The sequence below is a fragment of the Anopheles marshallii genome, chromosome 2, assembly GCF_943734725.1.
Source record: "Anopheles marshallii chromosome 2, idAnoMarsDA_429_01, whole genome shotgun sequence".
NCBI classification, from domain to species: domain Eukaryota; kingdom Metazoa; phylum Arthropoda; class Insecta; order Diptera; family Culicidae; genus Anopheles; species Anopheles marshallii.
The window spans coordinates 33,389,182-33,458,629 of NC_071326.1; the positions used below are offsets into that span (position 1 = coordinate 33,389,182).

At 44.9% G+C, this 69,448-nt stretch overlaps 9 protein-coding genes across 9 annotated transcripts; 3 read left to right on the forward strand and 6 right to left on the reverse strand.

Annotated features, from left to right (window-relative positions):
• The first annotated feature begins 6,024 nt into the window (after positions 1-6,024).
• Positions 6,025-8,440, forward strand: LOC128708543 (uncharacterized). The gene is made up of 5 exons (XM_053803521.1): positions 6,025-7,524; positions 7,590-7,653; positions 7,722-7,861; positions 7,925-8,199; positions 8,272-8,440. The coding sequence occupies exons 1-5, from the start codon at positions 6,025-6,027 to the stop codon at positions 8,438-8,440; spliced, it is 2,148 nt and encodes a 715-aa protein (XP_053659496.1).
• Positions 8,441-9,419: 979 nt separating this feature from the next.
• Positions 9,420-11,049, reverse strand: LOC128707798 (U3 small nucleolar RNA-associated protein 15 homolog). The gene is made up of 2 exons (XM_053802754.1): positions 10,960-11,049; positions 9,420-10,889 (listed from the first exon to the last, which is right to left on the reverse strand). Exons 1-2 carry the CDS (start codon positions 11,047-11,049, stop codon positions 9,420-9,422), a joined length of 1,560 nt encoding a protein of 519 aa, XP_053658729.1.
• Positions 11,050-11,563: 514 nt separating this feature from the next.
• LOC128717874 (protein kish) lies at positions 11,564-11,924 on the forward strand. Its single transcript, XM_053811547.1, has 3 exons — positions 11,564-11,596; positions 11,630-11,739; positions 11,819-11,924. The coding sequence occupies exons 1-3, from the start codon at positions 11,564-11,566 to the stop codon at positions 11,922-11,924; spliced, it is 249 nt and encodes an 82-aa protein (XP_053667522.1).
• An 807-nt stretch (positions 11,925-12,731) lies between these two features.
• On the forward strand, positions 12,732-16,496 carry LOC128710172 (OTU domain-containing protein 5-B). The gene is made up of 8 exons (XM_053805213.1): positions 12,732-12,881; positions 13,052-13,137; positions 14,301-14,820; positions 14,891-15,047; positions 15,115-15,796; positions 15,879-15,982; positions 16,070-16,270; positions 16,348-16,496. The coding sequence occupies exons 1-8, from the start codon at positions 12,732-12,734 to the stop codon at positions 16,494-16,496; spliced, it is 2,049 nt and encodes a 682-aa protein (XP_053661188.1).
• Positions 16,497-18,677: 2,181 nt separating this feature from the next.
• LOC128707605 (SAM50-like protein CG7639) lies at positions 18,678-20,364 on the reverse strand. Its single transcript, XM_053802564.1, has 6 exons — positions 20,344-20,364; positions 20,080-20,252; positions 19,836-20,017; positions 19,634-19,772; positions 18,899-19,569; positions 18,678-18,829 (listed from the first exon to the last, which is right to left on the reverse strand). The coding sequence occupies exons 1-6, from the start codon at positions 20,362-20,364 to the stop codon at positions 18,678-18,680; spliced, it is 1,338 nt and encodes a 445-aa protein (XP_053658539.1).
• Positions 20,365-22,378: 2,014 nt separating this feature from the next.
• LOC128719089 (uncharacterized) lies at positions 22,379-28,300 on the reverse strand. Its single transcript, XM_053812709.1, has 3 exons — positions 28,156-28,300; positions 22,656-22,776; positions 22,379-22,577 (listed from the first exon to the last, which is right to left on the reverse strand). The coding sequence occupies exons 1-3, from the start codon at positions 28,298-28,300 to the stop codon at positions 22,379-22,381; spliced, it is 465 nt and encodes a 154-aa protein (XP_053668684.1).
• Positions 28,301-39,614: 11,314 nt separating this feature from the next.
• On the reverse strand, positions 39,615-47,919 carry LOC128709378 (glycerol-3-phosphate acyltransferase 3). The gene is made up of 6 exons (XM_053804375.1): positions 47,767-47,919; positions 43,041-43,655; positions 42,536-42,772; positions 40,228-40,343; positions 40,014-40,154; positions 39,615-39,929 (listed from the first exon to the last, which is right to left on the reverse strand). Exons 1-6 carry the CDS (start codon positions 47,917-47,919, stop codon positions 39,632-39,634), a joined length of 1,560 nt encoding a protein of 519 aa, XP_053660350.1. The 3' UTR covers positions 39,615-39,631.
• A 3,379-nt stretch (positions 47,920-51,298) lies between these two features.
• Positions 51,299-54,109, reverse strand: LOC128709377 (major facilitator superfamily domain-containing protein 6). Its single transcript, XM_053804374.1, has 10 exons — positions 53,964-54,109; positions 53,621-53,884; positions 53,317-53,553; positions 53,108-53,243; positions 52,687-53,022; positions 52,446-52,607; positions 52,020-52,386; positions 51,868-51,951; positions 51,597-51,805; positions 51,299-51,520 (listed from the first exon to the last, which is right to left on the reverse strand). The coding sequence occupies exons 1-10, from the start codon at positions 54,107-54,109 to the stop codon at positions 51,299-51,301; spliced, it is 2,163 nt and encodes a 720-aa protein (XP_053660349.1).
• A 3,080-nt stretch (positions 54,110-57,189) lies between these two features.
• LOC128706772 (monocarboxylate transporter 7-like) lies at positions 57,190-60,094 on the reverse strand. The gene is made up of 5 exons (XM_053801714.1): positions 59,970-60,094; positions 57,858-59,460; positions 57,602-57,781; positions 57,412-57,537; positions 57,190-57,341 (listed from the first exon to the last, which is right to left on the reverse strand). The coding sequence occupies exons 2-5, from the start codon at positions 59,458-59,460 to the stop codon at positions 57,190-57,192; spliced, it is 2,061 nt and encodes a 686-aa protein (XP_053657689.1). The 5' UTR covers positions 59,970-60,094.
• Positions 60,095-69,448: the final 9,354 nt, after the last annotated feature.

The window sequence follows — 69,448 nt, forward strand, 5'->3', positions numbered from 1 at the left end:
GGAAATGGACGAGCGGAAGGACGCTGTTTGTACGTGAGCATCATCTACGTTCGGTTGATGGATTGGGATATTTTCGGTGGTTACTGCGAGTTACTTGCCTGCAGCTGACAGATGTCACGAAAACGTGTTTGGATGTTTTTGAAAAAAAAAAGGTAAGACGGCCGATTTGTGAGCGGGAAACTAACGGTGGAATTGCGCGGATAACGTTCTTTTCGAAGATGCGTAATCCTTCCTACCCGATTGTCGGTAACAAGTGTATCGGACAAGTGAAATATATTGCTGACCCTTTGATACTACTTTTGGGCCGGCAATATCCCCAATAAATTATACCGGACGTAGGCGTTAACCGAAAATTATCCTTTTTATTTCAATCTCATTTCATAATGCCAGATTGTGGCTCTTCAAAGTGGCACTTAGGGATGGATAATTCTATGTTTTAATGATTTATAACTTTTGGTAGAATTTAAACTGCGTAGTAGTATAGAAAAACTTTGACAGTTTCTCTTGCCGCATTAGCCAATCTTTAAATTTGTTGCTTTACTAAATTGCATACCTTCAGGTGTGCACGATCAAGACAAAACCTAAACCACAAATCGCCAAAAGTAGTGAGTTATGCTTATTCGTATGTAATTGTGGCTTGCAAGCGTAATAACCACGTCATATCGAAAGATCCAAATGAAAAAAAAACTTAAATTGCATACCTTCAGGCTTTCATACTTCTATAAACAGGAATAAATTGCATACCTTCAGGAGATTACAAACAAACATACGGTAAATAGATACAATCAGCATGGTACACGTATATAATTATGACAAACCAACTGGTTTAGTCGTTTCATGAGAAGAAGGCCGGATGATCCAGCTTCTAAATTTTGAAATTTTGCATATCTTCAGGCGTGTGAGAATACACTGTTGCATGGAATGCAGGCAATTCCTAGAATTATCCAACTCCATTGTCATTTGCATAACCTTTCTTTCGGATTTTCTTCCAAATTTTGACATTTTTTGTAAATTATATTAATTTGCTCTGTTGGCCACATTGCAATATATGCCTTCTTGAGATCAAATCCTCAAACATACAATTTCTGAAGCATTTATCATCACTTACTGCGCACTGAAGAGTTCAAAAACTTGTCCCACGCTAATGGTCCAAAACAAGCACTCCGCACTCAGCAAAGGGAAAACCCGTTCCAAATGGAGCCTTAACGTCAAACGTCAACCCAGCAAAAACTCACAAGCACTCTTGCTGAACGTAGATACGTGTTGTAGAATTTTTTTTTTGCTCCATTTTCGTTTTGGGACACAAACGAAGCTTTCGCACTGCCAGGAGCATGCGCATCAATGCACACCAGAAACGCACCAAGGGCCAAGAATCCCGCGACAGTTTTCGGCAGCAATAGCAACTACAACGTTTGGACGGCGTGCGATTGATTTCGTGCAAGGTACACTCATCATGTGAACAGCCACGATTGATTTTCACGCCACGCCAGAACTCGGACGCTGATCTATAAGTGCACAGAGGAGAAACGTTAAGGAGCAATTCATCACCGAAACGTTGGAAATCGGACCCATCGACCAGTCCGAGACAAGAACGGTGGCGAGTGCAGAACGGAACGGACGAATCAGTGCAGATAGATAATTAGTTGTTGGTGGTTTTGTGCTCCATTGAAACCGAATGAAGTGGCATTAACTGTGTGCTTAAGCGTAAAACCTAATCTAAAAAGCTCGACTGTGGCCTAGCAGGACACAAGACAATCCAAGGTATGTACCAATGAGGGCACTCCATCCAAAGTTTTGTACCAAAGTTGCTCGAGCCGCTGGTCGGTTGCGGAAACGAGAGCCAAATCAATTACGCCAAACCAATTACGTCCACACAGTAAAGTGTGTTGGTTGTGAAAGGCGGCAGAACCATATTACGAAATGACACGAACCCAACCGGACGCGTAATGAGTGCGGCATTTGAGCTGTTACGGGAAGCAAGTACAACGCATACAGCCGCCTCCATCGGACGTGGCGCGCATGTACTCGCTGTGCCAGTGGGTATTATTTTTATCATAATCATTACCATCATGTTGACCCCCTACCCTTTGGGACACCTCCTGTTTTCCGTACCTTGTGGCGAGGATTTTCCCGCAAAAGGGGTGGGTGTTCCAGAATGTTCTATTCGACACGGGAAACACCGAAAAACTATTCCAATTTGACAGCGTGCGCGGAAAATCACCCAAACCCTTGTTCGCTTGGTTCAAGGTCGCTGTCATGCTGATGTGCCTTCGGGTGCGATAGTACCACACCGGACGGTGATGGTGATTTGACGGGCGGAAACGCGAGCCCGCGTTCCATTCAAGCGCAATAATCGTGCTGCCCGATTCACCGGCACATCCGGCACGTGATGTGATGGGAGTGGATGTTATTTTTGTTTTATCACCCATCGAGCGGAACCCGATTCGAGTGTCCTCGGCTGGAGAGACGAGCCGCATGCCACAAACGCTGCGGAATGGACGGAGGCACTGAGCGGTACAACACGACAACAAAAAACACATAAGAAAAGCACTCCATTTACGTCACAGACCGCGAGGTCGATTGCGGTCGATTACTCCACTGGAAGCAATGCCGGTCATGACCGGTTACAATTACAGCACTTCACCACCATTTGCATTCAACATTCTTGTCGCGCCATTGGAACGGAAATAAGCGTTCAAATGCTTACCCGCCGGAGTGGGACTAGCATGGAAATTAATATTGGGAATGTTTTATTTTAATGCTCGGCGCTACATTAAACAGTGAGCAGAAAACCAATAAAATCGTACCGGGCTTTATCTGGAGCTTTGAACGTTGAGACGCCTAAATTGCGGCAACCCACATGACCCACAGTATGGTTTTTGTGTATGGTTCCGACTTTTTGGAATGCGCATTGCCTACATTTAGGCTTCAAACGGTTAACTTTTGAAATATATTGGGCTGTTACGGGAATTTCACGTTAATCATAAAAGTTTATGTTAAAAACATTATAATAAATCCGATTGTGAAACTACGAGATGTTTTTTTTCTGCATTTCAAGGTCAACCTAAACTGATCTTCCATTTTATTTTCTATCCTTTTTCTGTACCTTCACTTAAGCTACCAACTGACAGAGAGAACGTAACCCCTGTTGGTAGATGTCTCTTCTAAAAAAACATTTCGCTCACTGTCCCCCAAAAGCCTTCCTCTTTTGTGTCATATCACTCACTCTCTGCCTTGGTAGCTATTCCTACGGTCTCAATGCAAAAACCGGAACATCAACTACCACAGTTGTCTCCTTAGCAGAATATTGCTGTTTCGGCACGTAACAACAGTACCAAAACACCCAAATATGACAGGAATGGGAATGGGAATTGAATGGGAACGAAAATACAGGACAGTGTTATTTTTTCTAGCACCCCTGGTTTCATTCCAAAAGCTTCCAATCTCTCAGCGAAGGTCGAGGACACGAGGACATTTCGCACACACTAACACCAACGCAACCGCCTGCGAATGATTCTCAACACGCGTGGCGCACAAGTTTGGTACGGTTTTTGGTGCCATGAAGCATAGAGTGTGTTTGTGCATGTCGCACCAAATTCATCCCTCGAGCAGATGATTCGTATACTAACGGAGTGGGGGGTTTCCCTGTATTTTGTTGCTTGCAGAGAGGGGCGGCGGGAGTTATGCATTCCTAGCAGCAAACCAGCAGCTTAAGAACGAAATGTGGACACCCCCGGACTAGTGGGGTTTTTGCTAGCCGGAACGAAATTCATTTCTATTTCCAAAATCCTGTTGAATAATTCATTGACCTTAAGATGGACCAGGTAATGGGATTATTTTTCTTGTTCGTGGTCGCCCTCGGTGCTTAATCTTATCATGTATTTATTTCTTTCTTTTCGTCATCATTGTTCCGCTGTTCTCGCGTTGGCACCCGTCCAATCACGAGATGAAAATGCTACTAATTTTCTGCTACCTTTAATCGCTTTAATGGAAGGTACCGCCGACGCTTCCCAACGTAGCTTTGCACATTTATTACACTTTCCTTTGTTGCGCTTGTGGTGCGAAAAAAAAGGCCCACGACCCCTTGAAAAGTGGAGAAAATAAAACTTATTCCTTTGCAATCAAATAAAAGGCAGGTGATGGAATCAAGGGGAGGGAAAGGTCCTGAGAACAAACGAAAGCCAACCCCGACGACCCGTCGAGGGATAATAACATTTCCGAACTACAATCATTTGCATACCATAATTTGCGAGAGAGGGAAAAAATGCCCACTGGAGCGGTGGTGCTAATGTGTGTACCATGGCGCTGTAATGTACGGGACGATTCGTGGCGTCCCACGTTTAAATTGCAAACCCAGACACAGGTGTACGGTGAAGTCGATCTAATTAAAAGCCGGTCGCAAGTTTAGCGTGAAAGATTTACAGCAACAACATGCCAAGACGCACATAAATAAATGCTGCCCGCTTCTTGGGCTGGCCTCTATCCTAACCACCGTTGCGCCTCCCAAACCCCACGCCGAATGTCCTTGCGCCGTGGGCTTACGGCCAGGGTAAAACATTGGCAAGTATTAAAAAGCGAAAACAATGCAAAAAATAATGCGCATAAGTGAAACGAAAACGCATAATAAATGGGTGGAAGCAACAACAGCAACCACGCAACAAAATGTTCGCCCAACACATATTTTAATTCCGCACGGTGGAAAGCCTTTGTTTGTGGGAAAGCTTTTGTTATACGAGATTTACGTGCGCGTGTCGTGTTCCATCCGAACCGGCCAACTCTTGGGAATTTTCCATTATTTTCTATCAGGCGTTGCGGCGGCCACTGCCACCCCCGAATAGCCCTCCGGCACACCTCAAATCCGATCCGGCCCCCGGCCGTGGCCGTATGTCGTCATGGTTCGCATCCGCAGTTGTTTGGTAGCGCTGGTGCGCGATTATTAGCGGCGTGGGCTTTCTTGTTTGCGAGAAGTTTAATTTTATGTACCGGAGGTTTTTCGGTACGTGAAGCGGATTTTCCACGAATTGGCATTAAACTTTCCCTTTACCATACGGCAACGGTAAGTGGTGGTTTTAACTGGCGGGTATGTGATTGAAATGTGTGTAGCTGTGTGTGGCTGTATTTTTATAAGCCACCGAAAGCGTGAATCCAATCACACGAAACTCGATTAATGAAGCCCGATAGGCTCGAAACGAGTGCGAATTAAGTAGAGTGGATAATATTTCCGGTGCTATTGTTATGGTCGCTCAAAGAAGGGTTTTTTTTGTTGGGTGATGATGAAGGACCTTTGAAGCTTTTTTTTTTGTATTGCGTATGTATACGATCAAACAGTATGCTGCGAGCAAACCAATTTAAACCATATCGAATTACGCTATTACGATGTCTTAGGAAAATGATAAAAAACCTCCCAAAAAGCAAGTTTTTCCTTCTCTCCTACCAACAAACCCAACTGAACTTTCAATCAACCTAATATAGTCCTCTAACGGGAATGTAACGGTAGGCCCAAATGTAGCCGAATTTATGTGACACAAAATGAAACGTTGATTATGTTTTAACCTCCTTTCCGTCCGCTTCCTACCCAATCGTTGGCCCAATTCTATGCCGTCGGCCAACGATCGCGAAAGCAAATGACTATTTCCCTGCTGCTTCACATCCGCGAGTAGCAATTTCCGTCGCGCTATTTTATGTATTTTTTATTTGTTCGCTTTTCATTTTCCTGCTCGCTCGTTTTTTTTTCTTTATTATGGATGGTAATGAAATTGAAGAAAATAGTTTCATCCTCTCGCCATCCAAATGGTTAGCATCATGGTTCGCGAGCGGAATTATATGTGCGCGAGACCAGGAGTTCATGGTTTTTTGATTAGCGAATCAACAACACAATCATTCCTCCACGCTCTGTGTGGATACGGATTGCTAAAGCCTTTCTACTAAAGCTCTGTGTGTGTGTGTGCCTTTCTTTTCTTTCCTTTCACGACTTCTTTCCACAACATAAAATGCAGGTTAACAAGATACCGGCGCGCATCGAAGATGTGTACCAGAATCCGTAAGGGCATCATCAACCCGAATTATCCGGGCTTTCAGTCGTTGGCGTACACGCTGAACGAGGACAACTTCGACTACAGCTCGGAAAATCCCTCCGACGACGATGAGGACTCGTACGTGTCGGAATCGGACGACAACGAAATGAGGCAGCGCGACAAGGAACCGGAACAGCCGGGCGATGAGAATGGCAACTCGTACGGTGACGGTAACGGTCGGACGGATGGGGAAAATGTGCATCTAAATTCCACCATGGACATTCCGGTGGTTCGCTCCAGCCTGTACCATGCATCAATGACGACACTGGAAGCGGAGGAATTCTTCCCGTCGGATTCGCCATATCGTCGGGCGCGGATGCACCACATCACGGATGGTCGCAAATCTCCCACGCTTACAACGGCCATGTTCGGCACAGAGGAACAGCTTGAGTCGACGGTAATCTATGCCTGCACGCCACCGGACATCGTGCTCCAGCACAGCTACGATCACCGTTCGACCGTTCTCGGATCGTCCAACGAATCGGCGAACGTAACGCTGGAACTCTCAACCAGTCAAAAGCCCGATCTGATACCGGAACAGCAGTCGGTAGAGCATCGGCCGCTGAAGAAGATTCCTGAACTTGATGCATTGGCGAACCAGAACGATCATCCGGAAAAGGATCGTGCTGTAACCTCGCTTTCGGACGTGCCCGAAAACGATACGAACAAAAAGCAGGAGGAGGTGGAAGATAAGAATTATATGGAACAGGACGATCAGGACGATCGGGATGTTGAAGGTAATCGATCACCACCGTCACCAGCGATCGAGCTACTGCAAGCCGTCGATCAAATCTCGATCGCCAATCGTGATATCTGTACCAACTTCCACCAGGAAGTATCCTTACACTCGGACAAGCTGTTGAACGACATGTCCCAATGCTCACTCACAGACGGAGAGGCACTGTCGGAAGATTCGGAACAAGAATCCGACGAGGCTGACTTCGAGTACAAACCGTATGGCGTGGTGGAGGACACGAGGAATACCTACGCAACATCACCTTGCGATGTACCAACATCCGGTGACAGTGGGGACAGTGCTGGATCAAGTCCGGGTGAGGTACAGTACCATCTGGTGGATGATTGTTCGAACCAAACGGTACAAATAACCCGCTCGCGCCAATCGAACGATCAATCGCCCACGAATCATTTCCATCTACTGCAACACTACTCAACGCCCGGCACTGTGGACTACCCTCCGTTTGCGCATGTGCAGCAGCACGAAGTTAATCGTAATGACTACTACAGCTCAGAGCCCGCTAGTGAATTTGGGCGCCAAAATGTGCCACATTCCGGGCGAATAGCGAACCACGATGAAGCGATATTGTCAAGCGACTTTCCCGATGCACGTCCTAGCACGCTTCAACTCACTCGAAGAGAGTCCTCCAACTTTGCATCGTACTCCGCTCACACCGCAGGTGATATTCAACCTGCTTCATACAAGGAAAAGCAGGTTAGTTTAAAGGCCACGAGTAATGGAAGGAAAGTTTCACGGCATGTTTCACTCAATCTTTTCAGAACAATGACAACCACCAAACGCTTAGCACAGAGATGGTCGCTCCTGCAAGGCAGTTCCAAAAAGGTAAGATTCCCAATTCGCTAACGGTGCTCTAGATCACGCATAACCGAGAAAGTTCTTTGTCCACGCAGTACCGAAAGTGAATCCATTCTGCGATGCGCTGCTGCAGGAAAATGACACGTGTGATTTCTTCACCAAACAAGCCAAATTACAAATCGAGGCACGGATGGCACTCTGCCAGGCGAAGGACATGGCTCACATGCAAATGGAGGTAAGCGGGATGGGGTTTGCTGCCACCGCGTGGCCGTAACTCTCTCTTCTCTCTTCGCTGCAGTTCGAAAAGCGCAACCTACCATTGTCACCCGTGACCAGGGTCATTCACACCGCCGTCGAGAAGGCTGGGCTTAGTTTGGCGCCCGACAAACGACGTCTTTCGCGCTACTACCTAACCCGGCTGAACGTGCACCAGCTGCAGACAATTCTTACCGAGCTGCAGGGCCACGCGGAGGTGCTGAATGAGGAGCTGGTGGAGCTGCTGATGGAACGGGATGACTTGCACATCAGCCAGGATGCCACGCTGATCGATATAGAGGATCTTTCGCGATATCTGTAAGTATCGGTTTGGTTGACAGGTTGATCAATCGGTTCTGTTTGTACTGACGCCCACAATTCGTTACCCAGTTGTGCCAAGGAGCAGACGATCATTCATGCAGAACGTCAGCGTAAAAGCCACTACTGGAGCGGCAACCGAGTGACACATCATCAGCCACACGCGAAGCAACCCTCCTTACCACAGCCACCGATACGATCGTCGTGCGGTACTGCGATTCCAGCATATCGTTACCATTAGAAGCGCAATCAGTGTGGATCGCGGATCGGTTTAGGTTAGGCAAACTCCTCAAACAACACAGAAAACAAAACAATACACAACGTTGAATAATCTAGATACAAACACGTTAAACAAAGCAAAAACAAAAATCATGCATGAACGATACATACAAAACCAAGTGGACCCAAAAACTACATATAATGGAAACAATACAGTGTGAACCCAGAACAATCCTCGGTACCACAGCCACTAAACGTGGTTAGCTAATGCACAAAACAAACAAACAAATATATGCAACATCCTCGCCCAACGCATCTAGGCTCCCAGGCAATGCATAACCGCTCCCATCCCTACATCCCCTGCAATTGAGCTGCATAGTGCAATAGTGTGCAACGTGAGCAGAACGAGCAACTCACCTTGTGATAGAATATGCCTGCGCTAGAAACATGCTGTACTAGAACCGGTGGGAGTGCACTACACTCCTGCAAAAAAATCATACGCCAAAGAATGGCATCACTATGCTAACCTTTCCCTTGGCCGGTACGGTCTCATCATCACGACCATCACTCAAAAATCTTACTAACAATCAACGCTCTGGTGATAAAGGATAATGCTGCAAAATTGTTGTCACTGTTTTTCGATATTTAAACTCCTACGCTCTTTGCTGTACTTAAAGTATGCAGAACAAAAAAGAGAAAAGAAAACCCGAACTATCCTACTAACTCTAACGACACTTCCACCTTTTTCCCTGGTACATTGCATGCTCTCCAACGTTGCTACTTCCTTCGTTAAAGCGAATATTTGTTGCAAAAACCAAACAAAAGGTGAAAATGAAAGATTAATATAATAAATGGTAACATTTTCCCATTGAACTTACATTAGAATACGTTTCTTTGATCGTACGAGAAGGAACACCTTTTTGAATAGTACCAGTAGTAGTATTATGTTCTATTTTAAACCTTCCTTCGGGCTCTTACAGCGCGTGCATCGAATTCTACGATCAGTCCACCGATATGACCGTATGAGTTTTTGCCTTTTTCGATGCATCGTACGGTTTGCTCGCATCGTCTTCACTTTCCGGTTCCGCCGTATCAGCCGCAATGGATAGCATGTCCAGGGTGCCCTGCAGGTTTAAACATTCCTGCACCAGCTGTTCCTCCGTCCGTAGCTTTTCCGCAAGCTCTACGAACGCTTTGCCCGCGGTAGTGCCGGCAAACTGTTCGAACGTATCCTCGTAAACGTCGAGTAAAATATTGCTCGCATCGATCAGCGTTGGCGTGAAACGATAGTCGCCAATGTAGCGCCTGATGAAGCTTATAAAAGTAACCAAAAAGCCGGCATTCCTATCTTCGAGCGCACGTCTCAGACCTTTCCGTCGGATAAGCTCCTTAATTAGGGCGACAGTTTTCTCCGGCCACTTTCCACGTACACTCATAATCATAACCGAATCGAGTGCCTTCTTGTATTCGTACTTTCGCAGCATCCGATCGTGCCCTTCGATCCGTTCGTATCTGAACTCTTCCACCTGCTGGTCGACGCCTTCAAAAATATCCTTCTGGCGATTCTTGCGTGACCGATTTGTTGGTTCATCTCGGTGATCACCTTCGCGCCGGTATATGGCGATCAATCCATCCACCATGCCCGTTACGAGTGTTTCATCGTTTTTCGAGATACCAAGACTCAGAATCGCGTTCGAGCTGTTGATCGTGTGTACCACCTGATACGTCGCTATATCGTACACCTTTACGTGGCGGTCCAAGCTGCCGGAGAGGAGACGCTTGCCATCGCTGGCTAACTGAAGACAGGTTACGGTTTTGTGGTGCTGGGAAAGTTGCGCCAACTGGCGTCCTCCGGTAAGGGCATCGTACACATTTACAGACGTACCGCCGGCACTGATGAATATGCCACCACTCGGTAGAAACACCAGCGATTCCACCGGTTGCCCGTGCTCGACCGTCATGACGGTGTCTTTTATCCGTGTATCGTACATTCGAATTTTACGATCGTAACCACCGGACAGGATTATGTTTGGACTGATTGGACTCGTGCACCCTGCCCGAATGTAATCTTCATGCCCGGTAAATGTGTGCACATGGTTTTCCGTTGCAATATCCCAGTACCCTACGGTACGATCGTCCGAAAAACTTGCCAAATGGTGGCCATCCGCAGTGAAGAACGTCCGATGTACCGGAGCTTTATGACCTTCAAAGAATCGCAGTATCGTACGGGTGGTCACATCGAACAGTCGAACTTTGCCCAATTCGTCCCCCGCCACCAGCAGATTTCCATCCTTGCGAAACGATCCACCGTGAGCTGCCTCCTGGAACTTGGTGATGTTTTTTACCACCAGCTTCGTAATTGGATTGTAGATTTGCACCCGAACCGACGCTGTTACAGCGAACAGGTACGGTTCTACAGGACTGAAATCGATGTAGTCGATCGCACCGAATTCTTTCACCAACGTGGGAACCTGGCAGCAAAATTTAAACTAACAATCAGCACACGGGAGGAAGGTTCAAGGTTTCCACATGAAAACTTACCCCTAGCTTTTTCCAATAGAGCGTGTCCGGCGACAGTGCGGTCGCGGTTTTGGTATATATTTTACCATCGGTTTTCTTAAACTGAGACATTTTCACTAAACATTTGCTGAATTTGCTTTCGATTCAAGCGGGCGCAGTTCCTCCGGCACGTGTAGCGATCTGTTTGACGTCTGTTTGTTTATTTGATAATTTTCGATTTGCACCAAAAATATTAAGGGTTAATTATTTTATTTACGTTTCTGTAATGGATTTTTTTGGAATTTATTTTGGGTATATAAAACAAAATGATAAAAACTTAAATCCACCCCACGAATCACAAATCATTCTTTTTTTACATGTGTATCTAGTTGCAACTATCATTCAAATGCATCGAATAAAAATTACATAGACCACAAATTTGGTAGGCAACGACCACTATGCACCCACCCCGCTGTTCGACAGCAGCTTTTCGTGCAGATTTCCCTTGGACCGCTGTCAACGCGTTTGTTGACATTCTGTGTTGTCGATCAATCGTAAACACCATCGACGTCATTTGTCCATACCCGAAACCCTACTTGTAGATTTGTTTCAGCGGTGCAATCATTTTTGCATTAGGATTTACAAAATGGTCAGTTCTTCTGCCGGAAACCTGCTGGTTGTAATCGAATGTTAATCTCTATCCTATTCACAGAGTGCACTATTCAACTTTCAAAGCCTGCTCTCGGTTCTGCTATTATTGATTTGCACCTGTACATATCTGCGTTCGCTCTTTCCCAGCATTGTGGACCGGAATAAAAAAGGGTAAGTATCGTTTTCGTCCAATGAAAGTAAATCGGTTTTATCTCATATTGCTTCGTCTATCATTAATGTGCTATTTTAGTATGCTCGGTCTGTTCTGGAAGTTTGCGCGAGTTGGCGAAAGGAAATCTCCGTACGTTTCTCTAGCGTGCCTCGTGATGGCTGTTTCTATATTATTCTGGACTTAACTACATAACTCACGGATAACTACGTATTTCATGGATATAAGAAGTGTACATCTAATGGAAGAAATTATGCATTCTGTTGAATAAAAGAAGATTATAATTTTACAGTGAACTTTTTCCTTCACCACTTCCGGTCCAAACTATTCTATCTTTTATTTATGTAATGATACTTGTGAAGAGGACTTGTAAATGTTGTAAAAATCACACTACAACCGCAAACAATCCTTTTCACTGCAATGAGAAAATAAATTGTGCATTTCTGCCGCCTTCCCATTCTGTAACTCGAACCGTGGCAGTGCAGGAATCGAGCAATCTGCTTTGCTGTCAGTTTGCACTTCTGGAAAAACATCAAAGTCAGCCTGTTTCATTTACTCTCGTTGCGTTCGCTGCTTCTCAGCTGCTAAACAATAATATTGCGTGCCTCTATTGCTTCTTTACTCAGCGCTCAGAGCTTTTTCCATAAATTTCTAAAGGTTGCCGTAATCGCTGGTCATGTAAAAAGTGTGTTATTTATCACCGTAAACCAATTTCACCCTAGTGGCAGTTCGTGAGCAATAGGCAACGAAAGATAATTCGTGTCGTTGTCGTCGTCGTGGTACGACAAATCTGTACGAGGTTGGTGTGCAGGAAGTTCGTGTTCGGGACAGAACTTGCTCGGTTTGCTAGAAAAGTGTGTGTCTTTTTCTCCTTTGTGTGAAACTGTGCGTGTTGGTTGTGATTGAAGGAGCCATTGAGAAGGGAGAAGGTCGTTTGTAGTTCTACGCCAACCGTAACCGTGGCTTTGCATGGTGTGAAAAGCGGAAATACGCGATGACTATCAAACCCGTGGTCAATCAGAAAAGTGCTAAAGAGGAAACGCAGGAGGGCACGCCTCAGAACGTCCATGGTGTTGGCAGTGCAGGCGTTCGTACGTCGCATCGTAATGTAGTGCTTAATCAGCTGTCGTCATCGGAATCACAAGTAAATATTGGTTCGCAAGCTTCGGTATCTCCGCACCCTACCCTGCGGAGAGCCACACACATTTCCCCTTCTTCTGCAGCCCCCCGCAATACGCTAATGGATGGAATTCATCAATAGCGAATATGTGTGTCACGCGTGTATTTTTTTCTCCTTTCCGATTTTCTCCACAGGCGCTGCCAAGGGAAAAACGGGTGCTAACACCACACAGCTTCGACAATGACAGCGTAGTACGTCATCGTAGGAGCCCACACAAAAAGTAAGAAAATCCGCCTTCAACATGAATGTTCCCACTTATGCTGATCACGGCAGGCCCCGGGTCAGCAGTAGCAATATTTGTTGCAAGTTTCCCACACTGGAAATGGACTCACACTGGCTGGAAATGGATTGGAAAGGAAAAGCACAGCCGAACGACGTAGTATCGATTTCCGATTCCGATGGCGCACAAATGGCGTCGTCGTCGTGTTGGTCGATGGTAGAGGGTGGCATCATAATTGGTGCATATTTGGTGTGGCCATGGAAAAATGTTCCTTTTTGGCAGTACGATTCTAAGCGTAAAATGTGTTTCTTGCTTTCCCCCTTCGTTTCCAACTGTACCTCTATAATGTTTACGTATCGTTTTGTGCTATATCGGCCATCTTTGTCGCATTTTTCCTAGTCGAATATCGTCCCCATCCCACTAATCTTAGCAGCTTACGGCTCTAATGGTAGCAATGGTTATTCCAAACGGATGTGTAGCGCTGCGTATTAATACATTCGAATTGGATGTAGTCACCACGTACTAGATGAAAACAAAAAAAAAACGCACTGTTAATCAAGAATGCATCCTCATCCTCTTTCGAAAGAATACCAGATTGCAGTGGACCGTGGCACTAAGGAAAAAAACCCTTACCTTAATGCACATCCTGTCTCTTTATTTGGACTGCCACGAAAAAAAACCGTTCTGGCGTTTCGTCTCCTGTATGCATTGTCTGTTGTGTTTGCGGATCATGGGGAGGATACTATTTTTAGTGTTGACCTCCTCTGTTTCGCTTTATCTAAACTGTAATGTGTCGCTACACGGTGTTTTAGATCGCGTGCCAGTGCTGTATGATTGACTGAAAGTATGTTTGTTTATTTATGTACTTCTGCCGTATAAATTTTTGTTTGTTTGAGAAGTTTGTTCTGGAATCACCTTTTCTAATCCATGGTTTGAAGTATTGTTTGTTAGGAGTGTTTCGTTTATCTTCGTTTATATATAAAATTGCCGAGAGTGTATGTTTTAACATGCTATACCATATTAAAGATCTTTGAAAGATGAAAAAACCCTATGAAAAGTGAACCATGAACCTTAAAATAAAATAACCTATCTATAATTTAAAAAAATACAGTAAAAGGACATACACTTACAGCACAACGCAACCTTTTTTCCGTTCTTTTCAGCCTTGGGCGTCTAAAGCGTGATCATTACCACAAACGGGAAAGCCGCGAACGAGACAAAGCTGCCGGTTCACCAAGCTACCATCATCATGTGCTGCAACCGTCGGCCAGTAATAAAAAACAGACCACCACCGGCACGAGCGCTCTGAGCAGTGCTGCGGTTGGTGGCCGTTCACCGAAAAGCACTCACCAATCGTCCGGTGCTAGTGGATCGCTGCTGAGCACCCACCAGGGTGTGTCGGTCAGCCCAGGAGCTTCCGGAGTTGATCTCAATGCCGTACTGGAGGATGTACGTTCCGGATATAACAGTGGCGATGAATACTTCGAACCGAAGGACGCACAGTTAACGGTAGACGAGTGGAAGAAGCGTGATGAAGCGTTCGCGAAGGTCCTGTCCGAACGGGGCTTTATACTGCACGACATGGAAGAGGATGGTGCATGTCTGTTTCGTGCCATATCGCTCCAGATATACGGTGATCAGGATATGCACGAAGTGATCCGACAGCAAACGATGGATTACATTGTAAGTTGACTGGAAATGTGTCGAAGCAAGATAAGATCACACCAGATTCTTTTTTTTTTGCTGCTTTCAGTATAAAAATCGCGAATATTTCGCTCAGTTTGTAACGGAGGATATCGCCGATTATGTTGAACGGAAGCGCGCCAACCATGTGCACGGCAATCACATAGAAATTCAAGCAATGTCTGAAATGTACAATCGTTCTGTGGAGTTGTATTGTTATCAAACTGGTAAGAACGGTTAAATTGTATGGTTTTGTTGCTCGTCAAGTAACTAACACACGCGTTATACTTCCAGAACCAACCAATATATTCAACTCGGATCAAATCAACAACGGTAACGAACCGTTCCGGTTGTCGTATCAGCGCAGCTCGCACTATAACGCTATCGTTAACCCGTACAAAGCGTCCGTTGGCGTTGGGCTCGGATTGGCCGGATACCGACCGGATGAGCTCGACATCAAGGAGGTGGCCGACGCGGTACGCATGAGCGAGGAGCTGGAAATAGAAAAGACGATGCTGGAGGACAAGCTCAAAACTACCGACTGGGAGGCAACGAACGACGAGATCGCGGAACAGATCGCGCGCGAATCGTACGCCCAGTACTGCCGGGAAAGTCGACTCGGTGCCGGTGGTGGATCGAGCCAGAACAAAAGCACCAGTAGTACGATCACCTCCAAGGAGATGATGGCGGCCTGTGCTAGCGGATCACAAGCGGCTTCCTCGTTTCTGCTCGAGCTACGCAAATCCCCCGCCGCTAGCCATGGCAACCACCAGTCCGTGTCGGGGCATGCGAGTGATCGGGGCGCTTGTTCGTCCAGCTCGAAAAACAGTTCGTTCGAGCTGGACTGCTGTTCTTCACCGTCGTCCTCCCAGCAGCAATACTATTACGGCTCCAGCACAAACAGTACAGCCAGCGGTAACAGCACAACCTGCAGCAGTGAATGTAACCGACGGAAAAAGCGTAATCTTAACTCACCGTAAGTATGAAATGGACCTAAACTGGTCTTATGCGCACGATACATTATTGTTCTGTATTCAATTGTCTTCGATGCAACACAGGATCGAAAAAACGAACACCGCAGAAACGAAAAAGTGCAAAGCAAACAGCAATCGTGCATCCAGCACTACGAACAGTCCCCGTCGTTCGGAAAGCCCCACTGAAGGTATGGAGATTCTTTTGCCAGTTTCTATCGGTTATAGGGAACACTGAGCGAATAATGAATTTGTTGGGTGTGTATTTTTTGTTTTAGGTAAGTCACCTGCACCTTCTCCACCGAGCACATCGAGAACAACGCCCCCGACCAGGGATAGCGGCGAGGAGGAAAGTGGTGGCAGCGGTGGCACTAGCAGTATGTTTGGAACTCTGCGACCGCAGCTTCCACTGCGCGATGAAACACCAATGTCCGAATTTTATCAGTCCCTGCTCGAATCTTCCTACACTGATGATGGTAGTGAGTGTACTCCAACCGACCCGTGCCCCACCGAATGCTGACCATAATAATTTACGATACGTTTGTTCGTTTTACAGGCTTCGGGCAGCTGTCGGAAAGGGAAATGATACAGAAAGCGCTCGAGGAATCAGCAATGGATTTTGTGAAACGGTGCGACGGTTCCAAAGCGTTCCAAGAAGATAAATACGGCACAACGGATGAGGAGTACGATTCACCATCACCGTAAGCAGTACCGGGAGCGACTCTAACACGTGATCGTCTACACAATTATGCACATACATACAGCAGGGATAAACACACATACACATAGATAGAGAGTGCGAAAAACACACACCCATACACAAAAACACAGATACAGAATAGTGTTTAATATATCTATCTTGTAACTTTTATCTAATATTTCAGTGGTAGAGCTATACAAATTATTATATTATTCCACTTCGTTTCTGCGTTGCATTCGTACACATGTGTGGGAATGAGTGTGGGGTGTTTTATTTTCTGTTCGTTTTATTTTATTTTTTGTTTTTTAGTGTGACTAGCATGCAATTTAAAAAGTTCTTCTACGTTTTAAGTTTTGCCTTCCGTTTTTTTTATTGAAATTGCAACTATTCTAGCTAACACGTGGTCATAAACACACGCAAAACCACAAGCGTACAAGGGGTTCGTACTGGTGACGGACTTCGTGCTAAAAAAAAAAGGTATTCTGACACGCGCCACAAAACACTTTAGATGGGAACAGAAAGTGACAACAAGTATGATGAAAAATATGGAAAATTATAGATATTACCTGGGGGAAAGCACAATCGTTTGCACATCTAGCGCGTAATTTATTGTGTGCGTAAGTTAAGTATCATGTAAAAATGTCCCGCGTGAACTAGCGTGTACGCATTTCGTGGCGATTGCAACAATTGGCATCGTTTACAAACATTTTGTACAAAGTAGAGGTATTGTGACTGAGCGTATTTCGTCCCCCGGTTTTTGTAAAAACGCGGGCGCGGACACACACACATGGAACGGAAACGTTATTTGGTTTAGTGTGCATCACCATTTCATCGCGAACAAGGTTTTGGTTAAGTTTTCTTTACCGCTGCAACGCGAATTTTAACGTGTACATGTGGATATTTTGCTTGAATCAGATTTGTTTAATGAGTGCGTGTGTTTGGGGTTTGCAATCACGCGTCTCTCTCATCTTACGCCTAATCATACATTAGACACAGACACACACACACCTTTGTTGGCGCGTGGTAAGAGTACCGATAAGCATAATTACAATTTGCAAAATTTCTCTTAATGCCCTAAGCCGAGAAGTTGATGAAGAACAAATAAAAGCAAAACATTATCAAAGTATCATAAATTATGCTTTAGGCGCAAGTCATTAAAACAATTGAGAAACAGAAAATGGAGGTGCACACGGGCACCAAATCTTATCCATAACGTACGAAGGAATTGACTGGATCCAGTTATTGTCAAATAAATCCGTAACTAAAGGGGTGGTACGGAACAGTTTTAAAAATTGACTTCCTTAGCTAAACTGTTTTTTTGTACTTCATCGTAAATTTTACACTAAATTCATGATGTCACTCATCCATGGTCCAAGAGTTACATCTCGAAACACAACCTTAACGCTAAAATGTAAATATCTCGAAATCATGTTTTCAAAGTTGGTGGATATTCATAACTAGAAATCGGTCCGATTAGAATGTGATCTGAAGATGGTAAAATTCTGTCTCGTTTTCTGTAACCGTACGAAGCCGATTTTATCTTCAACCTAGCAAATGGATTAAAAGTGATTGTTGCTACGTGTAATTTTCCATCCGAAAACAGAGCTTCTTCAAACAAAAAAATCAGTTGTTCATGTATGTACATAATAACAAAAAAACCATATGTCCGATGTAGGCAATTTATCGGAGATAAAGGAAAATATATCGATTTGGTCCGAAGGAATCACCCTATATAGGCCAAACATTTATTTTGTATGGCAGGAAAACAGCAGAATAGACATTTTTAATCTATTCTTTGTTTATTTAGTTTGCTGTTAAAATAATACTGAAAACCACAATGTACTACACTAAAATATTATATAAAAAGAAATTATTAACATTAAGTCATCACCTTAGATAGAAGGAGCTCGCACATATTAGCTTATCTTGTTTCCTTATATTTCATTTTGAATTGATCTATTCACTCTGCTCGTGGTGTCATAACTTAAACATACTGACTCGAAGGGCGGTACGGCAATGCGAGATGATGCCAGCGTGGTGGACACATCGGGAAGAAAATGCGTTAAAATACATACGAACACAAATGCAACGGGACAAAAAGGGTCTGGCTGAGAATAATAGTAGAGGAAAGACGGGACAGGCTTGCATGGTTTAAAACCAAAGGAAGAAAGCAGGTTTGTTTGTTTCTAGATGAATTCGTAACCAATACCGAACTGGAATCCTTTCACCACGCGATCGCCCGCTTCGTACGAAAGCGGTTGGCAGTAGTTGAATTCGATACGCGCTTTCTGCCCCATCCGGAATGCAATACCGATGCCGGCCGTGCTGCGCAGTTTATCTGTAAAATGAAGATGCCAGATGGTTAGAGACGATATGGTTGCACCGATTCATCGGTCACATCCCGTACCTGTGGTGTTAGTATTGCATGTGCCAATATTGTAGAATGCGTGCGTCCTGAACAGATTGCCAAGACCTCCAAAGTACTGATTGAACGGTAACGGGCTCCACAGATGCAATCCTGTCGCCCAGTACGATTGACAACCGGCCGCAATACCGTCCCGCCGTGGACAGGCTCCAGCCAGCTCGAAACCTCGCAGCGTTTGTGGTCCACCGGGGAAAAACAGCTGATGAATGGGTAACGTTTCCTTGCGCTTGTCGTGCAGTATCGCACCGAACCGGCCGCACAGTTGTAACGAGGCACCCAGAAACAGCGGCACGTTCAGCTCGCCGTGCATCTCATGCCGAACGATACCGAGCTGGGACAGCTGGCTGCCGATCAGTTCGGCCGTACCCTTCACATACACACCGTTCGAAGGGAACACGCTATCGTCCCGTCCGTCGTACTGGCCAATGTAGCGGAAGGTGGACACGAGCCGGGGGCCGCAATGTTCGCGCACGAAGAACGGTGTCTGTTTGTCGAGCGCAAACAGTTCTTTCATGCCCAGCTCATACTGGAGACTATTGCTGAAGCCAAGTGACGGTATGGCGAAGGAAAAATCGAACAGCATGCCATTGTCTTGCAGACGATACTTGGACCAAGGATGGGGTGACGCATTCCGGAACAAGGTAAATGAGGTTCTAAACGGGGAAGATTAGTTTATGAGGAGAATTCGGCCGAGAACTTATGCCTGTCAATACTTACTCTGGTTCGTAATCGCCCACGGCCGTATGCAGGAAGGGCTTGGTGAGCTTCATATTCACTACACTGTTGCGCACATAACTGCGGCTCAAATTGATGCTTAACCGTTCGCCGCGTCCGAACAAGTTTGGTGTCACCAGTTCTGTAAACGTGTGGAAGATTAATTCGCGATCGAAACAGCATTCCACTACCTCCATTCACCTACCGGTCGTAGCTGCTCCATCGTTTTGGCCAACTTCTACACCAACGTTTCCAGTTATCCGGGAAAGTTCCTCGCCCGCAAACGACACTGTGTAGCCGTTTTTGCTCGCTCCTTCACCTTTGCTGGTATCGATCGAGATACGCAAGTTCTTATAGATACCTAATCGCAACAGCTCATCCTTGACGCTGGAACAGTAAAACAGAAAGATTAAGCTTCCAATCAGTAGAATTTGTACACACTATTATACTTTGCCGTTTCTACGATAACGTCCTGGAAGTTCTGCGCCTTGAACAGATGACGTGCAGCACGCTGTACGTAGTCGTCGTGCGTTCGATTTAGGCCTCCTATGTACACTCGATCGACTCTCGCCTTGAACCGGGTAAAATCCGGATCTCTTCGGCCTGCCGGTGGAGGTTCTGTCTGTCGGAAATGGGACCCAAAACAGGTGTTTAGAGTACGGGTGCGAAAAAGGCCGGGTCGGGTCCGGCACATCATCTGGTACACCGCTTACCCTGGACGTTCCGCCTCCCATGTTATGTAATGTGACCGGTGTACTAAACTCCCTTAAATTATCACACTGGATGGTTTGTTTGGTAAAATAAACTAGTTAAACACAGGGAACGATTTTCTATTCTTGCAATAAATCATCTAACAACGAATCATGCCGTTTTCTTAACTCTGCAACAAATAAACAAGGAGTGGGTCACACCACACAAGGCAGCTTAAGTTCAAATGTGCGTTAGACGGGAAGATTGAGTGGAAAATATTTTTAAAACTTGTCGTATGATGCAATTCACTTGCACTACATTCGATCGCTGCTTGTAATGCGAGTAGGATATGAAAAAAACTTATTATTTTTGTTGAAAATTTGGAAGAGAACAAACCAAATCCAACTTGTTGATAGTGTGCATACGCCTTGACATAGCTGTCATTGCGATTTAAGTTTGACAGCTGTTACGTTGCTCGAAAGTCCATTTCAAATGACATTTTATAAAACAAATTTTATTAAACATTATTGCATTTGTTAATTGAGTGCAATATTTTATGAATATATTCGTTGAACCTCCTTCTAATCAACATCAAATGTGCAACACATTCCACGTTCCATAGTTATAGGCGAAAGTTGTAGCTGTGCTCGGGTGTGCTTTATTGTGCCATGGTTTATTTAATTTGTGTTATCGTTCGCAACAATTAATGATGATAAAACCAATGATCGATGTGCTGTAGATAATCTCTATGCTTTTTTTCAGGTATAAAAAAGCTGCAAATGTGGTGGACCAAACATCCTGATTGAATGGAAACATGCGAAGAGTCGAACACGTGGTGAGGACTTTAGACTCGGCAAGATAACAGCAAAAAGGATGAATTTGCTTGTTTGATCTCAATTAATAGAATGTTCTCACCATTTCTTTGTTACATATCCTATCAAACATGGAACAACAAACGTAAATCTAAATATTCCAGCGATTTCAAAATTAGCGCTTGCTACTCAGCCACGTGGTTGTAACGGATTTTTGTAAATTTAAAGATATTTTTTTACAAGCGTACTATGTTAACAAAGGCAAATTGCTATTAAAACTTTTCTTTTATTAATTTCTCAATCAAAAGTGTACGAAAAAACATCGCCCCAACTCCCATGCCGAACCAAATAAAAAACTGAAATCACACCCAGCTCCAGTTACATTATTAATTCAGTACTGAATTTAATTTTATTTGAAAAGTTTGTTCGAAAAACAAAATTACAAAAAACTTAAAACAGTATTTAGACATTGCGCAACACAAAATGATCGTCTGCACCGGAAGTAGATGATGAAGAGGAGATGGCGAAGAAAAAAAAACCTTTACGGCGTGGTCCTGTTTGTTCTGAGGTGGAATGGTTAGTGTCAAACGATGCCGACCGAACACACAGAAACCAGTGTAATGTTAGCTTTTTTCCTGATGTAGTATCCGCGCAGAAAGCTTCCTGGCTTACATAAGCATACCAACACAAGCGATCGTTTTGGCGCGTGTAAGCAGTGACTATCGTACACTGGGATCTTCCCTTACATTACTACTGCACTACTGCTGTACTGTCTGGTTTCTGACGTTGGGTTCTGGTGTTCGGCGTTTGGGGCGTTTGCTGTTTGCTTTTGCGTTTCCTCTCCAGATAAATATATACTTCTAATATCACAAACTTGACTAATTGTTCATATACTGCTTGCTGTTACTGTCGAGGATCATCGGGGTAGTATGCCACTACCTCTTCCTATTCGAAATAAACCTCTGTTTGGAGACACCGGAAGTATGTAAATGGTAACAAATTACAAACAGAAAAAAAATGGAAACATATTGAAATGTCAACACGTACTCGCATGACTTGGGTCGTACTTGGGAATGGGGATTTTTAAATGGTTATGTTATGCTCGCTTCTTTATGTGTGTGTGTGTGTTTTTTTTTTGTTCTAACTCTTAGGATAGGAGCTTGTCGCGTAGATTAAGATGCTGCTGTATGCCGGTGTGCCGAATTGCACCGAATGGCAAAGGAGTGCCAACACGACGGCACGACGCTTAGTTCTTGGCTGGCTGCTCCGAGGCCGCTTCTGGGGTAGTCTTCACCTCCGGGTACTCCAGCTTCGCGCCCGGCTCGCAGGTGAACGACGGACAGCAGGACGGGAAGGGAGCCGTTTTGTTGGTCTTCTCGGTGTCCAGCTTGCACTTATCGTTGGCGAGTGGCAGCGGTCCACAGTCCTCAACCAGCTCGAGCAGGCTGTGGTAATGAATAGAGAAGGGAACAGACATTGATATCGTATCTGCACGAAACGATTCGCTGATGCTAATGGCTTACCGTGGCTGAGCGTCATCGGACAGCACGCAAGTAGAGCGACCACAGAACGGTGTCAGTTCCCAGGACTGGCCCGGCTCGAACGTGGCACACTTGGTCGAGGCAAAGCACATACCGGGGAAATCTGGAAACGAAAAGCCGAATTGTAAACGTTTATGAATTTTTTGTCGTGACCTCAACAAAGGATTGCTTTTTGGCAAGAAAAAGAGCAGCTCGTTCCGCTTCAGATCACCACAAAATGCTTGCAAAGAAAAGGCCTCAAGATATTCCTCGTCACACGGTCATGCATGGTGTCGTTTGCGGAATTCCACAAATTGGACAATCAGTCGGTTGGAAAACGCTACAAAACAACGGACAGAAAGCATGCAACGAAAACAACAATATTCCCAAACTTAGCATACTAATGAGCAGCCCAACAGGTTCCCGTCTTGGCTGTCTTTATTCTTCCCCGGGGAATACCCAGATCCATGGATCTCATTGGTCGGTGGTCAGCTACAAACCGAGGCCAACATATTCACATCTTCTTTGGTTGTCGTCACGCTTCCAAGCACGCGCATGTATGAATGTCAACCAGAACGTCGGACATGGCAGCGGACACTATTGTGCAGCTTAAGACCGCCGGCACAAAGGAAAAGGGATTGTGTTATGTTGTTTGCTGGCAGCAGTTCGTTTCGCAATCCATGATATAATATGCAAATTTTACACCATTTCCTTCGCGATGTTCCAGGTGAGGTTTCCGTCCAGCGTGAAGCGGGCCTCGTGTGGCTAATGTTTGATGTTTTGCTGTAGCTTTATTTCTTGTTTCCGCGGCACGGCCAATCGGTGAGTCACGCACAAAACATTGAACCGATGCCCTTCGGGAAGGTGAACCGCAGTGGAGGGAGGCGAGAGAATTGGAGGAATTGACTTGGAGTGCTAAAAGTAACAGCCTCTTTTTCTTTCCTTTCCATCCATTTATGGGACGGCACCTACACGTACCGACTTCTGTTTATGGTTGTGCGATCTCCCGAAAGATCTTCTCCACAGTCGGTAGGGGGTTGCATAACGCGTGCCCCATAACTCAGACTGAAAGCGAAGCACGAATGATCGAAAGTGGAAAGATAGCTACTGAAAAAGGTGTCCACAAAACGAATGGTGTACAGAAAGCGCATGATCACAATCGATTGAAAGCCAATAAATATCTAAACAACAATTCAAACCGTATGAAGTGAACGTGTACATACAGAAGCTAAAGTAAAGCGACAAACAGAGTGGAATGATCTCATAAAACAAAAACGAAACACTTAGAAGAACATTCGCGAATGATCGACATTCCCTTCACTTCGCGCCACTGTGGAACGGACGGTTCGATATTCTCTTTCCTTCTCCTCCCCCTCCTCCTCTCTCCTTCCTCTTTTTTACACCCCTTTTACCATCTACACCTTGCACGAGCTGCAACTCCCAGCTGCAACTTCGATGGCCTTCGTCCACGGTCGCGCAGAGATCGGTACAGGTGTGTGAGGGAGTGTACGGCTACCCTAGTCAAACGTCATCCCCAAGCTCATGATCGCTTTTCACGCTCGGAATAGCAAATTAGCACGGGCGAGATTGGATTACTTGTTTTTTTTCCCCTCTATGTTTAGTTGCCTCTCTGCTACTGCGCTACACTAAACCATGCAATGTGGCTCCCTCTTGCGGACCATTCATCGGTTACCATCACCTTGACAGTGATCGCCATCGTGGATCAACGCAGTGTAACGTTGAACAAAGCGTTTGTAAATGGGCTCCTTCCCTTCCTTCCCATTCTGTTCGGTCACTTTTAGTTCACTTCGGTGTTGCCTGTGATGCTAATTAATCAGTCAGCACGGAATTGTATGACACTAATAATAACGTTGCATACTCAACACAAAGTCACTGGGGCGCCATTTGCGTACCCAAATGGCACGTTTTTTCTTTCTAAGCGCAAGTGCTAATTGTAAACAATCAGTGATCGGTAAGGCAAGCAAACAAACGCACCCGTGATGAGTCATATCATGGAAGATTTAGTTAGCACTCTAGTTAAACAATTTGCAAAAAATACTCATTCAACGCAACACTACGTAACTTTTAGTACAGCTACTAAATAGAATGGCTAGTTCGTAATACCAAAAATTTGTAAGCAGCTTCACGAGCTTCACATGGTGCTCGATCTAGAAGCAAACGGTACGCACGACTCGTATGGCAACTATGTCCGAGATTTGAGAATTACCGTCTGGAACTGGTCCAAAGTGATGACTTTGCAGTTGTTAAGAGTTGATATCACACAGAACCTAAACAAAAAGCCCATAGGATTCAAATTCGGGAAGCTGGGAGGCCCCAAAGCTGTGTTCAAAAAGTTGGTAAAGTCGTTCGGAAACCAGATTTGGACAAAAATTCGCGTAAGTTCTGGTGCACCATTCTGCTGGATCACGTAGTGCTCATCTCCTTAGAGGTTTTGAAGGCTGTAGGCAGTAACCTACACCATAAAATAAGTGTACGCCAGGTTGAATTTGACCTTGTTTATTAAGGAATACTAAGTCCCATGTTGCAAGCTACTCCTGAAAGCCATGTTTCAGATTATGTGACTTCTGCAGCACGAACTCATATCTCGTCCGAAAAAAAAGGAATTCTTAATCACCGTGCCCAAAAAGGAATTTCTATGCTCGACCAAACCTATTTCTGAGCGTTAAAAAGAAAAACAACTGACAGAAAGTCAACGACATGCATATTTTAAAACGAATATGTACGGTTAAAACTGACATCAATATAGAATGTCAACATGGAGCAAAAATAATGATGCCTTCTTAACGATGCAAACGTGTATTCGAACTTATTGAACACCCTGTACACTGTTGAACCCGTACAATGCGCCCCCAAAACTACTTGCACAGCGCCGGAAACTTACGAAACACACAGCGACCGGCCCACACACCGTAAAACAATGAGGAAACAGTGGAGCACATAAAGTAATACGAATTCAATGGGTGAAGATTTGCCATCGCGCTTCGAAAGTGAAAGGATCCGAACCAGATCCGGTTAGTTGCGCCGATATGCCTTCAATGGGTTTCTCGTCTGGCGATCGGTGAAATCGGCTTAAGTACATTGTGCACATTTATAAGCAATTGTTTGAAGGTATTGTACAAAAACAAAAACAACCACAACAACGAGTGTGACGATCAACCGATCTAATGAGTGCACAATTTAAAACAAACTAGTTCGATCGATCACTTAACCACCCTTGGCCAGTGCAGTGTAGCGGACCGAACGCCAAGGTCCATTAGAGCGTTAATTTGTCGAATGATTTACAAAGAACGCTTTACTGAGCAATCAGATCCGTTTGGACGATTGCAACCGTGAAGGGGGGTTGGGGGGGAATGGTAGATGCAACACTTCAGGGTCACTAGAATGTGGTTACACGCGGACGGGTGCAACCATTTCACGATCATAACCAACCGGTCTAACATCGGGAGGGGTTATTTTTTTGGGATGAAGAAACAATAGCACTCCCAACAACCACAACCATGAACTGCGCGTTGAACTGAGCGGATGGGCAATGGGGCATTAGCTTCTGTACAAATAACGTCACCCTGTAATTATGCTCAAACTCATCCACTCGTTCGCTCGCTTTGGCGAACGTACCATCCGATCCGGTGCCTTTTATTTTCAGTGTCAATGCGTAACGGTTTCTGCCCCTTGTTTCGTTGTCCGGGCCGTGAAGCCATGACAGTGTGCCGTTTTGCACAACCGGGCAAAATCCGATGCCGATGGCACCTTGTTGTTTTTTTTTGTTTTGTTTTGTTAGACGGAAACGGAAATCGCGACCCGCTTCGGGGTGGCTTTTGGGGTGGCATTTGTGAGCGGAAAGGAAAGTTCCAGAGTGAGTTGCTGCTGGCGGTGGGAAGAACAGCTTCCTAGTGGCAATTATCCTAACCGGCACGTGGTAATGCCACGGGTGGTTGATTTCCCACCGAGTTGAGCTTCTTTTGTCGACTTTCAACAACGAGCGGGTTTTTTTTTTAAGAGAAAGAAAAAATAAAATTGCAACTTCAACACTTCGTCAACTGTTGAAAACTGATCAAAAGCTTGTTGTGTTCGCCACCCTCTGAAGGTGACACTGAAAAACCTAGAGTGGGCATGGTAGGTAGAATTAATTAACCCGCAAGGTTCTCTCCGGTTTCGGGTTTTTCCCTTTGAGAGCCTCGTCCAACCTTACCGCTACACTGCTCGGCAAATCCTTTCGGTTGTGCAGGTTGCACCAGTTAGAAATTTTAATCACTACCCTTCAGCCAAACACTCCATACCCTAGGCACGCACTCGGCAATCTTGTTTCAGTGGCCTGTCGACGGTAGAAAGATCTGCAATCGAACGGCTGAAAGCGGTACGGCGGTACGCCCATGGATCGAACCGGTCTTCAATGCCAACACGGGTTGCAGTGCGACCAGTGTGTCACTAATGGGCACAACTGCACTTAGTGCAACTACTCCACCGTAGGTGTACCTTCCAGATGCTGGTCGTTGCTCAGAAACATGTAAAACGAAGCGTAAGTAGCGGACGGTTGCCGCTAGCTGTCACATTGCTTAGTATCTCTTAGTGTGTGGCTGTGCGATACTGTTGTAAGGTTCCGCTTCAAAACGGAACCCTACACCCTGCTGCGCCTTGCTCCAGAACGGAGCGAGCTCGTACACTGCACTAACGCATGTGTTGCCGGTGTGGTGTGATTTATACGAACCGGTTCGGATGGCCTGTTTTTTGGTCTTATTCCGTCTGTCAGCTTTCAAGCACACACTGGAGGATTGTTCGAACGCATGGCGCGTTCGTTCGCGCCATCCATCCAATTGCTTAACCGTTCGGTTGCGCCACAAAGGCACAGAGGCGGTTTCGTTGGTGTTACAATAGCAAATGCTAGCAATACCCCAGTGTCACCGAAACCAATTCTTGGCATGGCGTTGAGTTCCGATCGGGGCCGCAACCCCTAGCAGCTCGATCGCATGCAAGATGCGATGATGTGGGTGGGCTGCTTTTGGTTGGGAAAAGGAATTATTGCAACTGTTTTGTGATTGCATCCAGCGGTGTACGACTGCCGCAGTGAAACGGTAGTGGCAACGAGTTGCCACCGTAAGCCTCCTTTGTGTTGATCGTTTCGAAAATCGTTTAACCAGAGTGGCTCGCATCGAACGGTGAACCTCCCTCAAGGGTGTGGTGCCTTTTAAACACTGAAGCAAACCGAACAAAAAAACACCTCGAGACGTGTGCGTCTTCTTCGGGCAAATGGTACCACGGCAGCACCACGGCATAAAGGCGTTGCAGCGTTGCAGAAACACCGCGCTGCGGGTGTGGCCTTTCTGGGCACAGCAAATCAAACATCCAATTTCGATTGCGCCACCGTGCGCACATTCCGCGTGTTCCGTCTGCTGGAAACAATGTGTCTTGCGTGGCGCAAATGGAACAATCGAGCTGGCATCGGAATCGGAACAGTCGGGCGGGTTGGGACACATGCGTCACTTACCTCGCAGCACGTCCGCTGGGATGAGTCGCTTGTAGGTCTTGCCGCCCTCGGCGGCGACGGCTGCCTCCTTCGTGGCGGGCTCATCGGCAGCGTGGACGTAGCAGAAGCTGAGCGCCAGCACGGCAACAACGGTGAACGAACGCATCTTGTTTAGCAGTTGCTCAAACGTACTTTAATTCTGTAATGATACAAGGTTCGAAGAGAAATGGTTGTAATGTTGCTGGCAGGTCGATGCTAAACGAGCTCCACTTCGCACATGCTACTACGCAGACACTGACTCTACACCGCACGTCGCCTCGGGTTGGATCACTTCGCGCTAATGCGTGATCGTCAATCGTCTCGAAGAGTTCAACTACTAACTACCGCGTACAACAAAACGCATCCACGAGTTCGAGAGCTACTTTGTCGCGTTGATCAGATCATCCGGGCGCTGTAGGACCAAAGGTCCCCACACGTGCGAAGGGGGGAACTTTTGTTTTTATTGTTTTGTTGATGTTTTGTTGGCCGTTGTACCCAGTGGCTGGGCGGTTGTGGGCATCCCTAGCGCATTGTTAACCATTTGACCACCGCTCCGCCCGGAATCCGTGCCGGGCAAGAACCATCTCGGCCCAATCCGTCCATCACGCCAGAAAGCAGCGCAAGCGGGAGCACACAATTTTCTAATAAAAATTAATCAGTGGCAACCACACGGAGTGCGCACAGCGTTGAGCTGAGCGGACAACACAGCCACAGGCCGGGTAAGTGTTACTACGACGCACAAAAAAAAAACTTCCTTCGAACACGGACCAACAGCCGGACGGTAACAAAACATCCTGCAACCTTTAGACATTAAGCTCACTAAGAACTGTTGTGGCTTTGAGTCGACGGCAGTAAACAGTCCTGGTACGCACTCGGTACTTAAAACCACACCAACAACCACTAAATCCACATCCACACTCATACACAGCTGCAACACCATACTCACTACGCACTTAGGCAGTACTGACCTGGAAGGGGCGAGCTTTTTTTTTCGGGGGAGGGTGTGTTGCTTCACTTTCGATGGAAACTTCCGACAGCTCGCAGAGCAAACGAACGCACTTCACGTACGGTTTGACGACGAATGACGCTGGCCGTGCGCGAGATTCGCTATTTCTTGCTTTTCTGCGTTACCGCACACCATCGCAGGCCGCGGCTGTGGCGCGTACGCACGACAGAGAGCAACCGATGGTGCTGCCCATCCACGCGTGAGCGCACGCGAGATGCACACGATCTGCACAATGATACATGGGTGGAGGAGGACGGTAGTAAGAGAAGGGAAGAAGACGAGAAGAAGGAGGGCGGTGGGGGGGGGCATGGAGTTTGGAGGAAGGAGCGTAGAAGGAAGGTTCGTTGCTTAGCACCCTTTTTCTGGTTGTCTGCGAATCCATTCGAGCAGGGTGGGGATGGAAAGCATAGTGCATTGATGAAAACCGGACGACAATCGAGTGGCAAGACTGTTGCTGCTACTACCACCAACTAATACTATTACTACTACTACTGCGCTAGTGTACAATAATAATAAGAATAGTAATCACACGTAGTGTAATAATTATAATCCTCACACCGGACGCTGCGACTCGCAATTGGAGTGAAAGTCATATCGTCCCGTCGTCGACTAGTGGTGGTTTTTTTTTAAACGTTTCTTTAGCCATTTTTTGAGCGGCATCAACCGAAGGAGAGGAATCGTTATTCTGCCGGGTTGCAATTGTTATGGATTATTTCCCTTTTTTGTTTTTGTTTGCTTTGCTACTGTTTGATCCACAAAACGCCGGTGAAAGGGAATGGTTCCATGGGGGAGGGAGTATGCACTTTGACCCTTCGACCAATGAGTCATGGATGTACAACGGATCAACCTCATTGTGATTGGAAAATGCTTATAAAAAGTGCCTAATACTGTGGCACTACATTTAGCACTCCCGAGTGAAGATTATTTCGGTGTGTACAGGCAGTCCCCGAGATACGCTATTATAGCGGATCGCTAAAACCCGCGAAAAGTCTGCGTATCTCGAATCCGGGAGTGAAATTGTTTATACTTCAAAGTTAGATAGTTGACTTCCTTCTCGGCACTTAAATTCCTCTTATTCAGCAAATTAGGCGACTTATTGAAAGAATACATTAAAATAAGTGAAAAACAAACGTTTAATGTGACAAAGGAAGATATTTTCTATCAATTTTGAACTTTTCGGCATAGATTTTGTGCTAAATCTTTGATGTGTCTGATTAAAATGTCTGCTTTAGTAGTGCTTTAAATTTGTTCGTCCACAAGCAAACCAACAACTAAAACCACATCCAAATGTCATCGATGTCTACTATGGTCGACCCAACAAAAGACCACAAGATCCCGCCCCAGGCCCGAACGGTTGACCGAAACTGCAGCAAGCGACGAACACGTCACCACCAATACGATCAACGCGATCGAGAGCCATGGCATGGCACTTTCCCCTTCCTTGCTGGGCCCGGGGATCGGTTTTTCGAGAAAAATCTATCCAAAGTCACCAGTGAGGTACGCATCGGGTCTGCATCTGGGTTCGTGACTTCCTTTTACCTGCTGCTAGTGCGAACTCCGGTCCGTACGATTAACTGTGCTCGCGTGTGTAATAGGTACGGACCGGAGCACTGGGCGGATGGATTGGTTCAAGCGCAGTAACCGCGGGGGCCCAGGGGACGACCACTAGTCTGTCGCACTAGCCCCACACCGGGCGCTGGATGTTGGAGGCTCACACTCGCACACACTTAGACGGTGGTGATTGATCATATTATTTTTTTTCTTTCGCGTTTTTACCTTTCCCGCCACTAGGAAGTCTTCTTCCAATCGATCTCGGTCGGCAAAAAAAAATCCCCTTAATTGGAGGTTGGAAAAGCGTGTTAGTTTCTTTGTCGGCGGGGTCGCCCGGACCGATTACGTCCTTGCACAAACTCGATCATTCGATGACGTACAAGGTTGCACGGGGGGGGGTTTTTTTTTTTGTTGTGGACTCTATCAATTTGACCGTTTTGCTTTCGCCATTGACAACACGATGGCGTATGATTCATTGGTAAGCTTGAATTAAGAAGTAAACAAATTTGCAAACGCTTCTACGTTATGTTTTCATATGTTCGCATGCTATCTTTTGATAAAGCAACGCAATGAACGTAACTTCCTGGTAATTCCGTAGTCGGTTTTTCGCGATTGTTCTACCCCGTTGGAGGAAGGTACATCATCGATCATCGATTCAATGACCTTTTGGTTGAAACGCGAGGAAAAGCTGGTGAGAAAAATCCCCCTCCCCCCGAAAGGGCCATATTAGCTCTATTGTTTGGTGTGTACTTTACAATTAAAACCGGAACTGTTTCCTCGAATCTTCGTTGCCTGGTGCATCAATAACAATGCGCCGAAGGTGAAACTGATGATCGCCGGAACGCCCCCGCAATCGAAAAAGGGGCGTACGTCACGGTCAAGACAGGTGGGCCCACACAGGAGCGCGAATGTTTATTTGTTTTCAGGAGCATTAACTTCCACGTCTATTCGGTGGCCATCGGGGAGAAATTGATTTTACGTTGATCGATTGTTTGAAAGAGATTAATTAGACCCTTGGAAGGGCTGGAAAAAGTGGCACGATCGCTATCTTCAAGCAAACATCTGTAAGGTCAAGGTAACGGGGGAGAGATACTCATACACCCGGCTAGATTAGTTTAAGCAGTTTCGGTATAATTAATGTTTCTTAACGTCCGATGGCATCATGCACATCTTAACCAACCAGCTGGAAGCTGTCAAATTTGCAATTCCTGAGTGTTTCCAGATATACGCGAACGATAAATAATACACGCTCCCGCACCATTGTGTTTACCTTGCGATCGAAATCGGCAAACCTGCAAAAAGCTGTGCCGTGGTGGTTTGGTGTGTTTCATCGCGGCCCATCTTATCACTCCCCCCGGACCAACCTTTGAAGCTTCCGCTGCATAAACAAATTAATAGCAGCAACAAAAAATGCACTCCTATAGCTAATGGTTTGCCATTTGCTTTCCCAACTTTAAACGGATGAGAATGGTGGCATGGAAAATAAGGGGCCAGCACAGCATTGGAGACCGAGGAAAACGTGCAGCCAAACGCAACAACGGCAGCACAATGCAGCGCCCGGGTCGTAAAGACACGCACGATCGCAACGGCTGTGGAGGGAAATTGGCCGAGAAGCATCCCACTCCCCCCCGTGGAGCTGGAGGCTGAAGATGGTGAAGGAAAACTGTCTAAACCCGCGACGGTCCGGGCAAACCGTGACAATTGTTTTTTTTTTTTTTCGGGGCGAGGGTATGGCGCGAAACCCGAATCACAACCGCAGCACAATAGTTTGTTTGCTGTTTTCTCCTTGTTTTTTTTCCTGTTCGGTATCGTTTTTTTGCAAAGCTACAATTTAGCATATAATGCCTTAGGGGGGGGGGGGGGGGGTTGGTAGAAACTGAACTGACGAACGTTTAATGCCATCTTAAATCGTAAACGATAATGATGGTGCTGATAGGTGGCTTCTTTCTTAGATGGGATGAAAGTTGGCTCTTTCCACTCCAGAAAACACAATCGTTTCACCGTTTGAATTAAGGCTTTACAAACGAGATTGGTTTGGGGAAATAGGCTACGAGATGATCCCTCGAACACGTGCCACGGTGGTCGGTCGAATACAAGCAAGGATTCACTGAAAGGTTGCACGGTAAATAGTTTTCCATTTGGGATTTGGGATGTTTAAGCTCAAACAAAGAAAGATAGTGCATGTAATGTAAGTGCAATGTTCATTTAGAATCCGAGATCACACATCTGTGAGATCCAACTACTGTATCGACAAGTCGGGAAAACCCTCAATAAGCCACAATTGCACACGAAGCATATCTAGAAATTCGTTGTTTGGTTTAGCATTTTAGGAAGGAATCGTCAAGGGTCCGTACTTGTTTGAACATGACACTGGTAGATCATCACTGTCAAAGAAGACCGCTACAGGTTTTTGATGATCACCTTTCGGGTTAATACTTTATTAGTATAAGAAATTAGCTGTCTGACATTTAAATGGTATCGGACATTAAAGTTGTCTCAAAAACCTCATGAGAGAAAAAAATTAAGATAACAAACTAAAGCAGACATTGTTTAATGCCTCAAGGTGCCCAATTCCTTACAGTTTCCTTCGCATATTGAAGTAAACAATGTAAACTATATTACATACCACCCGGAATTACACTGTACTGTCATCCAGAATGCTCCATCGAGCGCCTTCATATCTTAAAACTATTGTATTTTTAAGAAACATTTAACACTTTGTGGCGTGGCTAAGAGTTCTTCAAATTCCTCGACAACCTCGAGAGTGACAGGATGATAATTAAACGACATATTGCATACTTTTAGGCTCGTGCATCCACGATAGAGCTGTTGCAAATGGTAATTCGAAACGAATTTTTTATTTTGTTTGTTGTTTGTAAATGTTTTGTTTGTTTTGTTCTTTTTTTTGCTAGATGTATTTCATTGCATAACGGCACGTAATAAAGAAAAGGTGATGTAAAGTGTGACTGCTTTTGTCATACTAATCAGTACGTCCAATTAGTTAGATTGCCCATCCTTTTTTATTTTGAACGTCAAAATCTTTAATTTTTTTTATGAAAATATATTATCATATATTGATATTCTAATATCTCGTTCTTGGAGGACGAAAGCAATCGAGCGGAAAATTGAAATAATTCACAATTTAGATAACAAATTCAAATGTTTCTATATTAACCACACAACATAAAGTTAAAGCGAAGCCTAATAAGTTCCAACAGCGTCAGAGGTCACCAAGGCTACTATGAAGGGCTGACCTTAACAGTGTATGATAATGGAAAACCGGAAACACTTTCCCATCCACCCTGCGCTGCGTGTGCCTCTCGTGAACGGAAACTTTTCTTCAGCTCGGTATCGGCACTGTTGCAGATGCAAAAGGGTGTGACGTCAACGGAAACAGTTGGATGCAGTACTTCGAAGAAAAAATGGTTACAAGAACTTTTCTTCGCTTTATTGTACAACTGTGTTGTTATGTTGACCTTTAAAACGCTAATTGTAACGTGTAGGCAAGCTGTGTGATCATCATTACAAAAGAATCTTACTGGTTTTCAAATCCTGTTGCGCCCAAGAATAATTATGTGTTGGATTATAGTGATTTTAATAACGTTGCTGATACATCATCGAACCTCAAATTTACCTGATGACAGTGTCCGGTTTGGGGCAGCGGAAATGAGGCAACAGTTGTCAATGTCTCTCGTGCATCGTAAAATCCCTCGCAAGGTCGTACAGCGCCGGTAGCATAAGCATCCGATTAAGTTTCGTTTTATTGTAAGCTTAGCACACAAGCACATCGTTACTGCATTATCGCAAGCATTTCAGATGGCTGTGCGCATTAAGCCGCGCAATGACGCATGCGACGGATGGATGGATGCGTCGACATGACAGTAGATGGCTGTCATGTAGATGCGGACCATTATGCAACTGGTTACTGTAGGCATGCAGTAGTGCATCAGCCAAATCGAGGCAGCACGTTCAACGATTCCCTTTTTTCTTGAATCCATTCTTTACCCTACCGAACCTGTCAAAAAGGGCAAACCATTATCAATTGGAACTTTTTACACCCGGTTTGCAGCAGTACTGGTTGCTATGGCTACGATTGGCGTCATAGCGAACTGTCCGGTTGTCACGTGCGCGAACATTTTACGCAGACAGTCAGCTCCCCTCCCCTAGGTGGGTCAGGTTTTGGGACGCAAACTGCCGGTCAGGGACAGGGAAACCCCGATTCGAACATGCCCGAAACGTTCCGAGAAGTTCGCCCGATGCCCAAAGTCAACATGTGATTATTTTAAAACCACAACCCACACCGTCTGCCCATCCCATCCAAATATTAGCAAATCAAAAAAAAAAAAGAATGGAAAACGATGGAGGCGTTGTATTACCATCATTCGACCGGTTAAGATTATTTTCGTGGAACGTTAAATGTCATCGATTGAAACATGCCCGGCTTGGGTTTTGTAATGCGTGCGCGTCAATAAATCGAGTTACGCTTACCGACAACTCCTCGTACATGAAGCAGCAATACCAGCGTTGGGACCCCGGTGGTTTTGGTTTGGCCAGCGAAAAGGAATCGAAATTAAAACTGGTTCCGACGGCGCATCGGTGCTGCTGGACGTGACGCTTTCCAGTTTTGTGTCACCCCGAAATAAAGAGCATTGCTGTCGAGTGATGATTTATGCATTGCAGAGCCTTCGGACGAACAGAAAAGAATAATATGCGTGATCGAGTGAAGAGTAATACACACATGAATGATAAATTGCTTAGGGTTATTAAAAAAAATAAAAATAAATTAAACATAAGACATTATGTTCTGATCTTGAATTGACTTATAACAAACAAATAATTGAATTCTCAAAACAATTTAGATTATTCATTTAAAAATGTTTTGAAACTATTGTAAAAAGTTCTAATTACAATACGGTAATGTAAAAGGTATTAGAGCTAAGAAATCCAACACTGACGTAAAACATGTATTTGGCCCCACCATACCCTATAAAATGTAGCAACAGGCAATTTGAAAAATGACAGCGCCTAAAAGTAGGCTCTGCGTGTTCATTCTCGTGGGCAGACCAAACACGTGGTTTTATTCGTTACTTTATGTATATTGCATGTGCTTTTCATATCTACGAAAGACGTTTAGTGTACATTACTAAACATTCGTTGATGCTTTAGTACAAACATACTATATGAAATATTTTGCTTGTTTTATTTTATTATGACATTAGTTTTTGCAGATCTGCATATTATATTTTTTATTTATTGGAGATAAATAATGTTGTACTACTTCTGCTGGTTGTAGTAATGCAGTATGTATTTGAATGCGAATGCATGTGTTGAATGTGAATGTATTAAATGTTGTTTGATTGTACTTTCTTTTTGTGCTAAAATCGTACCGTCGATAATGATTGAATTTTTCGTTCAAATGGAATATAGGAGTTATGGATTACTCTAACTTTTGTAAACTTTTCTGCAAACAACATTAAATACCCTAAGCTACAACCCTACTGATGACATCCAAGTGTTGTAGTTTATAACATACATGTGGCATGGTTAGTTTAGTGGTAAAATATATAGGTAATAATTTCCATAGTATTACTACAAATGGTGGGATACCCAAGGAGGCGCCCGGTAGTTGACCGAGCCTGCGAAAGTAAACTGCGTTCACTTTTATTAATTACGGTTATGAAATAAAATTCTGCATCTTTACCAATTAAATTAATTATACCTTTTTTAGTTTATTGAGCCAATTGTTAACAACTACAACGACATTTGAATGGAACGATCGTACATTGCATTTCAAAATGATAGCCTACCCCGGTTACATCCTATATCTCGTATAGGTATTATTTATATTATGATTGGTATGAAAAAAAAAAAACAATTTCGGATGAGATCTCAGTCGTCACATCGAATACAATACAAACATGTTCTGACAAAAGGAAAAAACGATCCCATGTTTTATTAATTTTTCAATTATTTTGCCACTCTGCTCTGCTGCTCGACTACTCTCTCTACCCGGGTTTATCCATCCCTACAATTAGGCATTCAGATTGTATGTGTTCGTATGTGTATGTATTTTTATATCATAAATATCATTGACAGCAGTATTAGCAAATTTACCTTGTTCCCACATATTTAGTTCATTCGTTCCTCTCCATTCCTCTTGCGCAATTCTGTAACTCAACTGGCTAGCCGGTAGATACATACCGGTAGAAGCGTTATCGCATTTCCATAGCTTATTTCAATAACGTAACAACACACCGGCAAACTCTGGCAATGTTGGATAATTTAGTCACAACGCAAGAAGCACATATAAAACATAATTCCAATGCGTTGTACTACTTGTTGGAGCTGAATCGTTTCAGAATGTCTATGAGGGACTATGCAAACCGAGCTCGTTCCTAGACTTGATGGTGTTGAAAACACTAGTTCCCTATTGCTTCTCTACACAACTTTTCATTGGTGCTGTACAAAGTTGGTGCATTGTGATGCACATCGTGTTATCGAATAATCTGCTGCACAACTCTCCCAAACGCGCGCTATTTTTGCATTCAAAATTAGCAAATTTTAGTCCTTCTACTAGCACATGTTATTTGGCAGATTTAGGTTCTGTGTGCATGGGTATTTTGGTATCTTGTTTTCTTATTGATGACACTATTTACCGTCAGGCAATCATAACTTCAGCTGTAGAAATGTAAGTTTCTTCTCATGCAATGTAGTTATGCTGTTGTATGAAGATTTTCTTACTTAATCCGTAGGTTCTCAACGAACTGCTTCGTAAAGAAGCGTGCATAAGGTATGTGTGTGTGAAAGTAGTAGAGTCGTACTGCTTACATCCCACGACATGGCCAATATTGGCACCACATAAAGCACATAACATTGCTAACAAACTTCTCAATACTTATTCGCCACATGAAATCAATGGCTGCATGGTGTAAATTGTTTCTTAACACAACTGTAACGCGCTCAACAAAACACAACACTTAATTGTATATTCTTCGACAGGTTTGCAACTGCAAGATGTTGACAATATAAAAAAAAAAACACAAACAATTGACTGAAGCGATTTCGGGTGCAAACAACCGAACTATGGTTGTACGGAATTTAGCCTCATAATTTGTTTAATAACCCACTAACAAGATGAATGCATAATCTGTGTCTTTTGTCTTTCGCTGAACAAGATTTTTTGCCTCGTATGTTTTACTGTCTGCTATCCTCCTGTGTAACTCATACTATCCTCCTCCAGAACCGTTGTACACTTTTTTACATACGTACTTGAAGACCTCGGGTCGTTGGTTTGTGACTGTTCTATTCATTGACTTTGCATATAATCCGGCTTAAATCTCACCTTCATTTATAGTCTTCACCAACCTGCTGCTAGTTACATGTAGTTCCTCATCTTTACCGATATAAATATCCATCCTGCATCTTGCCGCTGTGTTTGTGGCGCTTCAAAACCCTTATCCCCTCTGTACAAACAACACTATACTTACACATCTGTACCATAACAAACCAAAAGATCGTCATTCTTTACTGCTTCTGCTATTGATCTTCTGCTTTACTTCATCACTCATTCCATCACCTTGTTTTTGTTCAGTCTTATGATATACAGTTACTTCTAATGCTAGATTTACACCATACAATACCTTCCATTTCTACTGTACTGCAGATACGGTACGCAGTTAGCTGCCCAAGCCCATTTATCCTGCGCACGGGATAAAGCTGCCTCGAATATGTTACACGCTTACACTGTACGGGTTTCATATTTATCATGAAAACAAGTAGGGAAACTAAAGCATGCAATAAAACTATTTGCATCAATTGAGTGAAGAAAAGGGAAGAAAAAAACAGTGTTAAATGCAAAAACACCAACTGTTAACACAACACACGTTTTTTACACACACATCATATCGTTTCGAAATACTATATACAACATTAGCATTCCATTAATTTGACAAACATTTTGACAAGAAGCCCAATCCGATCTGTCGTCGATAGAACGCCAACACGAAATTTAATTTTTTTTGGAAAACAAAAATTAAACTGGACTTCCTGTTCAGTACCTTTCCTAGAAGATACAATTTTGTAACTCTTGTAGGAGAACATAAAATGAAACATAATGGAAATCACACAAACACAAGCAAAAATTGCAAGCAAATAGTAAAGAGTTACAAATAAAAAAAAGGAAATAGAAATAGAAATGTTCAATCCTACTACCTACGTGTTGGTTGGTGCCTGACTATTTATGCTCTATTGGTTGTGTTTTTGGGTAACGTGTGACCTGCTCTACTTAAGTAAATTCGGTGTTACTGTGCTATTGGTTTGTACTACTATGAAACGAGCATTACTGTGGAGCTGTGTTGCGGTGCGGTATGTGTTAAACGTAAATGCTGGGTGTCGTTGAAAACTAACTACAGGAGCACCAAACAATAGGTTACAGGAAACATTTAAATTAAGACTGACTGACACACATTTCACAGTGAGCGAGGATAATCTTCACCTAAGCGCATTAGTTTGTTTGTTTGTTATTTGGTGGTGATAGTTGGTGTTGTTACTGAAATAGTGCCTAGACAGTACATCCTAGCACGCGCGACGCAGCATCACGCATAACGGGTTTAGCACTGTGCATTGCCCAAACAGGATGCTAGATCCTACGGACTGCTGGTTCTGTTAATTGGTTCCTGTCTTATCTATTTATGAAGAGCAAAAGATGATGACACTGCCTCCTCTCTAGCGTCACATAGTCTGAACCCTGTGTTTATGTGTTCACTCGGCCTGCGGACAAACTTCCTGTCTTTGCTGCACGTCTACTGGCACCTCCGCAGGTGTCACTGGTTTTGCACTGCTCCGATCCGTCGATGGCTGTTCCGGACATCGAGATCGGCACGGTGACCGCTAGGCCATCTGTCATTCGCCTTTGAGCAGCTTGCTAAACTTCTCCTGCTGCTTTTCCTTCCACTCCTTCTTTGGTTTCGAGCGTTTCAACTGTCCATCCCAGACGAGATCGACTAAACCACCCTGATCGGCGATGACACGCTTGACGCGATTCGCGAAATCGATCGCTGATTCACCTTCGTTGCGTTCCATCGGTGGCAGATACCATACATCGCACACGATCGCCCATGAGGTCATCATGAGGAAAAGATACTGCATCATCGAGTATCGCGAACTGTTCCAGAAAGCATCACCAAAGCGTGGATCATATCTGAAATGAAGAAGGTAAAGGAGTGCTACATGAGCAGCCACAAACAACCACCAGACGCGAGCACATAGAGCAGTCTATACTTACTTGATGGCCACTGGATAGATAACACCACCAACTTCAAAGCTACCCTTCTTGAACTGCATCACGGAAGTGTTGTTGATACAAGTGCCCTCGGGGAAAATCAGAATCGGTGGATTGTTGGGATCTGTCACGTGTTCCTTCAATCTACGGGTATTATAGAATTGCATTAAAATAAATCGCACATAATGCAGAAATCATTCGAAAGGGATCTTAGTACCTTTTTGCTACCAATATCCGATCTTTTGCTTCGGCACGCTCGAACCAGATGTGCGGTGAGGCTCGGGCCAATGCACGTTGAAGCACTCCAAGAAATCCTCCATGACGCTGACCAATCTTTGGCACCATACGGTGTTGGGTGTGCGTAAGCAAGGAATAAATTGTATGAAGAATTATTACCAATTTTACATCAAAGAATCAAGAGTGGTTTACGAGCGGAACGGATTGATGCTTTGGGCGGAGGGAGGTAGATGCTGTACACTCCTACCGGTTTGGCCTTACTTACCAGCGAGTAACAATTGTCACACATTAACATTAACACATCGATGGGACTGGTATGGTTTGCCACGCAGATGCCATTCAATGGACGATTCTGTATGTTATGATAATTGATCACAGATGATAATGCACTCGACAGAAAGCCGAAACACTGAATCAGCACACTCTTGACCATGGCGCGCTTGATGGAACCTTCCGGCACGCAGCCAACCACGGCGGTGCACAACGTCAACCATATGACCTGAGAATGTGGGAGATGCCAGAGAGAAAAAATCGATGCATTTATGATGCAGTTGTGTAATATTTACAGATGGTTATTGGGTAACAGTTACAAATGCCAATGGGTTTATTGTTTTTTTTTGTACATTATATGGTCGATGGTATGGTCTTCGAAGAAAAAGGGCAGGGCAACAAACAATGCGAACGAACCCAATATATTAGCTGAATGGGAAATCATTTTCATAAAACAAATCCCATGTGCCCAAATCATGCTTGTTTTGCTACCCCAATGAATGTAGATGAAAAGCTTTGGTTTACAGTTCAGTCCTTCATCTAATACTTTACTTGTATGGATCTGGAAGGAAAGATGTTTCTATAAGAGCTCTAATGGATATTCTCCTGATGATCCGTTTTTTTTTTATCCTGCAGAACCCCTCTTTTCCATTGTACCCCAAATACTGCCATAATAATCTCTGTTCAATTTGCTCATAGATTCCAGTGACCTCACAGCGTTTGACGTCATCAAGCAGATGGGAGATCGGAACAGATTGCTGTCAACGGAAGGAAAGGCAAACGATTGCCCCACAGGGAGGCAGCACAACAAATGCAACAGATGCAGCTGATAGTTGGAGTGGAGCAATGTCAACACAACCATGCGCTGTAGCGCTTTTATCGCTGTCTCATCCAGTAAGGCTTCTTCAATGACTGAAGACTCTCAGGTTTGACTCTCTCAATTTCTCGCGCCTATTACTCTGCTTCACTGCACTTCGTAGTAATGCACCAACAATGTACGTATAGTTGTTGCGTAGCACATAAGCTGCATCGTAACAGTGGACCGATGCCACCCTCCTCACCCGTGTAAACACCATGCTGTGTATGGGTCTTATCACCTGATTTGAACTTTGCTTTCTGCACCTTCGCTGCCGCTGTTGCCGACCTTCCATGCACGTTTGGTTAAAAATGTGGATGCGGTTACGAAATTGATTTGCTCTACACTCTTTACATCTTATCGTTAAGAAAAATTAATTGTGATTGGGTGACGATACCAGAAAGCAGTGAGGTACCGTTCCGGTGATAAGGTAACAATTTGTTTCACAAAGATAAATTGTATATATAAGGGGCAAATGTGAAGAAGTATGTTTTCGTTTAGCTGCCCTAATCCTAAGGGGATGAGTGCAATCGTAGAACAATACGTGTTTGTTTTCCTGTTCATCTTTAAATCATTTTAAAAAATGGAAGGATTCAGGGGAAATTTGTTGTTTCATATGTTAGTCCCTATCGAGGACCCTTCACCCCTATCACATTCGCTCTATACTGTCTAGAAAGTGATTACAAAACAAATTTCAGAGATTAATGTCTAATGCGTTTTTGCCTAAACTTTTTCTTTAGCATTACGAAGATAGGCAAATATATTGAATAAGTTTATACATTATTTAATGACTATTATTTAATAAAAATAGGGAATTCACATTCCCTATTTTTTCTCTGATTATTGTCTTGCAGATAATGTTAATCGCGAATTACCGAAATATTTGAGAAACAATGTATCCCTCCTGTGTTCCCAGTAATGATGAATTTACAACAAATAGACGAACTTGCATGGATATGAATATTTACAGAATGCAATGCCGCTTTACTAATAATATAACCCACCCTAACTGTGATTCATGAAGTACAGAAAATTGCATACAATCACAAAAAAACAACGGCCAATTTTGATTGTAGGATAGGAAAATACAATAGACACATCCCACACTTCCGTTTCAGTGAATCGCTCGCAGAACCGTACATTTTCTACACCAGTATCTCACCAGGGAATAGGTACAATCGGTGGACAGGATTGCAATGTCAATCGGTGTCGTGTGATTGGCCACACAGAAGCCACAGTTTTTCGGTTTGTACTCCGGGTGGTGGAACCGTACAACCCCAGATATCGAACGGGTAATCATACGGAACGTGTGCTTGAACACGATCTCATTCATGGTACGGCGCAACCGGAACGTCGGAAGAATGCCCACGAACGCGAAGCCAATCACACAGTAGACCACCTTCATGTGGAGCAGAAGAATTTTGATTTTTCGGGTTATGTTTTGTTTTCCAGCAGAAGACCATTCCATCCCATTATGGTAAATTTAGAAACGATTAGTAAATACAAAATATGTCAGATACTCTTGGCAGTAAATGGGAATCAAATATCAGAAAGAGTGACCCTCAATTTGAGGGCTGTTTTCTGCCATTGCTTCCATTAGTATACTTATCCTGTTCGATAATACGGCTCTATCCAGTACACAAGATCAACTTAATTTATCAACTTACCCCAATAAAGCAGATAAGCACCCGCATTGGCATCAGAATAAAGTATCGTATCAAAAAACCGATCATCCATATCACGGTTAACCGCCAGCTGATGAACTCATACTGCCGGTTAGTACGCGTTAGCAAGTTCCAATTCTTTAGCTCTTCCGCCAAAAACCGGCTCGTCACCTGATCCTCGATGATCGCTTCCATACCCGACTTTACGTAGTCGAGACAATTCGACAGCTTGAAACCGGCCGCCTCATGCTCACCGTCCGTACCGTCCGATTTGGTGTCCTCGTCACCATCGTCACCATTTTCCCGCACGGTTCCTTCATCGGTCGGCTCGGTACTTTTACTTCGCGTATCATCAATAACTTCCGGCGATAGGATAAGCGATTCTGCCCTACTAATGACGGTGTTGCCACCGTTCGCTATGTTTGACGATGTATCGCGCCCGTTCATGTACAGATGGTTTCCACCATTGGGTATTGTGCCGTTTGTTTTTATGCTGCCCGTATCGACTGCTTCGGTGCTAAGACTGTCACCAGTGGGTGTGTCATCATCTTCGACATCGGATTTTGTAATGTTAGCGAATTGCTGTTTCCGCACTGATTCAATGTTTTGTCGACCGAACTAAAATTAAAGTAAGAGTAGATAGAACAAATGTATTATTATTCAACAATCAAATATTCAGAGGTGAAATATCGCAGAAACTTAATGCGAACGACAGGATAATATTATAAAACGATGATAATTATATTAAACACTTTTGCTGCAACCACAGCTACCTAATTAACCAAAAAAAGCCGAATTTTGCTATCTCAAGCTTTATGCATTATGCAAAACCTGTCAAACGGAAAGACAATGTCCATCGACAGATACGTGGTGGAAAAAAGTGGCTTCTAATTTAAAGCCAAATCGATTCACTTCTTGTGTGCAGCACACTATACGGCAACACGATCGTAAGCGATCAATCGCTTAGTTTATGCAAAAAAAAAATTAGAAGGGGGGAGAAAGAGAGACAGAGAAACAAATCTGGCATCATCTTCGAGACAACTTTCGGGCAAATTTGGAGGTCACCACTAGCGTCTAGAGCCGAAAAGGCCAGATCCGCTGTGTTGTGTTGAACGAAACGCAGTTCATTAATAATTGCGTCATGCGCTAGCATGTATTCCCCTTCCTTTAGGTATGACGACATTCGAAGCATCCGCAACGAAAGCTGGTGTTTGCATTTCGGTGATGATATTGCTATTCATTTTTGTTATTTTAACTAAGCCGATATTTACTTCAACTAAACCGAGGAAAAGTGTTTTTATCATAAAATCACTACAATACGCTAATAGCGAGAAAATTATAAATTGTAGCTGCAGCATGTCCATCACAGCTGTTGTTTATTTTTATATCACCCAGCTGATGTCCCGCAGCCACTTTACAACAAGCAATCCTTCCCGACTATACTTATCGCATATCGCTCCCACTGTCTGATGTTAACAGTTTTATTTTTGATAATACTACCGCGGCCAGCAATGCCGAAGGTAGCAGGGGCATTATGTCTTATGCCAGCGGCATGCAGCACGGTGTGCCGTGCGTTGCGATGTTTTGACTCGTGGAAATTTGTTTTCGATTGCAATGCCTAGGCTGTTGCTAGTGTGTAACTGCGAAGGCTTATAAAGGATGGGAACCACCACCAGTCCTTGTCCGCAGCAATGTTGATGGAAAAATTAAATCACGCCACACGTTACCCGTCCCTAACGGATCGGCTACAATCGCAGCGCCAGAGATAGGGATGGCAAGTACTTCAAAATGCACTCCGTGCCAATCTAAGTGGGCAAAGGTGTCATGCTGGAATAGGACTAGCAGTGTGGGAAGCATGCCTGTGGCTGCCCGGGAACAGTAATAGAGCAAATAAATAAAGCTAATTGGTAAGTAAACGGAAACCCCTACTCTATTTGCAGTGAGATCCACGGGGACAAGCCGGTTTGCGAATGTACATGACGGTAGCAACGATCCAACGGTCTGCTTTGTGACAGTACGTCGAAAATAGTAAACAATATTTGCGCTCCGCACGGCACAATGAATGTTCTGGATGCTGTTTAGCGAGTGGATTGTGGGCTTTATTCACTGTTTATCGAACTCATAAATCCGAAGGGTTTGATAACAGCCAAAAGAAAGCATTTATATGATGATTGATAACACGCGATGTCCCGTCTGCGTACGTCACGGATAACGGATAACGCACACGGCCAATAATACATGCACATTGCAAATGATCACCCGATCGTTGTTATGGGGCTCAGCACCATATGATGTACCAATAGGTATTGTGATTGTGCGAATAAAGGGAAAACAAAACTTCATCGCTTTGGCCCGAACACTCTATCGCACCTTACGATATAACCTGTTGATAAGAATTCAGCGCAAAATGCGTCCCAGCTGCCCCGAATGTAATCTTATCGCCAGATACTTGGCACCTTTTGGAACACTTTTTGCGTCGTTATTGATTTTTGGAGGTGGTGGTATATTCTAAGAGGAAAATGAAGTGCCATCGAACACACGCTGCAATATGCCACCCAATCAAATTCAGGTAATCATGGTGGGGAAGTGCATCACATTTGTCGGATGGTATGCTCTACAAAGTAACCTCAATCTCACAAGTCATGGAGCGATGGTTTGCTTAGAGAATGATCAATGATCATGAACGTTGAATGCTCCGCAATTGCATAAGCCATTGACCGTTGGATGTGGAGGGTGAACTAGTTCTCTTACAGTATGTGTGCTAAGTAACTAGCTTATGTTTTTTTAACTTCAGCAAGGTTAAGCCGTTTACCTATGTTCGGTTTAATTGATTAATGAACTTAATCGTTTCATACTGTTAAGTCGGTTTACTTCCTTTTCTCTTTATAAAACATTGCAAAACACCGGCATCGATTGTATCAAAAGCAGTTCCAGTGTCAGTTGAGCGTGAAGTAAACAAATCTGACCGTGCGTGCATGATAATCGCCTTTGGCGCAGTTCCTTCCACGATGCGACCAGACCTCAACTTTTCGGGTTCACTGGCGATAGGAGTCATCACAAGCAAAACAATACGGGCCTGCCATTTAAAATAGCAAATAAAAAACACCAACTGCAATCACTGCCGCAGCGTACGCTGGTTGACGAAGGGGCTCGTGTACTGCAGTCGTGCACCTTTTTGATTATTGACCTCACTGCATCACTCGCAAAACAGGGTGTTCTTGGTCTCCGCTACAAAGAGACGCATCATGACGTCCTGCCATCGCGCTCTCTGCAAACTGAAAACAAATGGCAAATTTGTTGAGCATACTGTGCATTTTGCAGCTGGCGGGGACGGTTGTGGGCCTGCGGTTGGTGAAATCCGAACGAGAAACTCACAACCATTGTGGCCTTGACCGCACACCATAGTAGAAACCGGCGTGTAACGGCGCCACACTCACACGCCACGCACAAAGCGCTAAAGGTTCGACAGAGCACTGGAAGTATCGTACGCGCGGTGGCGATTATAATTTCACGGTCAAGCTTACAGATAATGGGCCCTGTGAGGTCTCGTGGTGCAAAAGCTACTGCTGGTGCATAAAAAAGGTCTACGACAACGGTACACCGCAGTGCAACAGCCACGATCAGTATGAAATAACTTCCGATGGCAGTATTTCCTGCTACCTTCAATGGTAACAACTACTACTACGCCAAAGCCCTAAAGAAACAGTTATATTGTGGTACAACGTACGTAATCTATTCGTTTCCTGGGTGGGTCCTACTTTCCAAATCTACATCTTCTCGAACTTTGGACCTTCAATCACTAAACCGATCCGAATCCGAGCGAATGTTCGAGCATTTCGAAACGGCTGGAAAAGATTACGGTTCATTAGCAAGTTAAAGTGCAGACCGGCTCAATTCTCACACTGAGCACATCGATGCCTCACAATCCCCAAGTACGAAACCGTGGTACCCCCGTCGAGCCTGTGTGGCTGGCTGTTGCGTTTAACGCAACCTGGGTGAAGCTCTCAACTGGACAAAACAACAACGTCGTGCGTTCGTCGCGGTTTAACATCGCATTTGATAAGGCATAAATGATGATTCAGCAGTACTTCGGCATCCAGAGGACCGGTTGCGGAAGGTAGGAGTGTTATAGTACGTGTCCACTTATGCCCTTGCAAACCCTCCGTAAATCGGGGACGCCGCACACATATCGCGTGTGTGTAGAATAATAAAAGCGAGACTTAAATCTGCTGACCAGCAACACCGATTTGGCCACCGCGGCATCAGGTTATCGATTATGGATTCAATTCTCGGCTTTCGATAATCTTCTGCTTCCGTTGCACCCTGGGGGTTGATGGGTGAACAGTCATGCACAGAGACGTGGGTGAGATATTGGTTCCTCTTTTGGCCGAATCGATATTACCGGTGAATATGCAATGGGAAGTTAAAGGCACACAGCAAGGACCCTTCATTTTTTGTGCTTATTTTTACTTCCTTCGGTCCGAAATTATACACCTAAAAAGACGCACAAAACGTTGATTGAAGAAATCCTTCCGAGCCTAATCCTTTTTAATACGGCGAGACTTCCACGAGACAAGGCGATTATTGATTTTCTTTCCAGACACATGGCATCCTCCCACACACTTTAGATTGATATGAGAAAAACAACCGATATCATTCCTTCTCGTCCGTCCGGACGCATGGTTCCGTGGACGACATAGGATTAGTGCGAGAATGATCCGACAATTACCTCGAAGATTTTCACCAAAAGATTCACGTACAGTCGCCTCACACCGAACGATTTTCCGATCGATGCCATAAACACGATGGAAAACAGAAAGGCGAAGAACGGTGTCAGCGTCACCATCGACATGATGGACCAAGCCGCCTGCAATCCACCCATCCTGTGCGAGTTATGCGATGTCCACGGTAGTGCCGGTTATATTCTACTCCTTCGCCGGAATTTCACCGTGTTCGGATCACACACTGGCACACTTCCCCGAAAAGGGTGGTTTGTTGCACACCGTCTGCAACTAAACAATCACGTAATGATGGCACACACGCAAAACCTGCACCCCGGTACGCAACTCAATATTGGCCCGGGTGTTGTCCTTAATTGCAGCTTCCTTCTTCCTTGCTGGTTCCACATCCACACGCACACATACACACACACACGCGAGCGCGTCCTTTTCTGTTGTTTACTTCCCGTGCCGATGTTCACTGTGCGTAGTTGCTTTCTGACCGTCGCGTCTGGGAATAGGAAACCGCAGCCGAATCGTTACTACTTAAGTCGTGTCTTTTTATTCATAACGAAAACGCGAAAATTGGAACCGTACTGCGTAGGTGCTTCGTTTCCATCTCGACACACAAACAATTCTGGCTGAAGTGACAGACAATTGACACGGGTGGTTGGAAGTTTGTGTCGAAAAATAATAGCACGATCCCATAGTTTATCATGGCCACGTAGATTCTTTCAACACGCCCGCAGTCAAACCAAGGAAATCAAGAGAGCGAAGGAGAAAGAGCGAACGAACAACAGGGGCGTGAAAAAGAGCACGGCAATTCTCACCGAACCATCTTTTGCTTTTTTTTTGTCGACAGCTTTTACGCTCACACATAGGTGGCGCATTTCGACTGAACAATTGTAACAGCACAACTGACAGCCAGATGGCGCTCGCACCGCTAGCCAACGGTAAGTTTTTCTAACTTTCGGGGAAAAAAACCCGACACGTGGCCGTACGTTTTTAACGCTTGTCTTTATTTGCCCATGATGGTGAGTTTGCTTACGCAGTTAGAGATATCTTTACAGCATAATTTCTTTAGCGGTGCATTTCTTACAATACTTGTGTGTTTATGTGTGCATTTGTGGGTCGTTCTTACATGCAGTTCCTCTTCAGGTGCTGTACATCGATCATGGGCATGTTATGCGCTGGAATGGCAAACTTGTTACTCTGTTTGATTGTTTAATATCAGTGTTTCGAGTAGTAGATCAATATTAATATTTGGGTTTTTTTTCTCTACCGGTCTTTGCTCAGGTTCGTTTACAGTCGGTTACGAAAAACAACAGCTATAAGGATACGATTAGGCTAAGGCAAACAGAAGGGAACAGGAACTAATGCGCCGATTCTTATACAAATAAATAACGAATGACTGTTGTTTTACTTTTAATACTTCGGTCGCTTAAATACTTGCACTGCCGTGCCTGGACTACGTTCCAGTGTTAAAACAGTAACTGATCCTAACGAAATCTACAAACGGATTGTAAAAGTATGATGTTACCGAGTTTGGATTTCTCTCCTTGACACCGCCATTCTCACCGTAAGTGCAATATTTTCATTATAATATTTGTGAGTGTGTATATGTATATATATATATTTATATTTGTTTCTGCTGCTATATACGCTTGGTAAATACTCTCTGTCAGATAGCGCAAGATCGAATGCACACCTCCATATCGTGTCACCCAGGTACGCCGGTTGCATCCGATCGATAAACCCCCAAAATGCGTTTGTCGTGCCAGCCGGTAGGCAAATTCAACATGCTGCCAGTTTGATTTTAAATATACTTCTCTCAATAAAAATACCATTCACGTATAAGGTTGGAAACTGATATGCGCACTGATGTCTCGCTAGAGATAATAAAGCTTTTGCGTGTGTTGTTTACGTTCGAGGTCGTAAAAATTGCCACCATATTATACTTTATACTATATAAGATTGTTCTGTTTTGTTCTTCCATTTTGTGTTCGTTACCACTCGCCGGTATCGCATTGCTTGAAGTGTTTTGGGCGGTGAAACTTAAACGAAGCCACGAGTAACGGAACGGTTCAAGCCGAAAAACGAAACCGGACCAAGCTTCATCGGTGTACAGGGGCAGGCAAATGAGATCAAAATTCGTTGTGCCATGGTATGGTTTTTGCGTCAAATGTTTCGATTCTTCTGGTTTCGTTTTATATTACCTAATGTATGTAGTTTTTTTCTTCTTTGTATGTGTGCATGTAATATGTTTGTGTTGTGATAGTTTAAATGAAGAATTGTTCGATACCAGTTCCAAAGTATGGTTGGAATCGATAGAGAGTATGATATACTACTTGTCGTTTGCGTCACTGGGACCTGATCATTTCACTCATTTCGTACACACGTACACAGGGGATTCCAACACTTGTTAACACACGTACAGCAAAACACACCGACAGACAAACGGGAGAGTGAGGGAGAGTTGTACAACCACATCCAATAATGTCTATATCAATACCTATCATACTATTTTGTCGCGCAATCTAGAACCGATTTGTTCCTTCAGTACACTAGACTACAAGACTAGACTAGACATTTCAACAGTTTTTTTTTTGGTTTTGTTTTTGTAAATGTAAAGTTTCCCTAGAGATAGTTGTTGCCATTGCGTATTATGCTGCCGTTACAATCCGTTTCATGAGACCTCTTCAGTAGATCGTCGATCGTCGATATTGAAGTAGATAGTACATATGGCCCTCCTGCTTAAGGTATGAGATAAACGGACACACCGTGCACCAGAACCGCTAGAATGTGCGGCGATAGATAGAGAGATTATAGTATTAATGCATCCTTAATGTCGCTGCCGAGTGCGCTACTTAATAACAAGCGTACAGTGCCGCTTCTGTCTAGGGAAACAGGCAAAGGCGATACGTAAAACGAGATCGAATACAACAACGAGCCGAAAGACGCACGGAGCCCGTGCACTGACAATTGCTTAACGCCATGTTTTGACCATGGAAACACTTACACTAAGACGGGGAAGGGATACAATATTTGCAGTACATATGCAGTGATAGTGATTCGCCGGAAACAAATGACAGCTGGTGGCGGTTACGTGTGGGTGTTTCTTAGATGGTGGGTTCATTAAACGAGTGTTCTCTATGGGGTGTGGGATCGCTTCACCGATTTTGCTGATGTCTAAGAACTAGTAGCTAACAACCATGTCCAAGGCTTATGGCTTATGGTGCCCGCGCGTCTCTTGTACACCGATCGGACGCCTCCCCGTTGCCGCCTTCCAAGTAGTCGTCGACGGCAGCGGCATATGGGCCGGAATGGCTGAATGGCGCTTATGCTTGAGCTCATGTACATTGGGAGGGAGTTCGACACACTAGTCGCTCAGTATCTTTAGGAGAAGTAGTTCATATTTGTAACTTGCACATTCAGTGTGTTTGTTCTTGTAGACATTAATTTTACCACCGATGACACGCGTGTACCTGATTCAGTCAACGAACTCGCCGCTTCGGTTGAAAGTTAGTTGTAGTTGCGCTAGTTCTAGTACTGGTTGCCGCCATACACGTTGCCCTGCGGTGCACCGAACGGGTTCTTCGGAGCACCACCAGGCACATCCAAAGCGCCACCGGTCGTCTGATAGGTGCCGTAACCATTGTCCACATTCTGCTGACCGATCTCGTTGAGCCGCGTGCTGGAGAGGGCCCTTGGTATAGGATTGCTCGGAACACCGTGCGGTGCCAGATGAGCCGTCTCTTCTGCGACCTGCAGTCGGATAATGGAAAGATTTAGTTTTAGTACATGGTATGAACAGGAATCCTCTTTCAGCCGTCAACCTCACCTGATGGGGATCCTCCGTAGTTGGGATTTCCGAGATGAAACCTTCATCCTTGCGGTAGAAGTTGATGAACACAAAGGCGGCCAGCACCAGAATGCAGATCACGCCATAACCCCGGAAGGTGGCCGTTGTGCCGAAGTAGGTGACGAACATACCGCCAATGACGGCACCACAGCCTCTACCCAGTCCATGGTGCAGTCCCTGCAGTACTCCTGGAACGATAATAACGAAATGAGTAATGTACACTACGCTACCCCCAGGCCACTAGCTTTACCTTGTGCCGAAGATCGTAAGTGTTGCGGTGTGTTGTGCGCGATGTAGGAACAGCAGGCAGCCCAAACAGCAGCATGAGTAATACCTGAAAGCACAACGCGTATTTCCTGGTTAGTGAATTCCAACCCAAACAAATTTTCCGAACCTTCGTACCTTGCATAAACTCGAACGGCAACACCCACCACGGATTCTTCAGATAGGAGATGTACAGGAAGCGAAGAATATTGCCAACCAGCCCAAGGCAGAGTACCTTCACGTGGCCAATCTGTGTGATCAGGCGGAAGCTGAAGAAGTAGGCGAAGATTTCCGAGATATGGTTGATGACCGAAGCGACACCGAACAGTGTGGGAGATCCACCATAGTCTTGCAGATGCCAAAACAGGAACGTGAAGATAAGCCCAATGCCGAAACCCATAAACCATGCCACGAACAGGAACGAGGCGCACTTCAGATTCTTGAACTGTTTCAGCACCGTCACCCATTCGGGCATTTCGCGAGTCGTTTGGGCAAACATCTTTGTCTGCAAAGAAGGTGTGGTACAGAGTCGGTGTGTTTGCGTTTCGTACGATTGTATGTTACCTGTGCTCCAAGTGCTGCTGGAGGTGGTGCCGCACTGGCCATTCCGGTGCCAGATGCTGCCAGCGAGGGTAACTGCAACTGTTGGGCCAGCTGGGCTTGCATTTGTTCCTCGTGGGTCGGTTCTTGTGGTACCTTCTCCACCTGGACGGGTTCTTGGGGTTCCTACGTGGAGTAGATAAAGTCGAAACAACAACGTTACACCTTTGACCGTTGGAGATGTCTAACACACCTTAACACTTACCGAGTAGTCATATTTGAATTGGATTTGTGTTGCGGAAATCAAGGCCGCTCCCATCAGCACCGAGAATGTTGCAAAGCAGATGGTGTAGTTCTTTTCCTGCTTTTCCGGACCGCAGGGATGGTCCGGGAACGCTGTCGAGTGGTCCAACGCAATGCCAACGAAGAACATCGCCAAACCCCAACCCAACGAACCGAACATTCGCTGATGACCGTACCGATCGGCATCTTCTCCGAGGATCGTAATGACGGCGGAATCTGCCAACGTGATGGCCGGGGCGCTGAAGAACTCTCCAATAATGACTAGCAACAGCAGTAAGAAGAAGGCTTTTTGAATATCCTGAAAGAACCAAATGTTGTAGGATCAAACCAAATAGAGTCTAGTTTCAGCAGACTAACGAGGGAGAAAAATGATCTCGACTTACCGCTGTGCGATAAACGATAGAGGAGAACAGTGGCGATACCCAGTCGCGGTGCAGCTTCTCGTTGAAGTTGTTGGCGTAACTCACATCGAGCGGTGATACTCCAGCGGCTGCAACTGGACGCGCTGCACGTTCCACCCTGCAGTAGTACACCGAATTAAATACGTCAGATCAATGGCCACTCGCCCACAATAAATTCCGCGGTATCTCACCTGGTGAAGGAACTGTCACTATCCGTGGCATATCTACCGAAGCTGATCTCCTCCAGCATGCTCTCGTCGATGGAGCGTTTCAAAATGCGCGGTACCTGTGGCGTTCGGAGCTCGAAATCGGTCGCATTCTTGCGCTCGATGCAGCTCGTCGCCGGTGGTTGAATAAAACCGAGCGGCAGCGTAAAGATGATCCACGCCGCAAGCGAGGCCAGCAGAAGCATTTTACCTTTTTTACAACTGCAACACACAAGCGTATGGTCGTGACATTCACCTCGTAACCGCAACCTTTCCGTGAAAAACTTACCGATCAGCGTAACTTCCCCAGAACGGTGCCGATAGGAACTCGACGAACGGACGCGTACCGATCAGCAGTCCGCACTGGCCGGGATTCATGCCCATCTGCTTGAAGTAGACACCCATCAGTGGGAACAGCGAACCGAAGGCGGAGTAGAAGAAGAAGTAGAACGTCTTCACTGGCAGCAGCTCCTGGTCGACGGATCCGAACAACATCTCCAGAATGTCCGATTTGCCCCGTATCTTGTGTGTCGATTCCTTCGCCTGCGGGTACCTACAAACGGTAAGCGAATGTTTAGCGGGTTTTAGGTCATCTGGGTCAGGCGTTGGTGCACCACAAACCGGACACGTACAGTGTAGGGTCTACCTCACCCATGGCCTCTGGGTCAACCATTGGCCGTGCGACCCCCTGCGTACGCATCGGTATTTCCTGCTGGGGTTGCTGATCGTAACCATTGTCACCGTATCCTCCACCGTAGTCGTTCGAGAAGGGTTGCATGGTTGACACTAGCGATGCCTCACCTCGTCACAAAATCGGAACGATCAATAATTGCTTTCAACTGAACCGCACAATTTGGCTTGGCACCAGAATGGATGGGGGGGGGGAGGTGGAACTATTTTAATGTCCCACCGTCCTGTGCAACGAGGGGTTGCTGTTGTTTTTGTTTGTGCTTTTGAACGGGGTTGTATCGGGTTGTAATGCTCCAGTCACCTATTCACGGATTAGAGCCCACACACCTACACAGACGAACCACTCACCAAGGGCATCGATTTCTGTTCCCAGCAAAGGATGAACACTTTCCCACCCCCGAAACGAAAAACGTTCGTTTACGCGAATGACATAACGCGTGAAAGCGGACACCAATTCCGTCCGTCCGTGGTCTGGTCAAGCTGTTCTTTACTGCCTGCTTAGATTGCACTCCCCTAGCTAGCCTAGCGGAAGAACTTGGCTGCAAGAATCTGCAGTGCGGTATGCCTTTCCGCTGTGCAAACGGCTCCTAGACGAATGGGGACGTTAAAGCTGTTGGCAGCAACACAACCAGCAACCATACTTCGGACACTTTAGGCTGTATGGTGGTTAGCTACCGCGATAGCTTTTCGAAATCACTCAATTGCTACGCGAAAAACAGCACCATTCGAAGCACAGCACGGTGCGATCCGAATCGTCAGAAAGCTCCTCACACAGAGCGCACCACTTTTAATGCTCGCGAACGGCTACAGCGACGACCACAACGCGTTGGGGAAAGATTCGGGAGATAATCGATATCTTACAAGAAAATGTTCCAGCAAATCTCCTGTTGGGTCGGGCGGGTGAGAGGCACCGTACACCAGTTGTCCGTTACGCGGTGGACCTGCGCAGTTGTTGCACGGCTGGCATGAAATTCCGTCACTCTGGCGGTGCTACGGTTCGCCGTGACAGTTCCGGTGCCTTTTTGTACGTACCGTTACGAGCGCGTGAGTTAATCGACACAGGTGAACTATTTCGACATGCATTCTAATTCACGTTTTTTGGGTAAGGGTTTTTTGGGTACCTAATGTAGTGTAATGTAATCAGAGCTAACTTAATGGGTTAGCCATTGGGCACGGAAAGCAGGAAATGCACCGTTGCATCATTCGTTCGATTTCTTTCGTCATACGTGTTGTCCCACCCAATGTCTGAGCTCATGCACACGCAAGGTAGAAATAGTAAAGTAAGAATATTTATTTCGCTCACAAGTGTTCCTACCGCCTATAGCTATGTGGTGCTAGAAAAATAGATGCAATAATGCGGCCGGCTTTGGACTACGTCTAGTTGGTCTGTTAGTCACGGCACAGGAACGCTCCTTCCAGACGTCAACTACGAGTAAGAATTCAAAAGAGTGGATATATTACGGAAGGGCGGTTATTATGTTGCAGGCTTGGACACATTCACTCCGTTCGACCCGTTCAATCACTCCTTCGCTTTTTTCCCCCTCTTCAGCTCCTTCCTCACGCCTGTGATGTCTGCGGTTTTATATCAACAACATATTCTTAAGATAGCTCATATATATGCTGATATCACAGATAATTTATTCTCGTATTGGGTTCCCGTTTCCTCCTGTTTGTAAGCTAATCGTGTTCCACTAGCGGCAGGCTACGCTTACGCTCATTCGGGAAGTTTACTTTATTGAGCACCGAAAACACGAAACCTTAACTCTGCTTCCTTCTGCCACACATCAAACAAATGGGCGCGAACACAAACGACAAACCTGGCACGTTATGTTTGTAATATGGAGGGACTGTTACCGTACCCCGGGCTAGGGTTACGCCCACACAGGTATGCCATTAATGAGGAGTGTAAAATTACAAATCTAAATAAAAACTATGGGCTTTCTTCTTGCTTCGGGTGACTCTGTTCAACGGCGGACCGGGGGAGTATGGCATGGTAGGAACTACTGCTGTATGTCTAAATATGTTGATGGAACCAAGTCTTGCGCTATGGGGATTTTTCTGCATTCGGAACCGGCAACCGGAAGCATCACCCGTGTCGAATGTTTGCTAGTCAACTTCACTCCTGTTCGTCTGTTTGTCGGAACGACGACTTATGTTGCCCATTTTGCTCAGTCTCTCGAAGCGTTACACGCTTGTAACGCATCTAACATCTAGTCGGAATATTCTTGGTACTAGGTTCAACCTGGGACTGATGAACTATTTTCGAAACAATTGTAAACAATTTTGCAGCATAAGTTGCTTTTAAAAGTACGTCAAGGGAAGCGAATCGATACAGGTGGTAATTTTATGATATTGTTTTTAATATTTTTTCAAATTATAACCGAAAAAACAAGCTAGATTTTAGTTAAGTGCTGAACATTAAGCCAAATGTTATAAATATTGTGAGGCACGTTCCGTTTATCCCTAATTATTGAGTTTTTAGTACAAAGGTACTAAAAATGATATTGCAACCAATGTGAATAAAATAAACTATTTTGTTATTGCCTTCCACTAGCAAGCCAGGCGTAGTAGTAATTACATGCAGTCTTCCCTCTACAAACGTTGTTTTTTTCGTTCTGCTAAACGTATCCCTAAAAACTGACCCACAAAGGCAACGAACATCGCAAGCGCTTTTTAAATTATACTTTTTGAACCCTATCAAACGAAATAATGCGATGGATTAGCAATTCGTGCCTTCATTCCTAGCAGTGTACTTAAAATAAGTAACGCATGTCTTGCAGTAGTAAGCCATGACTTCTGGTTGCGTCAAATACTAACTAAAATGAGAGCCTATTGATGAAATAGCACCGAATTAATTCCCTTGTAGGCCTACTTAGTGAAATTTTCCATCACGATACGCCAAACTTCAGTTTAGCATGATCAGGTGGTGATCACATATCGCGTATCCAAAGGACACTTTGTTTTTTTTTTCATCCAAGTCCCTTGGAACCAGTCTGCGTTGTGATTCGATACTTCTCTCTATGCACTATCTCTATCTCTATTGGAGCACATTGGGAGATACATAAGCAGCAACGTCACTCTCGATGTAAAAAAGAGAAAAAAAATGCTAACGTACGCTAACATAGACGAAAATTCGAATATTAATAGATTATTCCACGACCATCCGCGTTAAACTTTCTGTGAGTCCTTCTTAGCGGCACGTTGCTTTTCCCATCGGTTCACAATGGCCAGCGGGTAGCAAAGAACGGCCGACAGTGTAATAAGTGCACCGCAAATGTAGAACGAAGCGTCGTAGCTACCGGTCAGCTCCGTGAAGTATCCTGCAATGCAGAGTAACGCCATTGTTGGTTAATGTATCCCAAGAGAAGAATCCTGGGTGTAAATACTCACCAGCAATCGGTGCGCCGAGGAACGCAGCGATACCTTGGAACAGGCACAGTATGCCGAAGGCATTGGTAAGCTTCTCCAGCCCCATTAGATCGACCACCAGAATAGAACGGAGGGCCGAGAAACATGCTGCAAAATGAAAGCGAACATATGAGATAAGATGTACTAAACAATGGTTGTGCTAACAACTTACCGATGGCAAGTCCAAAGATGCCTGCGTACGTAAACTGGTAAGCCTCCGTAATGTAGAACCCACTGATCATTGTCGCGATACCTCCTAGCGTGATGGCAACGTTGTTCAGGTGTAGTGCGTTTATGTTTTTGAAGGATGTCAGTAATCCACAGACCACCCTAGCAATGGTGTTGGAAATGCCTGGAAAAAAATACGTCCGTTAGTACTGGATGAGTGCTTTACACAAAAACAACTAAGACCTCAGTCAACAACTTACCAATAGCCGATACGATGAACGTCGACACTTCATCTCCCATTCCACCAGCCACGGCGCGTTGCTTCACGTACAGGAATGGTACGAAAAAGCCCATCATCGTGAGGAACCCACTGAAGGCTAGCATCATGAACGAGGGTGACTTCAGCAGCGACATGTCCAACATAGTAGCCAGTGTACGGCGGACCGCTTCCGGACATACCATGCACTGTTCCGTTTCCGTTTCTTCGACGTCGGCCTGGGTGGGCAACCGCGTCACAGACATGTGATAACCGAGCGAAGTCTGCGACTTGTACTGTGGAATTCGTGCAAGGGAGCCGGTGAAAAAGATATCGTCACGATACATCGGCCGGGCACCATCGTTGAGCGTACGGCGCGAACCATGCCGTGAGTTGGCCGGTTCGTTGGGTCGACGACCCGACACGGTATGGCGGCGTCCAGATGCGGACGTAATGGTGGCTGCCTGTTGCTCCGGTCCGGTCAACAGTGTTCCATTTTCCGCCTCCTCCTCGTCCGCCTCACCGACCGGATTCAGCTCGTGGTGGGCCGTCGAGAAACCGTGCGCATGAATCGTATCGTCCGGTGTCATCTGTCCAGCGAGACGTTTCTGGATCTTCTCCAGCTTCTTGGTGGTGCTTTGCAGATTGTGGCTCACCAGCTGACCGGATGTGTGCGATGGTCGCCGATCGAGATTATGCCCACTGCCCTGGCGGAAGATCTCGGCAGCTGTCGGGTACTGGTAGTTCGGGTTCGCTCCCATCCACGTGTTGTGCGAACTGTTTGGCATCGAGTATGCGTATCGGCCTTCGGGCAGAGGTCGAGTGTACACCACCGGTAGGCCCTCACCCAGCAGTATACCCTTATCCGCCGGAGTATCATTGTTCTTCGTGGCCGTCACCTCGGTCGGTTGGATCGGTCGGAAGATAGCGCCACATGCGATGCACAGCAGTATAATGGCGGCCTGTGCGACAAGCGCACTGCGCCAACCAAGTGACTCGATCAGCATCGCGTTTACAGGTGCGAAGATGAACGTACCGACACCCGAGCCGCAGAGAGCAATTCCCGTAGCCACCGCGCGCCACTTTTCGAAGTAATATCCCACGGTAATGACCGACGGCACGTAGATGAAGCAGAATCCTACACCACCGACAAACCCGAACGTCACGTACAGGAATATTATGTTTGTTGCGTACTGCGAGGCGAAGAACCCAAGCGCGGCCACTAGCGCGCCGATGATCGTGACAATCCGGAAGCCCCAACGGTTAGCAAGCGCACTCACGAACGGACCCGTCAGCAGGTAAAACCCACTCAACAGCGAACTGACCAGCGCTACTTCCGCCTCGCTGACGCCGAACTCGTTCCTTATCGGATCCAGGAAACTGCCAACGTTCATCACGATACCGTCCACGATTACGTTGCAGAAAAAAGACGCAACCATCACCAGCCAGCCCCAGCCACCATCCGGTGGTACGATCAGAGTCGTCGTTGGTGGATCTTCCTTGCTCTTTACCGTATCGCCATTCCCGTTGGCAGCCAATAGTTTCCCCGTAGCACCATTCTCTCCGTCCGGCTTGGTGGTCAATTCGATCGAGTTCTGTGGCGGCATCTAAAGAAGCAGAAGATGAAGAAGAGATGGGTGTAAGTACAGGATCATTTTGTAGCTGGTGAGTGCTGGTAAAAGTGTTCTGCGATCTAGCTAACTTCTTTGAAATTCGAAATACGAATGCTTGTTTCGTTTCGTTTTTAGTACACTTTAGTACAAGCCAGTGTTTCCCAACCCATTTGTCAAAGCTCATGATCGAATGTTAATAATTGTTAATAATTAATAATAATAATTGTACAGGGACAATGTCTGTTCTTTTTTTTCAAATAAATATAATTTTCAACAAGTTTAATTTTGTTAAATATGTACGAAATTTGATATTTTTTGTTTGCGATGTTATCATTGAATCTTGCCGGTTTCTTCCAAACAGTTTACGTACCACATCACCTGTGTAAACATGCCCATATCAATCACCAGGTTTCACCATTGGCTGTCTGAATCATGACTAATCGAAACCTGTCGAAATAGGTTTGTCCGAAATTGCGTACGAGTCACCCCAAATCACCGAAAACTCGTGATCATCCGGTTAACTTCCGCGGTGCGCCATAGTTTCGAGCGCTTCACGTGACGATGTTATTTCGCGTGAGACAAACAACGATGATTGGTATCGCAGATGTGATGTCTTTTACTTGTTCTTCCGATTTTGAAATTCCCCCTAAAATACACACACACATACACACACCTACACCAACACATCTGGTGCGAGATATTTTATACCCGGAAAAGACTCCCCAGATACCATTTCGGAGGGACCGCTTTGGGGGTTCGATCGTTCAACTTCGGTAACGCATCGGTAACACGTTTTCTTTCGTCTCCATTTTACACTTAGGATGCGGTACTGCCCCGACTGTAAATGTTTTTTTTATCTTATCACCCAATCCGGTGTCGGTAGTAGACGAAAAAACGTGCTCCAGGGTGGCCGGTGATCGTGGCAGGGTTTGGGTGTGCTGCGGTGCTTAATATATATAATTTTTAAGATAAAAAACACCACCCCGCCTCAGCTATGTGTCGCCACTGCCATGATACACCCCCCCTTGCGAGCATTCCTCTTTACAGGTTTTCGGGGGTCTGCATCGTACGTTTGGCGGCGTAGCGGTGAACTTTATTTGTCCCAATGCGGACGTTCACGTTTTGCGCCGTTAACTGGCGTCACACGGAAGTCGTGCGTAACCGATACGCCATGCTGCTACTGGTTTCTTTCGATTTTAGACAGCAATAAACTTGATTGGATGAATGTCTGCTGCTAGAGTTTTAATTATTCTATCGATTGATGACCAAGAATTTTAAAACCAATCAAAAAAAAAGTTGAAATCTAACAGAATACATAACATAGCTGAATGATTCATATCAGGTTAAGGTACACTGGGTGAGAAGCGTTGGTGCATTAGCAAGTGGCCTGGAAAGCCTTGGGCTTTTCCCAGTCCGAAAGCAACGAGATCTTGCTGATCTTGACATCCCATTTGAGCCTTTCTCGAGCTGCCAAATAATTCATCACCATTTTCCCTACGTCTCTGGCATATTCGTTTGAAACAGTAAACAGACAACATTCGAAAAAGGTGCGCGAGCGCCGCTATTCATCGGACATTCGGGTCGCCAAATATGGACCGCATATGGACAGCGTTTGGTCCACGCCTCTCTCCAAATACAGCACAACACGCTGCGCTGCGGGTGCTGTGCTTTCGCAGACATCGTGTGGGCGCAGCGCCGATGACAGAAAATCTGGAATTCGGAAAGACGCTGCAGGCAAACATTACCAAACAACACTGTCCCTTTGATGTCCGGTTTGTTCGGAAGCACCATTTCGAAGGGGTGCGCTACCACTTATGGCAGTGCTAGTACAGTCGCCACAGTGCCACATTTTCGGTGTTATTCTGTCAACTTTCGGAATGAGGCAAAGCGTTGAGAATATACCCCTTGCATTGTACAGTATACCAGGGAACGGTATTCCACCGATTTATACATTTTCCAAACAAGATCGTGCACCCGACCGGTAGAGACGCTTGCAGTAGGCAGCACTTTTTATTCGCCATGATCACTAACGATCACCGAGTGCAGCCATGTATGGCGACTGACGGCGTTTGGTGCGTACATGATTTTTGGATAGCTCGAATGTGGGGAATGGAACGCAATAATCAACGCACATTAGAGCGCCAGAGACAGGCCCACAAAATGCCTCAAACGGCCGGTACAAGCCGGCCGGCAAGGGAAAGAGTCCAATGGTCGCTGATCACCTACTACATTCACTAGCAGCACACCAAATGTTGTCGAACGATTGTGCGAATTACGCTGTGGTATGTAGGAGTTGTTCGACCACTTTTCGCTGCCCAACAGCTCCGGAGGGTTGGTGTGTGTAATGCCAACCCCGCTTCGTGCGCCCCCACCATGGTTGGGCTCTTTGGACGGTTTCGCGCACCGCGCTCACAGCCGTCTCAAAGTCAAGGTCATACCTTGGGAGTCGCTGTACCGAACGGCCGTAACCACTGTACTGTATGTAGGCTCGTGTACACACGCCTGGAAAGTGTTGGCAGGTGGAATGTGAAGATCGTACACTAGCCGCCTAGCAGCTAGTGATGGCGCACCTGGCTGTAGGTCATAGCACTCCCGCTAGGTGCTGGGCGAATAGATGGATGCAGAGACGGAGCTAGCTTCGCCGAGACCGGTTTCAACATGATTGAACAACAAACCCGCTGATAGTGACGTCGCCGAGACGTAGAAATTATTAATGAACGCTAAGAAGTGGAGCTTTGTGCTTTAGGCTACTGTGAAGCGATGAACTGGGACGATATCTAACCATACTAGAGACCTGTTTGGCGATACGTATTTTAAATATATTCGAGGGTCGACATTTACCCAATCAACCAACAAGCGAATGTTCTGGAATGTCTGCGATAAAAGGTGTCTAATAGAGTAGCCCCAACATTATCAATCGAATATCAGTAACAAAGTTTTCGCGTGAGCGAAAAATTAAATCTCACTAATGATTATTGCTGCAGAATCGATGCACGGATAGCAACGTGGTGTTGATGCAAGGTCGCACTGAACCTGAGTAAAGGGTACGTAACACACCGTTATCGACATCAGCGTTTCTGGGGGGAGCGCCCCCGAACCCGCTTATCGCTGATCAGTATCGCTAGAGGGACACAAAACGTGTCTGGGTCCCCGTGCTACGGTGAACTGCTGACCTCTACCGCCCGCAGCCGCCCGTTTCGCTCGAAGGGAAAGTGAAGCTCACGGTCTAGGTCTCGGCGAGGCGCCTCACATCACACCCAGAAGGCCAACCGAAGTGTTATGCTGCACGCGAGGGAACCAATATTCATGAACGTTACAGTAATTGTCTAACGCTTCGATTCCCTGGCTGATATCTACAACTCAGCATCTAGACATAACTAGTTTGGGGGTTGTACATTATGAGGAAATTTTTGCCCACAGCTTAATTAAAACTGTGCCAAATCGTTCCCTTGGTTCACATGGTTTCGCTTTGGAGATGAAGCTACCCCATGAGCTCTTTCTGGAACTTGGTGTTCTTAGCTATTTCTGGAACTTGATTCTGTATGATCGGTTTCTGGAACTTGATGTTTCTTAGCGAAAATTCCGAATATTAACTGCTATTCTTCCCAAAATCCCTAACGTTGCATTCCGAGGAAGGCTATAATTTGAACAGCTGCCCTCGTAGAATACACCGAAATTACCTATGGAGCGTCATTCGTCATTAAACACCTTCAAATGAGGCAGGCGCGACGAACAGAATGCGACATTTTGGAAAGAACTTCCAAATCGTTTAAACTACTACCAGCGCACGATCGCGATCGCACAATACGCTTCATTGTTTCGTGGTGGAGTAAGTTTGTGTGTCTTTACAATGCCAAAACCTCAAATTGAACACCCGGCCCGGGATTTGGAACATGCGAGTCCACCACCATCGTCATGTCTGCAGCAAACGCACACGAGCATAGCACACGTTCTCGCAACTCCCAAGAGACGATTCACGCACGTGGAACAAATATTGCATGTCTGCCACAAAGGCGGGTCGATTAAAAACCACCAAAAAAAAAACAACAACTGGAAAAGAAAAGAAACCAGACAACTTAAAAACACACTCCCCTGTGCGTTCAACCCACCCAACATATGGTAAATAAACTTACCGCGCTGCTGTATCAGCAAAACTGGATGCTTCGGGCGATCGTTTGAGGACCGCGCGGTTCGTGCGATACGTGCCGGGTCGTGTTTAATAGTTTTTTTGTGCGCCTTTTTTTTATTGGAAGGTTAGCAGCCGTCGAACTTTCTGGAGGTTAAACTTTCGCCTTCCACAATCGGTACCGGATCACCAAAAACACAAAACCCAGTAAAGGTTGACCAATTTCGGATGTACCGAATGATCGCGTAGGCTTGCCGTTCGATCACAACACTCAACAACGGATCACTGTGGTCAACTGTGGGTGAGAGAATATCGGTTTTACATTTAAACTACGCCAAGGTGTTGGGATATTAGGTTGCTTAATGGTGAATGCATTCAAAAATCTTCACTTTTGTCCAATGTTTCAAACGGTTCTGTTCGTTACCCGGTCACTAAGTAAGATGCGTCCATGAAGCTACCACGTACCAGCGTTACTGTGCGCTTGAGTACTGTCGGATCGAACCGGCAAGACATTCATCGATCGCAGTATAGCAGATGGAATTTGACTCTGCGTTTTTGTGTGTGTTTTTTACACCCCCCCAAAACACGTTTCGGGACGTGATCTTAGCGTTCGGTTTGTTTTCGGTATATGTTCGCTGCAGTCGTACACTTAAGGTGACGATTTATGCGTCCGTTTCAACCCCCACCAAACTTCCAGTTTGATAAGTTCACTCAAAAGCAAACGGAATGGCGTTGAGAATGTTCTCAGTGGCGTTTATTTTTGGTATATCAGAAAAGGGAAACAAATCCACGCTTTAAAGACACTTCGGTTGACGCATCTTTGGGTAACTAGGTAACGCATTAGCTGAATCCGATCGTGCATGAATTATCCGCCAAAACCATGCTACTTCTCTCAATAGCTACGCACGTCCGCGCGATAAGCAAAACCACCGAAAAAAGAACCTCCGACGTTGATAAAATATTCCGGCAGCACACACATCCGCCGGAGCAATCGTGGCTGTTGGTTCTGCTTTAAATTTTAAATGTATCCTATTCGACGGTAAACTCTTTCACAAACGATCTATAAACCTCAGGTGAATTCCTCCGTTCGAATTTTGGCCCACAATCACATGAAACTTTAATGTTTTAATGGTTTAAAAATTGAAGATCGCAATGCGCGATCTGCAGGAAGCACCACTTTCATGCGCACTATGGTCTCGGGTGGTGGACAAAATTTACTAACTAGTAAAGACCGGTGATTATTCACACTGAGCTTTCTGGTTCACTGACACCAAAATCGAATTACACACTAAACTGCTTAACATTTGCACCGTTCGGGTGCTAAATACACTGGCCACACAAACACACACACACACACAAACCAACCTTTTCCAAACTCGCGATCGTACACAAACCCCAAACCCGGGGAACGAAAAAAGCTTCCAAAGCAAACTGGAAAACCGCTCCGAGTCACGAGCGAACCAAACGGCGGCAAAGCGATGTTGCTTCGCTGACGGTCAAAAGCAAAGTGCGGCAACGGCGTGATCTGCCCGTTCTAAAATGGTACAGTGAGATTAAGTCGATTTGGACGGACCGGCAGCACACGCACACAAACACACACACACACACGTACAGATACGGCGATCCTGGGGAGCGTGTGTTGCTGCTGAGCGTGAGTGAATTCACGGTGGCAAGATACTGCGAACGGTTTTGCGGTGTTGCTTCTTGAACATGTGCGCTACGTTCAATTAATCCACAATTTTACATATGTTGTTTTCTTCGTTTTGGTTTTACATCCCGTTTGCGGTCGGTGTGATACGGATCCGTGTGTGTGTGTGTGTTCATTCACATATATTTATGTTTTGCGTTTCGTTGGCAAGCGCTTTGATGTGGCTTTGCGATAAACAATTTTCTTTCAATCGCTTTCTATATTAATAATACTTGAATTTGCAATGCTTACATCAGTTGCTCATAAATAATTGATATTTTCTATTATTTTTACACATCGCAAAAAATAAATTGTATCTCAAGCTAGCGCAACATTGGCGCACGTGACGCTACATGCACGATGACACTTTTGGTATGTAGCATCACAGTTTACAGACGGTCCAAACTGACTCGCAATGAATTTAATTTAGTTTTAAGTAGAAAAATAGGGATAGAAATTGTAGGTAACATAGTTTTTGCTTAACTGCATCATTTTTAATCATATAATGTTGGTGATATGATTTTCTAATTTGATATTTTGGTATTTTTATTTGTAGCAAAGTAGTCAAATCAGGAGTTGACTCTCACAAGATTCATAAATTCACGAGATTTTTGGAGATTCATAGACTCACAAATTTCTCCGAAAACTTGATTTTATAATTATTTTTATTCTTTTCGCTACTGAAATAGGATTGTTTATTCGATTCGATTGCGTTCGGATCGGATTAATTCGTTCAGATTGGATTGGATTGGCGTGCGATTGGATTGATTCATTAAGTTCAAAGATTCATTCAGATTGGTAAATCTGAATCTGATTTACCGAACACTAGCATTTATGCAATTTATTTTCTTTTACTACTAACCGAAGCATAATCTAAAAATATCCCCTTTGTGGACGCCACATTTTTGTACAAATTTAATCTAATCATTTTCAAATCAATTGAGTCGTTTTCGAACTTAAGTTCCATTAAAATCGCTCCATTTAGAGAAGGTGTCAATTGCAGGGTTGCAAAATTGTTTATACCGCGCTGGGGAAAGCGAATTGGAAGCGTGGCGGCCACCAGCCAACATGTTTGTAACATTCGCGAGGACACAGTACCATCCGGCATGAACCGTGCGCTTCGCAAATCATTGCCATGCTCACCAGCGTCCGGATCACCAGCGCTTAGTGGAATGCGGTTCAAGCGAGAACAGCGCGAAACAGGAAAGTGCAACACCAGACAACAAACAGCATGAGAACAGCAGGGAAAAAGGAAAACGGAAAATAGCGAACGCAAAACGTTTGAGGCTATTGGCAGTTTCACGCCCAAGAGGAAGATAAACGCGCACGGACGAAGCAAGAATGTTACAAGTTCTATGTTGTCAATAAGATACGCATTTGGACCCGGGCACCGCAAGAACGGTTTGCAGGAAGATGTGGCGTGCCTTGAATGGAATGAAGCCGAACCTGTGCCAGTTCCTGGAAGGCGAAAAGGGCACCGGCGCTGCGTGGACAGGGGCAAAGAAAAATTTGCAAAAGCGCTGCAGAGCGAAGCGGCAAAGAGAAAACCAACAAAGATACATGCGATAAATGCTGTAAAGAAAACGCATTGCGCCATCGGTACGGTGTGCGGATCAAAACAGAGAAATGGAAAGGAAAACGAAACCGGCCAACCGGACAAACAAATCATACGAAGCGAATACCCGAAGCTTTAGTTATCTAAGCTTGGTTTACGGCGTTGCTAGGCATTCCCTTTATTCACCATTTTGGCGCTTGACGTTGCACAGGGGTTTCATGCAAAACGCTTCTTGTTGCACGAACAATGTGTTGTTGTTGCATGCATTATTTAAAATTCTGACCATATGTCATTAACGTTTTGCTTATTGTACTCGTCCTTTAACAAACATTTAAAGCTTCCAAAGTTTACTTCTTTAACAACATAATATTATAAAGGTCCCAAATGGTTTTTAAAATTAAATCATTTTTACTTGTGCAACTTGTGCGATTATGTCATCAATTGATCATGTTTAGTAAATTGCATACTCTGAAGAAATAACGAACCCGAGAGTGATCATAAATAACCTTCTCAACCTTTGCGAGCAAGCAATTATGATCCTCGGGCTCTAACACCATGCTCATTCATACGCAGTTTGTGCAAATTGTTTCTTGTATCCCGTTTTTTTTTCGCCCTCTCAACAATGATCCCTTTTCTTGTGTTCCCTTTTACCATCTCGGCTTGCTCTCGGCAGGCCCGGAGGAATACCCGGAATCGGAACTCGTCTATTTTTAACTGTTCCTTTTTTGTGCGTCTCAGTTTCTCGGTTTCGTTACGTCTCGACCCAGGTCTGTCATGGAAAAGTACTCGGACACATTCCAATCTCCAGGCTGGCTGGGAAGGATGCAATGAAACTGAAGTGAAACCAAAAAACACAAAAAGCCCACACACCAACAGCACATGCAGTTTTTTGTTCTAATGTGTTGTTGCTATCCTTCCGTTGTTCGCTCCGGCCACGGCCACATGTGCTATTAGCACGGTGGCAGAAAATTCCCGTACTACGGCAGCCTACCACCGTCGCGGATGGTGCAAGTGCAGATGCCGTCAGTTTATTTCCTCCACTCGATGCGTTTTTACGCGACGGCTATTTTCGTTACGAACGCGTGACATGCATTGCGCGGCGAAGCGTAGTACATACGACAGGGGAAAGATTTAGTTTTGGCGCTATATTTAGAAAGGTGCGTCTGAGTGTGGATCTTTAGAATAAAAAGCGAAAGTAAAGCATTATGGTAACTTGTGGTAACTTGGTAATCCGAAGGTAAATGCTGTTTTGGGTACAAAAATACTAGAAAATATAGAGAGTCTGCTACAGCCAATAACAGCACCACATTAGCGTTGAGTCAATTTAAATTTTACGTATTTGAGGTGATTGTTAAACCCTTTAAAAGGGCAACATGAAAAGGCTAAAAATAAATCACCCTCTGCTTAATAGTGACACGATGCAGTATGTTCTACTAATACCGCTACACGCTTGCTGTTGCTGGTTCAGAGACCAATTTAATTGCAATTACATCCCAAAACGACGGCGGCCTCAACCGTCAACAGAAATAAAACTGGTCAATATGGTACCATCAAGAAGGTAATTATTTTGGAAAAAAACAGATGAGAAGTAAAACAGTATGCCTAGTGACTGTTTGATACATCTTTAATATGAATGAGCGTTTTTGTTGACGGTAGTGAGAAGCTGAAATTTCACAAATCGCAGCACACAAAACGTAACTTCACAGGGCGAATATTGGTTGATCTTGCTTGAAAGTTCACATATCACCGGGTAGATGAGGATCGCAAGACATTTCTTCGTAAAGTCATGCCAAAGGAGCTGAAAGATTCCTCCCACCTGCATTACATTCTCTATTTGCTAAAATGCGATATTATTGAGTCAATAGTAAAAGAACCTCCAATTAGATGAGCATTCTCAACAACGGGAACTAGATCAGGTAAAGGCTATTGTGAATAGAGGTCAATGCTTACCGCGAAATGAATGAATTTAGTTCATTATAGAGGATTGTAACTCAACGGATGGAGATTTCAATGCATGGAAAGTTACGAGCGATGTTTCGGGCTTGACAACGTGTCCGTTAACTGTTCTATTTTTTTTTCTGATAATTTAAATAATGCATATTGAAATGCTACCAAAAGCTAGCTTGTTTGAAGCTCGGGTGCGCTAGGCTCACTTGAAGCTCGGGTGAGCTTGGCACTTGATAACGCTGACACAACATTAATTACACCTTTAATTCTCTCTTGTGGAAGCTTTTTGAACGGATTGCCAATGAAAATGCTCTTAAGGTGTGAGGCTTAAAGTATGTCCTCGGCCATTTAACTGCCCATTCAATCAATCCCTAAGTAGGAATTGATAGATCGACAGCATACATAAAATCTGATCCTAAAATTCTTACTCACCGTTTAGTGACTTATCGGTTCGGGAGGTTTTCATCCAGCTCGTTCGAACGTAATGTTAAACCTTGAACCAAAGTCGAATTATCACACTGATTGCTAATTTTAATTTGCATACACACAAACAAATTCACCGAACGAACGACAGAACCCTAAAGCCCATAAGTAACGGCGGAAGCAGACATTCCTGCCACAATTAACCGGAAACTGTGAGACACGTCGCGTCGGCCAATTTTTAATG

Bases quoted from the DNA above. Each gene is read 5' to 3' on its own strand.
- LOC128708543 (XM_053803521.1), top strand. From the start codon at position 6,025: ATGTGTACCAGAATCCGTAAGGGCATCATCAACCCGAATTATCCGGGC. The intron at 7,525-7,589 runs GTTAGTTTAAAG...CAATCTTTTCAG, and splicing joins CTTCATACAAGGAAAAGCAG to AACAATGACAACCACCAAAC. The intron at 8,200-8,271 runs GTAAGTATCGGT...TTCGTTACCCAG, and splicing joins GAGGATCTTTCGCGATATCT to TTGTGCCAAGGAGCAGACGA.
- LOC128707798 (XM_053802754.1), bottom strand. From the start codon at position 11,049: ATGTCTCAGTTTAAGAAAACCGATGGTAAAATATATACCAAAACCGCG. The intron at 10,890-10,959 runs GTAAGTTTTCAT...TTTTGCTGCCAG, and splicing joins TCTATTGGAAAAAGCTAGGG to GTTCCCACGTTGGTGAAAGA.
- LOC128717874 (XM_053811547.1), top strand. From the start codon at position 11,564: ATGGTCAGTTCTTCTGCCGGAAACCTGCTGGTT. The intron at 11,597-11,629 runs GTAATCGAATGT...TCCTATTCACAG, and splicing joins CTGCCGGAAACCTGCTGGTT to AGTGCACTATTCAACTTTCA. The intron at 11,740-11,818 runs GTAAGTATCGTT...GTGCTATTTTAG, and splicing joins GTGGACCGGAATAAAAAAGG to TATGCTCGGTCTGTTCTGGA.
- LOC128710172 (XM_053805213.1), top strand. From the start codon at position 12,732: ATGACTATCAAACCCGTGGTCAATCAGAAAAGTGCTAAAGAGGAAACG. The intron at 13,138-14,300 runs GTAAGAAAATCC...CGTTCTTTTCAG, and splicing joins CGTAGGAGCCCACACAAAAA to CCTTGGGCGTCTAAAGCGTG. The intron at 16,271-16,347 runs GTGAGTGTACTC...TTCGTTTTACAG, and splicing joins TTCCTACACTGATGATGGTA to GCTTCGGGCAGCTGTCGGAA.
- LOC128707605 (XM_053802564.1), bottom strand. From the start codon at position 20,364: ATGGGAGGCGGAACGTCCAGG. The intron at 20,018-20,079 runs GTATAATAGTGT...TTACTGTTCCAG, and splicing joins GTTATCGTAGAAACGGCAAA to CGTCAAGGATGAGCTGTTGC. The intron at 19,773-19,835 runs GTAGGTGAATGG...ACACGTTTACAG, and splicing joins CGATGGAGCAGCTACGACCG to AACTGGTGACACCAAACTTG.
- LOC128719089 (XM_053812709.1), bottom strand. From the start codon at position 28,300: ATGCGTTCGTTCACCGTTGTTGCCGTGCTGGCGCTCAGCTTCTGCTAC. The intron at 22,777-28,155 runs GTAAGTGACGCA...TTTCGTTTCCAG, and splicing joins CCCAGCGGACGTGCTGCGAG to ATTTCCCCGGTATGTGCTTT. The intron at 22,578-22,655 runs GTAAGCCATTAG...TCATTACCACAG, and splicing joins TCCGATGACGCTCAGCCACG to CCTGCTCGAGCTGGTTGAGG.
- LOC128709378 (XM_053804375.1), bottom strand. From the start codon at position 47,919: ATGGGTGGATTGCAGGCGGCTTGGTCCATCATGTCGATGGTGACGCTG. The intron at 43,656-47,766 runs GTAATTGTCGGA...CTTTAATTTTAG, and splicing joins TTTTGGTGAAAATCTTCGAG to TTCGGTCGACAAAACATTGA. The intron at 40,155-40,227 runs GTACTAAGATCC...TAATACCCGTAG, and splicing joins CGGATATTGGTAGCAAAAAG to ATTGAAGGAACACGTGACAG.
- LOC128709377 (XM_053804374.1), bottom strand. From the start codon at position 54,109: ATGCAACCCTTCTCGAACGACTACGGTGGAGGATACGGTGACAATGGT. The intron at 52,387-52,445 runs GTAACATACAAT...CCTTCTTTGCAG, and splicing joins CAGCAGCACTTGGAGCACAG to ACAAAGATGTTTGCCCAAAC. The intron at 51,521-51,596 runs GTGAGGTTGACG...ATCCGACTGCAG, and splicing joins CTACGGAGGATCCCCATCAG to GTCGCAGAAGAGACGGCTCA.
- LOC128706772 (XM_053801714.1), bottom strand. From the start codon at position 59,460: ATGCCGCCACAGAACTCGATCGAATTGACCACCAAGCCGGACGGAGAG. The intron at 57,782-57,857 runs GTAAGTTGTTGA...ATTTTTTTCCAG, and splicing joins GTTCATCGTATCGGCTATTG to GCATTTCCAACACCATTGCT. The intron at 57,342-57,411 runs GTGAGTATTTAC...TCTGCATTGCAG, and splicing joins CCTCGGCGCACCGATTGCTG to GATACTTCACGGAGCTGACC.